The 67,513-nt window shown below is 44.6% G+C and overlaps 2 protein-coding genes and 1 long non-coding RNA gene across 6 annotated transcripts in view; 2 read left to right on the top strand and 1 right to left on the bottom strand.

Annotated features, from left to right (window-relative positions):
- The window catches only part of gps2 (G protein pathway suppressor 2), a 39,185-nt gene extending 33,426 nt beyond the window's left edge, over nt 1-5,759 (top strand). Inside the window, exons 10-11 of the mRNA XM_020512153.2 lie at nt 2,708-2,791; nt 3,334-5,759. Of these exons, the coding sequence (XP_020367742.1) occupies nt 2,708-2,791; nt 3,334-3,417 (168 nt within the window). The 3' untranslated portion in view covers nt 3,418-5,759. The remainder of the gene's footprint in view (nt 1-2,707; nt 2,792-3,333) is intronic.
- A 17,883-nt stretch (nt 5,760-23,642) lies between these two features.
- Nucleotides 23,643-38,467, bottom strand: LOC109912716 (eukaryotic translation initiation factor 5A-1-like). Of its 3 annotated transcripts, none has more exons than XM_048620202.1 (6): nt 38,352-38,467; nt 32,357-32,550; nt 30,031-30,135; nt 29,814-29,945; nt 26,231-26,304; nt 23,643-25,115 (listed from the first exon to the last, which is right to left on the bottom strand). In XM_048620202.1, the coding sequence occupies exons 2-5, from the start codon at nt 32,525-32,527 to the stop codon at nt 26,242-26,244; spliced, it is 471 nt and encodes a 156-aa protein (XP_048476159.1). In that variant the 5' UTR covers nt 32,528-32,550; nt 38,352-38,467; the 3' UTR covers nt 23,643-25,115; nt 26,231-26,241. The 3 variants fall into 3 exon arrangements, with proteins under 3 accessions (XP_048476159.1, XP_020367739.1, XP_048476158.1); XM_020512150.2 differs by lacking the exon at nt 38,352-38,467 and adding an exon at nt 38,108-38,214; XM_048620201.1 differs by lacking the exon at nt 38,352-38,467 and adding an exon at nt 37,266-37,844.
- A 43-nt stretch (nt 38,468-38,510) lies between these two features.
- LOC125487825 lies at nt 38,511-48,112 on the top strand. 2 transcript variants are annotated; one of them, XR_007266116.1, is made up of 3 exons: nt 38,511-38,699; nt 39,370-39,503; nt 46,930-48,112. It is a non-coding gene; the product is annotated as an uncharacterized LOC125487825 (long non-coding RNA). The 2 variants fall into 2 exon arrangements; XR_007266117.1 differs by having other exon boundaries at nt 38,511-38,834.
- Nucleotides 48,113-67,513: the final 19,401 nt, after the last annotated feature.

Raw genomic sequence — 67,513 nt, 5'->3', positions numbered from 1 at the left:
AGAATCTGATGAAGGGTCTAGGCCCGAAACGTCAGCCTTCCTGCTCCTATGATGCTGCTTGGCCTGCTGTGTTCATCCAGCTCTACACCTTGTTATCTCAGATTTTCCAGCATCTGCAGTTCCTACTATCTCTAAGTACAAGGTGCTGCCATTTGGGAGATCAAATGTTAAGGAAACGTATATAACTATGAACTGCATTGATGTACAGAGGGATCTTGGGGTTCAAGTCCTTGGCTCCCTGAAAGTGGCAGCGCAAGTAGATAGGGTGGTAAAGAAGGTGTATGGCATGCTTGTCTTTATTGGTTAGGGAATTGAGTACAAGAGTCAGGATGTCATGTTGCAGCTCTATAACACTTTATTTCGGCCACACTTAAGAGTATTGCGTTTAATTCTGGTCGCCACATTACAGGAAGGATGTGGAGGCTTTGCAAAAGTTTGCAGAAGAAGTTTACCAGGATGCTGCCTGGATTAGACGGTATGAGCTATAAGGAAAGGCTAATTTTCTCTCAAGCAACGGGAGGCTGAGGGGAGACTTGACAGAAGTATGTAAAATTGAGATACAAAGATAGGGTTGACAGTCAGAATATTTTTGCCAGGGTCGAAACATCTAATCAAAAACAGAAATCGCTGGAAAAGCTCAGTAGGTTTCACAGTAGCTGTGGAGAGAAATTAGAGTTAACATTTCGGGTCAAGTGACCCTTCCTCAGACCCAAAATGCTAACTCTGATTTCTCTCCACAGATTCTGCCAGACCTGCTGAGCTTTTCCAGCAATTTCTGTTTTTGTTTCTGATTTACAGCATCCATAGTTCTTTTGGTTTTGAAATGTCTAATACGAGGGGGCATGCATTTAACGTGAGGTGGGGAAAGTTCAAAGGAGATGTGAGGGGCAAGAGTGGTAGGAGTCTGGAACACACTGTCATGGGTGGTGGTGGAGGCATTCAAAGGACTTTTAGATAAACAAATGAATATGCAGGAAATGGAGGGATATGGACCAAGGGCAGGCAGAAGGGATTAGTTTAATTTGGCACAACATCGTGGGCCGAAGGGGCTGTTCCTGTGCTGTACTGTTCTATGTGTATGTGTTCATGTTTGCGTGCGGGCTTTATGCACATGGAGTGAGTGTCAGATTAGGCCCAGGCATGGAATGCTGATACTTCTGGTGATTGCTGTGGGGTTCATTCTTATTTCAGAAAGTGCAAACATCATCTGACGGATAGAGGATTGAACAAGGTTAAATTCCCAAGGAGTGGATGCTCATTTATTGACAGGAGAGGAATGATGCTCAGAATTTTGAGGTTTTAAGCTTCTTCATGTTGTAGTCAGAAAGGTTTGAAACCCCTTTTTTTGTATCAGTGATGAACGTTTTGACTTTCTGTTCTTGTCAAGTCTACGTCCAATGTGTTCACAAGTCCTTGTCCCAACAAGGCCCTTCTCCTGACCCAGCTCAACTTCGTCGATATCCAGCAAGGCAAAGAACCAGTTCCCCGCCAGCCCTCCTCAGGGCCAACATCACTTCAAAGGGCACTCAATAGCAAACTGTACCACGGCTGGCCAAGGGTTCCGGACCATTTTAGAACTGATTGATTGAATTTCAATCGGAGAGCATAGTTGAGGGACAATGGCCAAAACACTGAAACTCAAGCCTTTTTTTCAAATATAATAGTGACAGCACAGACAGAAGCCATTTGGCCCATCTGCTGAGGTGCTGGTGTTTCTGCTCTACATGAACCTCCTCTCAACACCCCCCCTTCATCTCCCCCTTTCAGTCCCTTCTCCCTCATGTTTACCCCCTTCAATACATCAATACTATTCCTATCACCGCTCCCAGTGGGAGCAAGCTCCACATTCTCCCCACTGTCTGGGAGAAGACATTTCTCCTGAATTCCCGATTGGATTTATTCGGGTCTATCTGAGATTGGTGGCCTCCAGGGACAGCAGGTTCTGGTCTCGTGTGCAAGTGGAAACATGTTTTCAGCGTCTGTCCTAGTAAACTACCTCCATCGTTTTAAAGACCTCGATCGGGCCACCCCTTTCATCTTCCCTTTCTAATCTCCACCTTTTCGGATGTTATCGGAAGCCGCCACTTTCCAAAATATTCTGCTTTCCTCTCCCAATTCTTGGCCTGGTCCAGTCGGGAGGGATGGAGGGCAGGTGAGGTGAGTGGGCATTGAGAGAACGCTCCGAATGCATCCTTTCTGTGTCCTGGACAGTTGCAGTCAGCCCCACAACAGGAACCCAGGGAGGGCGAGGAAAATGTGTCCGCTGTGGTGACTGCTTTAGCTGGAGGGAGGAGTGCAGCAGGGAGCAGGGATAACATCCCAATTCTTCAGCGATTGTTAAACCGTCGTCGTCATGCTCTCTCTTTTCAGTTTCTCAGCTCAGATTCAAAGTCCCTTGAGGGGATATAAGGCTGATGTTTCTGCTAATCTGACACTCTTCGTTACTAATCCAAGGTGGGAGAGCACTACCATACCCCCTCTGACCCAGCAGCACAGGAAGAAAATCACACAGAGCACGCTGAGGCTGGCCAAAGCCTGTTAAGATTCCGAGAGGTGGGGGTGGAGCTCTTGTTTCTCCTTTGACCCACCGTGGGCTATCCTCTATATTAATGTTAACAGCTTCCCACAAAGAGGGAGAAAGTAATGAACAGTGTGAATCAGGGTTCACTGCTGCCATTTAAATGAGTCTGCTTCTCCTGTCTTTCAGGCTGGGTTAACCTATGTCCACCCACAGAGACCAGCATCGCCCGGGGGCTTTCCACATGGGACCCCACCTCAGCAGACCCTGCCAGTGAGTATCTGACGATTGATGAGTGAATCACTGTGCTTTTCTGAGAATGGGGGCTATGGTTAGTGATCAGTTCTCTCTTGTTTGTCAGGCTGGTTTCATTCAATAATTGCATGACCAGAGAACTGGTGCAATGAGTCCTGAGCTCAGCTGAGGCTGTGTGAAGAGGGAGAACTACTCTATCTAACCCCATGCTGCCCCTATCCTGGGAGTGTTTAATGGAAACACTGTCAAGAGACGTTTACTTTCTGTTTAAAAGACTAGAGGGGGCTTTATTCTATATCTAACCTGGTTCTGTGTCTGCCTCGGTGTTTTTGATGGGGACAGTGTCCAGGGAGCTTTTCTTTCAGTTTAATTTCAATTTAAAAGAGTAGAGGGAACTTAACTCTATACATTTAATTCGAGAGCAATTAATTTGTAGGTTAGCAGGGTTGCATTGGACAGATACCCGATGGATTGATGGGTCTCAATCTGTTGTTGTGGTTTTTTTCCTGTGATCTTACTCAACCGTTTCTGACTGAGCTGTTTTCTTGTGTCTTTACTAGGCTGGATTCCAAACAACAGGTCAGCCTGCTCCCCGACACGCCTACCTTCAGCACAGTCAGGGGCAGCGCTATTACCATCAGTAAGAGTGGTTCGAGAAGTTTCAGTCAGCCTGGCCCCACTCCTCACCGTAGCTTACCCTCACCGTTTCTCAGCTTGTGGGAAAGAGGAAAATGTTCTTCAAGTCACCACTTTCAGGACTTGTGAATAGTGAAACATTAGCCATTGCTTCTACGTACAAATGGTGACAGATTTCCGTCAAGTAAATTATCTCCGTGTGACCGCAGGTTCTAATTGAAGAGAGAGGGAAGGGTCGATTTTAGCTTGTAGTAATCAGTGAAGCCCCAGCCAAACAGAGCAGTGTGGTACCTGTGTGGCCTTGTGTCTGGTTGAATGCTGATGCTTTTTCCACAACAGATCCTATGCCCAAGGTTGCTGAAGTGGTTGTTCTTGATGTACCAGGTCTAAGATGCAAGAAACTGACAATTTGAGTTCTGTCTTTGCCACCTCCACCCCCCTGGCGTTGGAATCCTCTGCAGTTCTGTACTTCCTCAGGATGTGGGTGTTGCTGTCAAGCCTGGTGTTTACTCTGCATCCCTTATTATCCTTGAAGTGAAGGGCTTGCTGAGCTATTTCAGAGGGCTGTTAAGATTCAAGCTCATCACTGTGGCTCTCGAGTTGCATGTAGGCCAAACTGGTTAAGGAGACCAGATTTCTCTTCCTGAAGGATACTCGTGAGCCCTCTGCTTATCCTGTGGTGTATCCCTTTAATCCGCAACTTCCTGTGGCTTATGACTTTTAAAGTTCCCTTTCTGCTTTTGCTTTTCTCTCTTTTGAGATGAAATATTTTGCATGGGGACCTGTCAGCATTCATGTGCTCTCGGGAGATTGCTGGTCTTCATCAGCAACCCCCGCCCTGCTGGAAACCCCCTCCCCAGCTGACTGATATCAGATTGGTCTCATGCCAGTTGAGTGTTGTGTGAGGGGCTTTGTAACCAGTGGAGTGAGTTGTAAAGTGCAGTCAAGTTGGACAGCAAAATCCCACCATAGACAAGTGACTGGGTAATGAGATGCTTTGCTAAATGTTAGTTGAGGGGTAACTATTGATCAGGGCCCAGTGAGGGTTCTGTCCCTACTCTTCATTCAGTACTAAGCTTTTACATCAAACTGAGACAGTAGATGGTGAGAGGTGCATATCTTTGTCGAGATTCTCATCAGAAATACAATACCTTCCAACCATGAAGCACGCTCGCTCACCCATTGACTCGTGGGTGTGGCCCTCTCAGTCATGACTGCCACGTGGTGGGAGATGAATGTGGTCTGTGCGTAAGCAGGTTGGACAAGTGTGTGCAGGCAACTTTAACCCTGTGGAATTCTGCTCCACTCGAAGCATCTCCCCCTCGATCAGTCATTTTAGTCTTGTTAGTTACAAGACTGTACCTTTCACTATCTATTTCTGCCAAATATGCTTTACCATCTAAATCAACATATGCTGAGATTATCTGAATTTCTGCCTTTGGTTTAAGTCAGCCATGGTGCCAGATGGTCTCTAAATTTGGGACCAGATTAACAATTGCTCAGAGAAGGCATTGGAGTAAATCATAATGAGATTGATCCAGGGCAGGTCAGCACCTCCGAGTTTGGGACACCTTGTAGAGTCAGGGAAAAAAGAGCTTTACTCTGTATCTAACCCTGTGCTGTCCCTGTCCTGGGAGAGTTTGATGGGGACAATGTAGAGTGAGCTTTATGCTGTAACTAAACTTGTATCACTGCTTGATTAGCAGTGCTGCCCTCAAGGTAACTAAATAATTGAGTCTCTAATCTCAATAGACATGCTTACAGATCCATGTGGACAATGACTGATTACTGTAACTTATTGCTGTTTACCAACGCTGGAGTTATTCATGGTGTGGAATTGATGGAAGTTTTAATAGGCGATTGCTAGACATCTTATTTTCAGGGTGACCCTGTCCTTTCTGGCTGTTCTGCGGGTGATTACCAGTTTCCTTGCTGTTAGTGTGCTGTCTGCCCTTCCCTGGCCTTCAGTATCAAAGCAGCGAGTGTGTTGCTGAAACGGTGAGCTGAGGGATTCACAGAATGAGAATCTGTGACTGAGTAGACCCTGTCACCACCTTTTCAGAGAACTCTGCAATATGAAAGTGACCGTTCGGTCCATCGTAGGTCCACCTGCACTTTCAGCGACCTGACCCCAATTTGCCCCCCACCACCCACCTGGCCTTTCTCTTACCCGTGTCCTTTTCCAATATTTTTCGAATGGACCTGCTTCTACCATTCTTGTGAAAGCAGGCTGGAATGTGTGACTTTTAACAAAACATGTGTTTTCTACTGAGAAAATTTTGAAATCTGGCACCTTTGTTCCGCTGCTTAGAGTGAATTGTAGAAATTAAATACGTATCTTAAGACTGAACATAGTGTCCCTGTGCTTACAGTCAGTGTGAATGGCAGAGCTGTGTACAGAAGGCCAGTGACTGGGCAAATGTCACTTGTTACTCTGATCTAGAATCTCCTGGCAAAGAGACCAACTTGTCCAATGCGGAATGGGCCTGGGAGATGTCCTCAGTCTTGATGAACTGGTCTCAATTGGGAATCGATATCAGATCCCCTAACCTCTGTTCAGCTGGTTCGTGTTAGATCACAGCACTGGGCACTATTTTAATTTCCATGCTGGAAGAAGCAATGTAGAACATGCAAAAAATATGAAGTTCTACCTGACAGGAAAGATTGAACGGACTGGCACTGTTTTTCTGGAGAAGGCTGAGGGGTGACCTGATCAAGGTCTTTAAAATAATAAAGTGGTTTGATAGGGTGGGCTTAGAGAAATGTTTCCATTTGTGGTGGAAACCAGAACTCAGGGGCCATCAATGTCGGTCAGCCGCTAATAAATCCCAAAGAGAACTCAGAAGAAATGCTTTCACCCAGGGAGTGGGAAGAATGTGGGACTCACTCGCACAGAAAGTGGGCAAGGGGAATAGTGTTCATACATTGAAACTGGATAAAGACATGAAGGAGAAAGAAAAGTATTATGCTGCTGGTGGGAAATGAGGAGACTGTTATGGAGCAGAAACATGAGCACAAAGCAGATGGGCTGAATGGCCTATTTCTGTGCTGTTAATTGTGTAAATTCAATTGTCAATTAAAGTACAGGCCCTTTTCCCCCCAAAAATATACTGTTCTTAAAATTGTAAAAGTACACTACAGAACATTTTGAATTGGAAAATACGGGAAGTGCAATAAAATTCAACATGTCTTCCCATACTGAGAAACTCTCTTCCCAAACACAATGTACCTGCAACCAATTATCAGCTGAAGTTGCTTGATATTAGGCAAATGTTGGAGTAACACAATTAAGTCATTGTTGATGGGACCCTTGGAGGAGGAGATTGACAGAGATTGGCTTTGTCCAACAATAGTAAGCTATCTTGACTCCCAGCCCAATAACATTCAATTATAAAATTCTTATCCTTGTGTTCTGATTCCTAGAGCCATGGAGTCATACAGCATGGAAACAGACCATGGAAACAGGTCCACCTCATCCGTGCTGACCAACCATCCCAATCTGACCTAGTCCCACTTGCCAGCATTTGGCCCATCTTCCTCTAAACTCTTCCTATTCATGTACACATCTAGATGCCTTTTAGATGTTGTAACTGTATCTATGACTTTGATCCTGTACAGGAGCATAAGGACTTAGGAGCAGGGAATGAATCATTGATATGATTACTGCTCTGCCACTCATTAAGATTTGGCTGATGTGGTGGCTATGGCCTTGACTCCATTTTCGTTTCTGCAGAAGGCCCCCCCCCCCCCCTCAAAAAGACTTGATTCCCATGTCAATCAAAAATCTCTCAAACTTAGCATTCACAGCAATCTTCAGCCAGAAGTGCCAAGTGGACGATCCATCTCAGCCTCCTCCAGTGGTCCCCAGCATTACAGATACCAGTCTTCAGCCAATTCGATTCACTCCACGTGATGTCAAGAAACGGTTGGAGACACTGGATTCTGCAAAGGCTACTGGCCCTGACAACATTGCAGCAATAGTACTGAAGACTTGTGCTCCAGAACTTGCCACTTCCTTAGCCAAGCTGTTCCAGTATGGTTACAACACTGGTGTCTATCCGACAATGTGGAAAATTGCCCAAGTATGTCCTGTACATAAAAAGCAGGACAAATCCAACCCGGCCAAATACCGCCCCATCAGTCTCCTCCCGATCGTCAGTAAAGTGATGGAAGGTGTCAGTAACAGTGCTATCAAGCAGCACCTGCTCAGCAATAACCTGCTCAGTGACGCCCAGTTTGGGTTCCGCCAGGGCTACACAGCTCCTGACCTCATTACAGCCTTGGTTCAACACATGGACAAAAGAGCTGAATTCCAGAGGTGAGGTGTGAGTGACAGCCCTTGATATGAAGGCTGTATTCAACCGAATGTTGCATCAAGGAGCCCTAGCAAAACTGGAATCAATGGGTATCAGGGGGCAAACGCTCCGGTGGTTGGAGTCATACCTGACACGTAGGAAGATGGTCGTGGTTGTGGGAGGTCAATCATCTCAGCTCCAGGACATTTCTGCAGGAGTTCCTCAGGGTAGTGTCTTAGGCCCAACCATCTTCAGCTGCTTCATCAATGACCTTCCCTCCATCATAAGGTCAGAAGTGGGGATGTTCACTGATGATTGCACAATGTTCAGCACCATTCGTGACTCCTCAGATACTGAAGCAGTCCATGTTCACATGCAACAAGATCTGGACAATATCCAGGCTTGGGCTGACAAGTGACAAGTGACATTTGCGCCACACAAATACCAGGCCATGACCATCACGAATAAGAGACAATCTAATCACCGTCCCTTAACATTCAATGGTGTTACCATCATTGAATCCCCCACTATCAACATCCTGGGGGTTACCATTGACCAGAAACTCAACTGAACTCACCACATAAACACAGTGGCTACAAGAGCAGGCCAGAAGCTGGGAATACTGCAGTGAGTAACTCATCTTCTGACTCCTCAAAGCCTGCCCACCATCTACAAGTCACAAGTCAGGAGTGTGATGGAATATTCTCCACTTGCCTGGATGAGTGCAGCCCCAACAACACTCAAGAAGCTCGACACCATCCAGGACAAAGCAGCCTGTTTGATTGGCACTATATCCACAAGCATTCACTTCCTCCACCACCAACGCTCAGTCGCAGCAATGTGTAGTATCTACAAGATGCACTACAGAAATTCACCAAAGATCCTCAGACAGCACCTTCCAAACCCACGACCACTTCCACCTAAAAGGACAAGGGCAGCAGACATGGGAACACCACCACCTCCAAGTTCCCCTCCGAGTCACTCACCATGCTGACTTGGAAATATATCGCCATTCCTTCACTATCGCTGGGTCAAAATCCTGGAATTCCCTCCCTAATGGCATTGTGGGTCAACCCAGAGCAGGAGGACTGCAGCGGTTCAAGAAGGCAGCTCACCACCACCTTCTCAAGAGGCAACTAGGGATGGGCAAGAAATGCTGGGCCCAGCCAGCGACGCCCACATCCCACAAAATTAACAGAAAAATAATACGTTCAATGACCCAACATCCCCCGGTCTCTGTGGAATAAACTTCCATAGACTAACAATTTTCTTCCTGTCCTTGTCCCTCTTCATGACATGTTTCTGTTGTGGCAATAGCATCACACTGCCATGTGTGCCTCAGCTTATCTATTTTATTGATTGTACTCCTAGTGCTGATATATTTACAACTACTACTCCTGCCAAATTCCTCTGCCGTACATCTTTCATCTGAAAGGCCTCCCCTATCGGTCTCCTCTCTAGCCGCTTTCACAACATCATTCGATTCCTACATAGGTTCACTGATATCATCATGGACCACAATCTCTGAGATAGCCTCTAGCAGGAGAAGGTGCTGAAGCCATTTTAAAAGCCTTTACCTTGGCACTGAAAGGTATCATGTCACCCTGGTGTCATGTTGAGAGCTGCAGAAATGCCTGTATGACTCCCCGACTATGGAATCCCCTTTTGCTATTAGTCTATCCTTCCTATCCTGTTACCACCCCAATATGGTTGAACCATCCGTGGTACTATCGTTTTGGCTGTGGCTGCACTCTCTTGAGGAATTATTGCCCTTATCAGCATCCAAAATAAAATATCTTTTAGCAATCAACATAAATTCAAGGGACTCCTAAGGTCTACCTGGTTTTCTTAGAATGCCTCCTTCTTCCATTCCCTCTCTGGCTGGACAGTTCTAAACTGCGATGTGACCACCTCCTTAAATATATTATCCAGATAGTCCTCTGCCTTGCATATACATAGCAGTAACTCCAACCACCACTTCTCAAGTTCTGAAACCCAGAGCTCAAACATGTGCAGCTGGAGCTATCTCCTGCAGATCTGTCTGGCACACGAGTGTCAACGACTTCACACATACCATGAAATATACACACCACTTAACAAAGCTGGAGTGTGATTTTGAGATAGTAAGAACTGCCGATGCTGGAGTCAGAGATAACACAGTGTGGAGCTGGAGGAACACAGCAGGCCAGGCAGCATCAGAGGAGCAGGAAAGCTGACGTTTTGGGTTGGGACCCTTCTTCAGAAATGGGGGAGGGGGAAGGGAGGAAACTGGAGGAGCAGCACCTCATATTCTGCCTTGGGAGCCTACAACCTAATGGTCTCAATGTGGACTTTACTAGCTTCAAAATCTCCCCACCCCCGGCCTCAACCCATGAGCAACCCTCCCTCTCATCCCTGCCTCCTTGACCTGTCCGTCTTCTCTCCCACCTATCTGCCCTTTCCACCTCACTAACCAATCCCCACCACTGCCTACCTGCACTCGCCTGTCGCCATCCCACCTACCTTCCCCAGCCCCTCTCATCCCCACCTCCTTGACCTGTCCGTCTTCTCTCCCACCTATCCACTCCTCCCACCTCACTGACCAATCCCCGCCACTCCCTACCTGCACTCACCTATTTCCATCCCACCTACCTTCCCCAGCCCCACCCCTCCTCTCTATTTCAGAGCCTCCTTCCCCCTCCCCCATTTCTGAAGAAGGGGTCCGACCCAAAATGTCAGCTTTCCTGCTCCTCTGATGCTGCCTGGCCTGCTGCGTTCCTCCTGCTCCGCACTGTGTTGGCCTGTGATTTTGCCATTTATTATAATTAGAACAAGAATAACTGACCAGCAGTCACCAATCAGCTTCTTCCCGGTAAAGGCCAATACTAGGAGGCTAAAAATACAATCAAATAAGAAAACCCAACCCCAACATTTACACCATAGTGGCATTTGGGGCAGACATGGCGGCAGGAAGGTCTCTGTGCTTCCTGAAATTTATTGGAGCACGTGGGTTGTGAACCTGGGCCCCTTGGAGCAGAGGTAAGGACACTACCACTGTGCTACAAGGAATTGTACATTCCTGAATTAAGGCTGCAATGAAGCTTCTCTTAAGATAGTCATGTCTATTTAATTGCTAATTTAAAGAAAAAATCCAGAGTTTGGAATAACAATTAATGCTTAGAACTATCACTCACCAGCTACCAGTGCAGGCATTTTTCTTTTATTCTTTCATGAGATGTTTCAACATTATTATCTGTTCCAAATTGTCCTTGGGAAGGTGGTGGTGTGCTGCCTTTTTGAACCACTGCAGTTCATGGAATGTAGATCTAGAATGGTGTTGGGAGGGAATTCCAGGATTTTGACCAAGTGACAGTGAAGGAAGAGCAATATATTTCCAAGTCAGGATGGTGAGAGGCTTGGAGAGGAATTTGAATTTAGTGGTATCCACATTAACCTGATGCTCTTGTCCTCCTAGCTGTAGAGGTCATGGGTTTGGAAGATGCTGTTAAAGGAAGCTTGGTGCACCTTGTAGATAATAGACACTGATTAGCAGACACTGCTGCTACTGATTGTCAGTGGTGGAAGGAGCGAACGTAGAAGGTTGCAGATGGGTTGTTGATTAAAGGGTGTCATGCTGTTTGTGAGTTGGTCTTATTAAACTGTAGCCCATATTTCCAATCTTCATCCGTAATGGAAATTATCAATTCAGCATTCACACTGTCAAGTGTGTCAGGTTCTTACCTGTTTCAATAAGATCCCCTCTCATTCTTTTAAATTCCCTGTCTCTTTTATCTCCTCCAGTCATAAAACCATCTGACAATTCTCCGCTTCTTGCATTCTGGCATCTTGCCATTTCCAAATCTTATTTCATTCATCGTTGGTTACTGTGCTTATAGCAGCCTGGATCCCAACATCTGAAATTCCCTTCTTTGCATTGTTCTACCTATACCCCTATTAAAACATGTTTGACTAATCTTTTGGGCACCCGCCTTCATACTTTTTTCTTACACTTTGTTTATATCTTACATGGCTCACTATCAAATTTTGTTCTTCTGATGCTTCTGTGAAGCATCTTGGAATGTTCTGATGTGCGAGAGTGCTATACTATAACTGCCAGTCGTTGTCAGGCAAGATGGTCTATATTGTTGCTGAATCCATCATTATTGACTATCCCAGCTCAAACAGCCATGCTGTAGTTCTGTGGATTGAAATCAGAGTTAATGTTTTGAGACGAGTAACCTTCCTCAGAACTTCATTAGCTTTGATTTCTTTCCACAGATGCTGCTGGACCTGCTGAGCTTTTCCAGCAATTTATGTTTTTGTTTCTGATTTACAGCATCTGCAGTTCTTTGTTTTTATTTATGCTGTAATTCAGACTTGCCTGGATGAATGTAGATTCAAGAAGCTCAACTCCACACTTAAAGCAGCCCATTTGACTGGCACCTGCTCCATCCTGACACACTTTTGAAGCAGTATGTACCATCTACAAGATGCACTGTAGGAACTTACCAAAGCTCCTCTGATAGCACCTTCCAAAACATCTAGGCAGACAGGGGCAGCAGATACATTGGAACATGCAAGTTTCCCTCCAAGTCACATGCCATCCTGACTTGGAAACATATCACCGTTCCATCAGTGTCACTGGATCAGAATGTTAGAAAACCACTTTATTAACAGCACTGTGGGTATACTTATTGAATTAACTCTGCAGAGGCTGGTCTCCTGTCACCAAGCCACCCTTTATTTACATATGAACAGTCCTTGACTATAGTGTAATTCACACAAAGGATCCCTGACACAACCTTTTCTTGTCAGCTACGTCTTCCTGTTTGGACCACATTAACAGGCCCTATCAGGGAACTCATTCTATGAGGTCCAGCTGGCTGACCTCATTACAACAACTACATTCCTCTGATTCCATGGACCTTTGGTTCTTTTTCTTTGAGAGCCTCCTGGGGCATTTTAGCACCGGGTCAGGTTCCGCCAACTCAGTGTCCGACACTTGCACCAGGAGCAGCTCAGCAGACTTTCCTTCTTCTTCCAGCGGCTAAGTTGAGGCAGCTTCTTCTGTGATGTCCATCTCTGATTTAGAGGACTTGACAACATTTGGCAGACAGGGTGAGTCCATGGATTCCAGCAGTGTTTTGCTTCTGCACCATTTGTGAATTTGTGGCTTTCATATGGTCCATCTGCTTATTCAGCATTCTTGCACCTACCCGAACTTTATATGTCACTAGTCCTGACCTCGCGTCAACCATGCCTTTTACCCACACGCGGCCATTTCCATGATTTTTTCACCAAACTTTGTCTCCTTATCAAACTGTCTCTCGCTTGGTGGAGTCTTGGGTCTGGCATTAGAATTCCTGATGCCATTTCCCCCTCTTCCCCCAAGTCTGGAAAGATCAGACTTAACCTGGTGTGGAGACTTGTACCCATTAGTAACTCAGCCAGTGCTATCCCTGTGGTTGCATGTGGAGTTATCCTATCATCAAATAAGAACTGTGACAGCTCGGTATCTCGTGAGGCTGTAGACTTTTTCTTCAATCCAGCCTTCAAAGTTTGGACCACTGTTTCTGCCAGGCCATTGGATAATGGGTGATATGGAATTGTCCTCATATTTTGATTCCCATTGGACTTAAAGAAGTAACAAAATGCCCTGCTGGTAAACAATGGCCTGTTATCTGTGATCAACACTTCCGGGGCACATGTCCAGCTTCCCCACAAGGAGATGTGTTCCAAAAGATGTGCACAGTTTTTCTATCATGCATGTCCAACCACAACGTTGTGCCGAACTTTTACCCTAAACCTAAGGTCTATCTAACCTCCACCCCTACCTTATACTATCATCCATATGCCTAATAGCCACTTAAATGCCCCTAATGAGGCCGACTCCACTACCATCTCTGGCAATGCATTCCATGCCCCCACCACTCTCTGAGTAAAGAACCTACCTCTGACGTCTCCCCTATATCTACTGTGCAACCCTATCAATGTGCAACCTTGACCAAGGGTTACCCATCCACTCCTGAGGGAGTTGCTGGCAGTAATTCTTATCCTTGTTGACACTCTGGCAGCTGCTTCATCAATGTGGCAATGTGTGCATCAAGGCCTGGCCACCAGACATAACCTCTCACCAACGTCTTCACTTTGGAGACCCCTAGATAGCCCTGATGAAGTCCAGCCAGTACCATTGCTCAGGACAATCACTCACTCCCTGTAACAATATGCCGTCTCTACCATGAGGTGGTCTCTCCAGCTTCTAGAAGGTTTTAATTCTAGCTGCAATGGCCTTTTGGTTTCCCCTACTAATGCCAATGATTTCAGTTTGGAAAAGACTATCTTTCTCTGACCAAAGTCTGATATTGTTAGCTGTGAATGGGAGCATGTCCAGAAAGTTTAATGTCTTACAGACGCTGCCACGGGGGGTACCACTGGTAATGTATCTGCAATGGGAGGCAGCTCAATGCATCTACATTTGCTACTTGGCCTCCCTAAGAGAGTATTAACATAAATATAAACTCTTAGTATTAGGGCCCACAGCTGTACGCAGCCTGAACATATGGGTGGCACTGCCTTGTCCTCTTTAAGTAGTCCATTGGAGGGTTTGAGCTATAGGGAGAGGCTGAATAGGCTGGGGCTATTTACCCTGGAGTGTCGGAGGCTGAGTGGTGACCTTACAGAAGTTTATAAAATCACAAGGGACATGGATAGGGTGAATAGCCAAAATCTTTTCCCTAGGGTAGGGGAATCTGAAACTAGAGGGCATAGGTTTAAGGTGAGAAGGGAAAGATATAAAAGACACCTAAGGGACAACTTTTTCATGCAGAGGGTGGTGCGTATATGGAATGAGCTGCCAAAGGACATGGTGGAGGCTGGTACAATTACAACATTTAAAAAGCATCTGGATGTGTACATGAACAGGAAGAGTTGAGAGAGATATGGGCCAAATGCTGGCAAATGGGTCTACATTAATTTAAGACATCTGATCGGCATGGATGAGATGCACTGAAGGGTCTGTTTCCATGTTGTACAGCTCTACAACTCTAAGAAGGCGTTTGTGTTCTGTGATTATCACAAATTTTTGACCATAAAGATATCAGTGGAACTTCCTGACTCCAAATATGACGACTAACCCTTCTTTTTCTATCTGGGCGTATTTAGGCTCTGCATTAATCAAAGTTTTGGATGCATACAGTATTGGGCATTTCGTTCCAATGGGCCACCTATGAGCTAATACCACCATGATGCCATATGGGGAGCATTGCATGTCAATACCAGATCCTCCTTGGGATCGTACTGTGCTGACATGTTTGAGGATAATACTGTTTCTTCCCTTCATTTGAGAGGGAGGGCTTGTTTGTGAGACCATTTCCAATGCTGATGATACCCCAAAAGGCAGTGTCCTATATTGGTACAGGCCTTTATGGGTATTAATTGTAGCATTCTTCTGGAAATCCTGGTCTAAGTAAGCATGGCACATGTCCAGCTTCACGAAGGACAGACCTCCTGCCAGATTTGCGTATAAATCCCCTCTTCGAGGGATTGGGTATTTATCCAGTTGCACAAAATATAAAGGTGAACAGACCCATCAGGCTTCAAATTGGTATGATTGGTGCTGCTCATCCTGCAAATTTTACTGATTTGATGATTCCTTCACTTTCCAGCCTTCTGATTTCTGCTTCAACTTTAGCCCATAAGGCAGATCTTACAGAATCGTGGAATTGCTTCCTGGTCAACACGCAAAGTAGCTTTGTCTCCTCTGACAGTCCCTAGACCTTTCTGGAAGACTTCCAGGTATTTAATTAGGACATCGCATAGACAGCCATTTTCGAATTGAAAAATGTGGAGCCAATCTAGGTGAATCTCTTGCAACCAATTTTCCCCATTAAGCTTGAGCCCAAGGCTTTTACTGAGTCAGTGGTAACTGAACCAGCTGCTTTCCATAAGACACCAGAGACGAAGTTGTATCCTTAATCTGTAAAGGTTCCCTGGTATAGGTTCTCAGCCTAGTTGAAGTCTTGCACAAATTTAAGGACTGGATTCCAGAACGAATTATTTTATTAAAACCTGGTTCTGCAGTCGCTGGAACAAACTCCATTAGAACTAGATCACCATTTAGCCAGGTATTTATCTTTATTGGTTTTGATTTGGATGTAGCTAAGCTATTTAGCTGTTCCAAATCAGGTATACATGGACTTTCCAGGATACTGGCCTATGAGTTATCCTACTCAATTTCAGTCTAGTAGGACTCTCATGCTGTCTTGAGTCCCCATCAGCAATAACCACAATGGCTTGCCAGTCAGGATCCCGAAGAAAATTTTAATCGTTTGGCCAAGGCTTGGCTTTGTTTTGGGGTTTTGCTGTGGGCTGACCTACATGATCCTGAGTCACTCTGATCAGGACATGTCCTGAGTGAAGCTATATAATTGCCTGCGCTCAAAGGGTATTCCCCAAGCTTGGTCAGACTGGCAGTGGTATCCACTTCCACCAGAAAACCTTGCGACTCATATGCTCCACTTGGTGCATTTCCAAAGTTAAAGCCAGTGCCTGTTTGAAGTCCAGTTGACCTTCAGCCAGCAGGTATTTTTGCACAGACACAGCATGAATTCCCCCACACCAAGCATCTCATTAAGGGTTAAAGCAAATTCACGGGTTCTGCCAGTAAGTCAAGCAACCCAACACAGATTCCCTGGTTCTCGAATTGCCGAGTAAAAGTGATAGCAGCTCAGAATTAGAGGAGGCTTAGAATCACAATATTCCTTAACTATGTCAGTTTAGCTCTTGAAAGAGTTTAGTATCTGATACCTCAAGGAAAGTTAGGTTGCTAATGGTAGAAAAGTTTGAAGCTCGACAGGTGGTCAGGATAATTACTGATGGTTTTCTCGTCTGCCACAAAGTTGTTTGCCTGGAAAATATAATGTATTCTTTATACATACTGGGCCCAGTTCTCCACAGGGTTGAATGAGTCAAGAATCCCAAACAAAGGCATGTTGTAAGAAATTGTTTACCCCAACAAAAAGGTGACTATTATGAGGGAGTTTCTTCAGGATCTATCTTTATTCTAGTTGCCACTGAAATAACTCCACGGAGGCCAGTAGATATAGTATTGCCTCATACAGTCAGGCCCCAGTGTGTCCATTTCCCTGGCACTCACCCTTTTTATGTTAGCCAGCGCTGCCTGGTTGGACCAGATTAACAGCCCCAATCAGGGAACTCATATTCTACAATGTCTAGCAGGCTGGCCTTGTTACAATCACTAAGCTTATACCCACAAGGACTGCTGCAATTTAAGAAGACGACAACATTACTGTCTTAGAGATAGTAGGAACTGCCAATACTGGAGTCTGATATAACAAGGTGTGGAGCTGGAGGAACACAGCAGGCCAGGCAGCATCAAAGGAGCAGGAAAGCTGACGTTTCAGGTCTGGACCCTTCTTCTGAAATGGGGGAGGGGCAGGGGGCTCACATAAATAGAGAGGGAAGGTGATGATAGAAAGTGAATGGAGGAGTGGATAGGTGGAGAGAAGACAGACAGGTCAAGAAGGCGGGGATGAGGCTAGTAAAGGTGAGTGTAGGTATGAAGTGGGGATGGGGGGTTGGTCAGTGAGGTGGGAGGAGTGGATAGGTGGGAGAAAAGATGGACATGTCAAGGAGGCAGGGATGAAAGGGAGGGCTGGTCTTGGGATGAGGTCGGGGGTGGGGAGATTTTGAAGCTAGTAAAGTCCACATTGAGACCATTGGGCTGTAGGCTTCCAAGGCGGAATATCAGGTGCTGTGCTTCCAAGGTGGAATATGAGGTGCTGTAATATTCTGCCTTGGAAGCCTACAATCCAATGGTCTCAATGTGGACTTTACTAGCTTCAAAATCTCCCCACCCCGACCTCATCCCCGCCTCCTTGACATCTCCGTCTTCTCTCTCACCTATCTGCCCCTCCCTCCTCACTGACCAATCCCCCCATCCCCACTTCCTACCTACTAGCCTCGTCCCCGCCTCCTTGACCTGTCCGTCTTCTCTCCCACCTATCCGCTCCACTACCCACCTTCTATCACCACCCCGCCCCTCTCTATTTATTTCAGAGCCCCCTGCCCCTCCCCCATTTCTGAAGAAGGGTCCAGACACAAAATGTCAGCTTTCCTGTTCCTCTGATACCGCTTGGCCTGCTGTGTTCCTCCAGATCCACACCTTGTAACATCACTGTCTTGATGGGTAATAAATGCTGATCTTTTCAATAATGCTCAGAATACGTAAATTAATGTTTTAGAAAATAATTTTTTTTTAACAAATCCAACGACTATCTTCTCCGCACGTGTGGTCTCTGGGCCAGTCAGCTTGTAATGACACTCTTGCACCACTGGTTGACCTATAACAGCTTGCCGGCTGGAGAGCATTCAAGACTGGCATTTTTGTCGCACCTTTCACAGGGCCAGGATGTCCCAAAGTGTGTCACAGCCACTTTTGAAGCATTGTCATTTTGGTAAGGTAGGCAACCCAGCAACCAGTTTGCACACAGGCAGCTCCCACACAGCAAGGTGGGGATGACAAGAATCTGATGCTTAAGGATTGGGTTGCAACTCGTGGTGAACCCTTGTTGCCCTTGTCATTCTGATCATGGTCACGGGATCTTTTCCATTGACCCAAGATGACTGCGGAGGCTTTAGTTTTAATGCTTCATCTGAAGGCTGGTACTTCCAAAAATATCATGCTGAAGAGTCAGCCACAATTACATGCTTCAGTGATTGCAGTGGAGCTTCCATTCAGCGTGTGCTACTGCTAACAACTGTAGAGGGCAATTCCATCGTGACTGTCAGAATGTACACTGGAGGACAGAAGAGGACGTATATTTACTATTTACGCGCCACTTACCTGATTAAAACCCAAATGTGGCTTTCAAGTGGTTAGACTGCAGATTAATGGTATTCTCATGTTGAAGTTCTATTCCTTGTTTCTCTATTCACTTATATTACTGCAAGGAATGCACATACAGATAGGATTGCAGATAATTAGTGTGGGGTAGATCTGGCAGCATTTGTGGAGAGAAGGTAGCGTTAATATTTTCAGTCCAGTAACTCTTCAGAAGTGGCCCTTCAGTTCTGAAAAAGGCCACTGAACTCAAAACGGTAAAAGGCCCAACTCAGGTCCATGCCTACCAGATATCCTAAATTAATCTAGCCATATTTGCCAGCAATTTGGCCCACATCTCTTCAAACCCTTCCTATTCATGTTCCCATCCAGATGCCTTTTAAATGTTGTAATTGTACCAGCCAATCCTGTCACTATCTTGTCTACCAGCAACTCCAATTTCAAGGAAATATGAACCTGCACCCCAAGGACTCTGTTCAGCAGCCACTTTGGATCCTTACTATTTTGTATCCTACCCTAACTTGCCTTACCAAAATGCAACACTTCACAACTATCTGAATTAATCTCCATCTGCCACTTCTCAGCCATCGGCCCATCTGATTGAGGTCCCGTTGTATTCTAAGATAACCTTCTTTGCTGCTACTACACCACCCATTTTGGGGTCATCTGCAAACCATGCCTCTTATATTCAGATATAAATCATTTATATAGGTGACAAAATGCAGTGGACCCAGCACCGATTCTTGCAGCACACCGCTGGTCGTAGGCCTCCAGTCCAAAACGCCTTTTTTAAATAGCGGTACTGCATTAGCCAATGTTCAGTCTTTTGGCACCTCACCTCTGGTTATCGATGATACAAATATCTCAGCAAGGGGTCCAGCAATCACTTCCCTAGCTTCCCACAAAGTTCTGATCCTAGGGACTTATCCACCTTTATGTGTTTTAAGACGTCCGGCACCACCTCCTCCATAATATGGACATTTTTCAAGATATCATTATTTATTTCAAGTTCTCTAGCTTCCATATCCTGATAAACAGTAAAAACTGATGTGAAATACTCTTTTGGTATCTCATGCATCTCCTGTGCTTCCACATATTGACAGCCTTGTGGATTACTCTTTTGTCCTTAACGTATTTGTAGATACCCTTTGGAATCTCTTTAATGTATTTGTCAAAACCAGGTCGTGTCCCCTATTTGCCCTTCTGATTTCCCTCTTGGGTATACTCCTATTGCCCTTATACTCCTCTAGGGATTCACTCAATCCTAGCTGTCTATACCCGACATATGCCTCCTCCTTTTTCTTGACCAGAGCCTCAATTTCTCCAGTCATCCAACATTCCCTACACCTACCAGCCTTGCCCTTCACACCAACAGGAACATACTAATTAAGAAGCCAAATGGAATTTTGGCCTTTGCTAGGAGTTTGGAAATTGGAAATTGGAAATAGGGATGTGTTAGAGTCAGTCCCCACTGACCAAAAACAATAACCTCTGACCTGCATCCACTTATCTCCGTCTCACCTACCCTCCCCACAGCCCCATGGTCTCCCTTTATTTATTTATTTCTGGGCTTCCCTCCCCAGTCCTGAAGGGTTTCCGCCCGAAACATTGTCTTCTCTGCTCTTCAGATGCTATCTAACCTACTGTGCTTTTCCGGCTATACGTTTTTTGACTCGAGCTTCTAGCATCTGCAGTCCCTTCTGTCTCCTACTCTCAGTGCACTGTCCAACAAAGGCAAGCATACCAAATACCTTCTTCACTATCTTATCTACCAATGAGTCCACTTTCAAGCACCAAGTACCTGCACTCCAAGGTCTCTTTGTTCAGCAACACTCCCCAGGACTTTACCACCAAGCATGTAAGTCCTGCCCTTCTGTCTTTCCAAAATGCAGCACCTCACATTTATCTAAATTAAACTCCATCTGCCACTCCTTGGCCAATTGGTCCATCTGATCAAGATCCCATTGTACTTGGAGGTAGCCTTGTTCGCTGCCCCCTACACCTCTAATTTTGGTGTCATATGCAAACTTACTAAACTTATCTCCTACATTTACATCCAAATCATTTATATAGATGACAAAAAGCAATGGACCTAGCACCAATCCTTATGGTACACCGCTGGTCACAGGCCTCCAGTTTGAAAAGCAACACTCTACCACCAACCTCTGTCTTCTACCTTCGAGCCAGTTCTGTATCCAGATAGCTAATTCTCCCCGTACTCCGTGCAGGATCTAACCTTGCTAACCAGCCTACCACAAGGAACCTGGAACCCTTTCCTGAAGTCCATATAGCTTACATTTACTGCTCTGCCCTCATCAATCCTTTTGGACCCTGCATTTTAAAAAAGCTTATAAAAGGTTTTGGAAGCAAATCAAGAGATTCAGAAGGCTAATTCTTGGGTTGAAGGAATTGATTTATTGGGAACAGCTAGGCCTTTATTCATCCATGTTTAAAAGGAAGGGAGAGAGGCGATCTTATCAAAACATGCAAAATCCTTTTGTTGGGGGGGGGGGGGGGGGGGGGATGGGGATGGCATGGCATGACAGGGTAAATTTTAAGACGACTGTTTCCATTAGTGGGGGAAATCTCAATGAGGCAACATAGTTACTTACTTCTTTGGCATCGTATGTGGGGATCACTGCCTAGACCAGCACTTATTGCCCAGGCAGCAATTAAGAGGCAACCACTTTGAAATCATGGGCAGGCCAGACCAAGTAAGGATGACAGATTTCCTTCATGAACCAAACAGGCGAACCCTTTATAAATTATTTGGATGAGCACTTGAAGCATCATAACATTCAAGGCTATAGGCCTAGTGTGGGAAAGTGGGACTAGTGTAGGTGGTATATTTTTGACAGCACAGTCTTGATGGGACAAAGGACCGTATGATTCCATGATCACCAACCATCCTACCATCATAATGGTCAGAGCTGGGAATGTTCTCTGATGATTGCAAGTGATCCGTATCATTCACAACACCTCAGATAATGCATTAGTCCAGACCTGGGGAAATTCTTTTTACAGGAATTTGGACTCGCAGGCAAGACTGTGCACATTAGGCCAAGCCCAAACTCTCAAGAGGTTTTACTTTGACATACTTGATTAAAAGGAAATCTGTTCAATCAGGCAAAACATTGGCTTTTCGTGTGATCACAAATCAATGGCTCAACATTTATTTACATGACAGACTTCCATTACTTTTAAGGACGCAGCAAGTGCAATTCCAAAAGATACAAATGTGTGGGTTTAAATAATTTCACATTTATTGGACATGGGTAGGGCAGAGATCATGAATGGGCATGGAGGGTCTTTTCAAAAGGTTTCCAAATCCCGACTATGCTTCACAACTCCTGCAAGGGACCATGATCCCCTAACCATAGAGCAGGTAGCCTGATTATTGGGACTCACCGAACACCACGAACTAAAGCAGAAACCATAGAATCAGGTTCCACTGGCGATTTTGTATGGCTTATAGAGATGTTCCATCTCAGCAAATATCTGTCCCAATGCCAACAGTTGCAAAGTTTACAGAGATAGAGGTATATAGACAAATCATCATGAGGTTTTAAGAGATAGATAATACTTAATGGCCTATAGTTGCTAAATAGTTTCATAAGACTTAGAACTGAAGGTTACCTAGCAACAGCCTCTGGAATTTTGGTTTCTGTTTTGCCAATCTCAGTCAGTTGGTAAATGCTAACCCTTAAGAAAATAGTGGGAGACCTTAGTGAAATATTTCCAGAGAATCAGAGACAAATGCATCCCACACTGTGAACCCAAATGACAATCCTAAATACAGGACCATCCACTTGTTCAGATTAGTGAAAACAAGCCTTGTCAAACCTGAGTTTTGAAGGATGAAGGGAATGTGAACAAACCAGCTGCAGGAATTTTGTTTTCCCTGGTTGTCGAGTCAAGAAACGGGGGGATATGGGTAAGCTATTTAGGCCAGGTGGAATTCTCTACCACAGAATGCTGTGGAAGCCAAGTCACTGAATATATTCAAGGGAGATAACCTTTTAAAGGCATCAAGAATATGGGTAAAAAAAGCCAGAATATGGCAGATCAAGGATCAGCCATAATCATAACGAATGTAGGAACAGACTCAAAGGGCCAACTGGCCTACTTCCATAGTTTCCAAGCTGTTTAACTCTACAGACCTGATTTATAAAATTAAAAAAAAATCAGATTTGAGTGTCACTAGTCTAGCCAGCCAGCATTTATTGCCCATCCCCAGTTGCCCTCAGAGACTTTATAGCGAGCAATACACATGAATGGCTTGTGGGGCCATTTCAGATGGCAACTGAAAGTCAACCACATTGTGTATCTGGAGTCATATGTAGGTGAGACCAGATGAGAATAGCAGATTTCTTTCCCTGAAGGTCAATAGTGAACCAGATGGGTTTTTCCAACAATCGACAATAATTTCATGGTCACCAGTAAATTCCTAATTCCAGATTAAAAAATTAGATACAAATTCCACCATGTGGCGTGGCAGTACCAAGAATAACCTAGCAATAATGCCACAGGGCCATCACCCCCCCGTCCCAGGTGATCTAACTCACAAGGAAGGCTAATTACTGGCCCAGAGATTTTCTACTGAACCAGTCCATGCGAGAAAGGAGAATGCAAACATTAGGGAAAGCGTCTCTTCCCTGCCTACACACATGAAAATGAAGTGCTTGTATGCAGAAATGAAGCACTGCCGATTATAACTCTTTGTAAGGTTAACTTTATTTTAAACTGGTTTGCATTTAGTTATTCAGAGTAATGTTAGACCCTCTCCACCCCACACCAACCCCCTCCCCAAACATCAACAAAAGCTGGAATTGGGTGTTGCGAGTGACAAAATTGGTAGCTTACAACCGGCAAGGGATAGCCACTGCTGCCTATAATGTTTGAGGCACTGGGTAGCCACTTAGTGTGGTCGGAGCCAGCCACAACCTACAGGGAAATGAGGCAGCCTTGCAGGCACCAAAATGCTTTGCAGCTGTCTTCGCGCACATACACACAAATTAAGCTATTCATTCACACCATGAGAATCCATACAGTAAACTACTCATTCACACAAAGCAATTCACAGGCAAACATCACCAAATTTCAAGGCATAACAAAATGTGTATTTATTTTCTTTTAAAATGCGGTGGAATTAAGCCAAATAGGTGTACACAGTTTCTTAATTGTTTGCAAGGTTATTTTGAATTTAAAACAGGGATTCCCATTGAGAACAGAGCTGAGCCTGTTCAGCAACACAGTTAAGACAAGGTTCATAGCACCATGTCTGATGGCTCAGCCCCCCTCACTAAAAAGTTCTTATAATAGCGACCCCCTCTACCCCGACTGATTCACACAATTCTGTTATGGCGCACAGGGTGAAGGATGTGTTTGGGGGGGGGGGGGGGCGCGCACAGAGGGGTGATGGCGGTAGGAGCAACAAGAGGCCAAGCTTCCCCCTTCTACTAAAGGCTGGGAGAGAAGTGGGGCTGGGGTATCCCACTAAGAGGACCAAGCACCATGTACAGTCATACTAAGCAGTTCGACCCGGAGTTAGAGTCAAGCTGTCAGTGACTTGCTGCTCTATAGCAGGTCCTCTGCTCATAGGCTTCCCACATTCAATCTTATAGCAGAGGCAGGCAGGATGGAAAGTTAACCTTCAAAACTGGTGCAAACAAAACAAAGGAAGCAGGGGCAGGGGGTGGGATGTGAGAGAGAGAGAGAAAGAAAGAAAAATGTTTGACCTGCGTTTAAACAAAGTGGCACTGCCCTTTCAAAACTCAAATTCTTATTAAAATTCAGACTTTTCCCACTTCAATGAAGGAAATCCAGCCCCAAGCCTCAAAACTCCCCCTTATGGTGTAAACAGGTGAAGGCAAGACAAAATTCCACAACACAGGGGTAACACAGACTTTATTTCAGCTGAACTACTACCCACTGGCTATTCAAACCCCTCCCCAAAAAGAAAGACAGGGCTTGCTACAGCATCAGAATTCTCTAAGTCCCACATTCCTCTCTGCAAAAGACAGGACAGTAAACCAAGTGTGAGATCTGAGATCTATGTATAACCAGTGAATGAAGTAACCTTGACTAAAGTGGCCACACATACAGACCAGTACAGAATGAAGATGACAGCTAAGAACTGGAAGCCAAATGAAAATAATCAAAAGTAAAGCCACCGTTCCCATTGATAATTAGGGAGTGGTTTGTAAACTTGGAAGGAGAGGTGATTGGAGTAGGACAAAGGCCAGAGGGGGGAGGGGGGGTCACCACTCAATTCAATGCCCTTCTCAGACAGAACACAATCATCTCACCAAGTTTCCCCAGCAACAGTGGGGTAAAAAGATCAGGGCTCCAAAATGAAACCCATTTGCTTATGGTCTACAGTGGGGTTTGTTTTATTGCCAGGGTTTCTGAAATAAAGTTAGTGTTCGCTTGCAAATTTTTTTTGTTTTTTTTTGGTTTTTGATTAAATTATACTTTGTCGTTTTCTCATTGAAATAAAAAGTCTCTCAATCCCAAAGCGCACTTTTAGCCTCTCAGGTCTGGGTTTTTTTTTAAAACCAGAAGCTGTATCCTGAAAAAAAAAACAAAAAGACAACTCAGTACGAAACACAAGACAACCAATTAGACAAGGTGAAATCACAAATTTGTTCCTGGTTAGTTTTGTGGGGAGAGGGAGAAAGAGAAGATGCTACTGCACAAGTGATGGATCTGTATTCCTCTAGTACCTTTCACAGCCCTAGGATATCCCAAGGTGCTTTATAGCCAATGAGCTGCTTTAGAAGGGTGGACCACTGAATTTTTAGAAAGCACACTCACAGGATGTTAGTGCCACTGACTCCACCAGTGGTTTTTGCCCACTTCTAAATGCCCTTGAATTGAATGGGGGTTGCTTAAGGCATTTCAGAGGGCAGTCAAAAGTCAAAGTTGCTGTGGATCCAGAATCTCACTCTTGCCCCTAAAAGAGGATAGTGATCAGAGGGAGTTCTACAACTAGACAGTGGCTACATGGTTGCCTTCATCTTTTCAATGGACATTTTATTGAATTCTAATTCCACCACCTGTCAGGGTGGGATTCAAGCTCTCAGTCCCAGAATATTAGCAGTACACTAACACTGATGTAGAAAACATAGCAGCCAGTTGCTACACGCAAGCCCCAAAAAAGACTCGATCATTTAGTTAACAAAAAAATGGGAGCGATAAATAATCAATGCTGGAAATACTCAGCATGTCTGGCAACATCTGTGGATTGGGTTAAAGTTTCCAGTCTGATGCGACTGGAGTTTCTCCAGTGCTTTTTATTTCAGATTTAGAGCAGAAATATGAATTTACAGGATAATCGTTGGCCTCAGATCAAAGAGACATCTGCCACCCCAGGTTCTACAAAACTGCAGCCATCTGATCCTTTGTATTTGAGGGCAGTGATAAAAGTACAACAGGGACTTGGAGTGACAATCCACAGCTCATCTGCTGCTTCACCTTCCAGTCCTATTTAAAATTCACTAAATTAGATCCTGTTCAAATGTGATGCCCCGTGTGGACAGCAATCCTGACGTTGTGCCAATGGAGGGGAGGAGAAAGTAGAACAGAGCAGGAGTGCGAACAGCAAGGCCCTGGATGGAGTTTGCATGTTTCTTTAGACCACAAAGTTAACCACCAACTAGCGTGACACTGCCTCATAACACTAACCTATGTCGCAGTTACTTGCTCATGACCTTGGCAGCAATAGCAGATTCTTCATTCATGGCGCTGAGGACAGTGATCTGAAGGGTGAACAAAAGAAATAAGTATAAGAACAACATACATAGCCTATTCAATAATGTAATATGCCGCAAGCTTTCTCAATCACTTGTGTCCCGAACCAGATAAAAGCAGGAAGCCCATTCATGGACTGTTATCTGGGTTAATGTTCTGGGGACCCGGGTTCCAATCCCGCCACAGCAGATGGTGGAATTTGAATTCAACAAATATCTGGAATTAAACAGTCTAATGACGACTATGAATCCACTGTCGATCGTCAGGAAAAACACATCTGGTTCACTAATGTCCTTCAGGGAAGGAAACTGTCATCCTTACCTAGTCTGGCCTACATGTGACTCCCGAGCCATGGCAAGGCGATTGACTCCTAATTGCCCCTGGGCAGTTAGGGGTGGACAATAAATGCTGCCTGGCCAGCAATGCCCTCATCCCATGAATGAGGAAAGGAATCAGGATGTCAGCCAGAGATTGCCATTTGATGCTGGGACAGGGCTTGGAGTCTGACTGCCAACGATTAGGAGTTGGCTGCACTTGGCTATAAGGGCGACATGCCAGACAAGTACACAAATTAGACCATTCAGCCCCAGAGCCTGCTTTGCCATTGGATAAGATCATAGCTTACTTGATCGCGGCCTCAGGTTCACATTTCCATCTCTGAACACCCGTTGACTTGTTGCAAATCAAGAATCTAACTCAGCATTAAAAATATTCACTGACCCACCACCACTGATCTCTGGGCTAAAAAAAAAGTTCCTCAGACAGACACAGCCATCCAACTGAAAGGAGACCTCATGAGAACAATGAGACTGGAGACAATTTAAGAGTAATACACTCTGCCCTACTTTCAAATGTTATTAAAATCAATCTGCTGTGGGGGCAAGGAGTGAGAGAAACAGGAACGGGCAGACAAAGTGACAAGTTCACCCTGACAACTTCCACTGAGAGAGGGTGATTCAGGGACAAAGTGGTCCAGGGGAACATCTATTCTTCCTTTAACTTCCACCCAACGGGGTTGGGAGTTAGCATCTAATCTAAAACACTGAACCTGCTGACAGGAACATGCTCCCTCAGCACAGCCTACGAACACCAGCCTGGATTTCTGTGCTTTAGATTGGAGTGGGCCCCAAACCCGATAAATGGAAAAATGCATGCGGACTACTTGCTCAATAGCTGGAATCTTTGGGGAAAATGGCTAATGCAATGTTAGGATGAAGTTCTTTTTAGACAGTAGAATCATAGAATCCCCACAGATTGGAAGGCGGCCATTTGGCCCCAACAAATCCACAGGCCTTTGGAACAGCATCCCACCCAGACCCACATCACCACCACCCTCCCCCCAATCCCACCCTGTCCCTGGATTCCCCACAGCTAACACACCTAGCCTAGACATCCCTGAACACTATGGACAATTTAGCATGGCCAATTCACCTAACTTGCAAGTTTTAGGACTTTGGGAGGATATCAGAGCACCTGGCAGAAACCCTAAATACACAGACCCAAGATTTATTTAGCAAAATGCACTGATCTTTTCACTGTAGACCTGCAGAGGCCATCATTTTTCCAAAAATTGGCCATTCACACCATTCAGTCTGCTACAAGTTATGCAACAAGTTATGGAAGACACCAGCTGTCAAGATAGACTCCCCACAGGTAGTTCTGCTATAACATGTTTTGTTGATGCAAGTTAGCTGCAACGCGATTGATGAATAGTGGACACTTTGGGTAACGCGAACCTTCTGCTGTACAGGTATAGCAATTTCCTATTTTGCAATTTTCTGTAGCACGAGATCACACAAGAACGCAGCTATCACGTTATACTGTGTTTCCCCACGATGCAGCAGAGCGGCTACTCACTGACACACGAAGTCAGAAATAACCCGAATTGCAGTTCAAATTCCTTCAGTCACACCAACACAAGTAGGTTACGGCCATTCAGCACAACCATGGCTGATCTTGTGCTTCAATGCCACGTTCCTGCCTGCACTCTCAATTCCCAAATACACCTACAACACTGGGGTACAGAATTCCAAAGACTGACAACAGACAAGAAATTTCTCATCTCAGTCCCAAACAGCAGACCCCCTATCCTAAGCCCCTTTTTCTAGTCAACAACAACCTGTATCAATCTTGTCAAACCTCTTCCAAACATTGTTTTAATGAAGTCACCTCCCATCAATAAAGACATCTCATTTGTCTTTCTAAACCTGCATGCTGACTTTCTGCATCCCTTAAACAAGTTCACCCAACTCAGAGCATAAAGATTTGTTGGATATTTTCTCAATTTCCTTTTTACGAAAGAAAGTGTCAGAGTTACACAGTACAGAAACAGACCCTTCAGTCCAACTCGTCCATGCCAACCAGATATCCTAAATTAATCTAGTCCCATTTGCCAGCATTTTGACCATATCCCTCTAAACCCTTCCTATTCATATACCCATCCAGATGCCATTAAAATGTTGCCATTGTACCAGCCTCCACCACTTCCTCTGACAGCTCATTCCATACACGCACCACCCTCTGAATGAAAAGTTGCCTCGTCGGTCCCCTTTAAATCTTTCCCCTCACCTTCACGGTATCACCCTGGCACCCCCTCACAGGGGAGCTAACATTTTCCTTACTCCCCACGAGAAACGTTTCTGATGGAATGAACCTATGCTTCTTAATCTGTGCTCACTTCCAACATGCAATCTGCTATATTTGAACCTGTAATTGTTAAGGCCAGTCAGCCAGCTTTCTTTCTCCCCTTTGAGGCAATAAGGCCCCAGGCTTTGTTGAATCTTAGTCCCGGAGTTTCTCCAACAATCTCTTATGTCATCACATTTTAAGCCCGGAAGGCAAATCACCAACTGGTATGGGTTTTAGCCTGTCTTCTGTGAAGACTATTTCCTCACTCCCCATATAATTTTTTTACATTTCCTCAAGGGATCTAGCATGGTTTAGCTACTCTCTTCCTTTCTATAGAGACAAAGATTTTATATTTCGGGCCAATTTACTTTCATCCCACTTTTCCCCCACAGCTTAAACTTTTTGATCTCTCAAAACACTCAGAACCCTCAATGCGCTACTGCCTTTTGCATTATAAGAGTCTTCCTTAATCTAATATGATGCTGAATTTACAAATTGCTTTTGAATGAAATGTTCTCTATTAAAAATCCAAATATTGCCCATTTACCACAACACTTGGTGTAGTACAATACTTGTGGCAGATCACCCACCCCTGTATCAATACAAAACCTCTGAACAGTATGAAGCAGTGCAGAGGCCTTTAGGTCCATCGATTTAACCTATTTTCCAAACTGATTTAGTCAACCCTTCCCTCAAACTTAAAGCAGATGACATAGATATATGATTTTTGTTTGCAACTCCACGAGAAAAATCAAAACCCAGTACTGAGACTGACCCTCTTACCAAAGTGCCTTGCCTTTCCAACTCCACCCTAAAATAATAATTAAACAGCACTGGAAAGAAACAAGATACCAGAAAGGGAAGGAAAACAAAGCTAAAAAATACACACCAGTGTCTCCTCGCCAGCATTGTAACGTTGTTCAATGTCCTTGCCCAGCTCTGAATCAGGAAGCTTCAGGTCATCACGCACCTCACCGCTATCACCCAAGAGAGACAGGTAGCCATCCAGAATGCCAATCAGCTGCAGAGAAAACAGTAAATATGACCGGTTAGTCCATTCCCCATACACAGAAAAACCCCATCACCCGCTCCCCCAACAACTATACCTGATAATCAGATCTTCTGATGTTGGGCACATCCATGTTATGGGTGGAAGGGCAGATGTCCTCATACTTTTTGCCAGTGAACAGATCAATGCCAACCAAGTGAACCTAGAGGTAAGACAGCAGATCCGGTGAGGAATCATGCATGAGAGGCTGAGAGTCACTTACACTTGCTATGCAAATACAGAGAGTGATTTATAATGGAAAAGCTGCCGTGAAATGACGCAACATTTTTAATGGGTGAAGCTCACCGAGTCGGTAAATAGTCTCATCAGCAAAGATGTGGAGACTGCAGATCTCAGTGGAGTTAGGTAGGTGGACAGGGCAGTTGGGTCTGGGCGAGAACAGGAGCAAGAAGGAAAAAAGGAGGAGACGAAAGTGAAGGAAGGGAAGCAGAGAAAGAGACACTTGGGAGGAAAAGTGTGAAGACAGTCAGAATGCAAACATTTTGATAGAACAGAAGGACCTAGGGGTTCAGGTACAATTTAGGTACAAAGACAGGGTGGTTAAAAATGGCATTTAGCATGCTGGCATGAATCGGTCAGTCCTTTGAGTATAGGAACTGGGAAGTCACGTTGAGGTCGTACAGGATATTGGTGAGGCCTCTTCTGGAATACTGCGTCCAGTTCTGGTTGCCCAGTTATAGAAAAAATATTAAGCTCAAGGGGATTCAGAAGAGATTTACCAGGATGTTGCCAGGTATGCAAGGTTTGTGTTATGAAGAAAGGCTGGGAGTTTTATTACTGGAGCATAGGAGGTTGACAGGTGACCTTTTAAAATGTTTATAAAATGAGAGTTTAGTAGAGTCAATGGTAGTGGTCTTTTCCCTAGGATGGGGGATTTCAAAACTAGGGGGCACATTTTTAAGGTGAGGAGAGAGATTTAAAAAAGACATGAGGGGAATTTTTTTTTAAAAACACGCAGAGGGTGGTTCGTGTGTGGAATGAACTTCCAGAGGAAGTGGTGATTGTGGGTGCAGTTACCACGTTTAAAAGATATTTGGATAAGTACACGAATAGGGAAGGTTTGGAGGGATATCGGCCAGGAGCAGGCAGGTGGGACTAATTTAGTCTGGGATTATGGTTGGCATGGACCTGAAGATAACCAGGGTCCATACTGGCTGACACATTCCTGAGGCATGAGTACCAAAACGTAGGCACTATTATAAGGCAGAGGCAATTTACTTCAGCAATGACAACAGTGGCAATTTTCTCTGCAGACCATTTCAAGAAACCTCACACCTGAGAACAAGTTAAAATTGAGCAGTTTCAAATTCTGAAAGGTATTGACGATAGAGAAACTGTTTCTAGTGACAGAAGAGTGGCTGACCAGAGCTGGAATAGACAGAAAAGAATAAAATTACAAAATAAAAGGGGGATGCGGAGAATACTTTTCCCCAGTGAGTTGTGATTTGGAACACGCTGCCTCAAATGGAACAAGATTCAATAGGAACTTTCAAAAAAGGGAGAAACTGGAGCAATATTTGGAGGTTTGCAGACCCATCAGGAGAGAAAGGGTGCAGGATTAATAGAATTCAGCCAGCACAGGTACAATATGTTGAATGGCCTCCCTTTACACTAAGCCTCAGGCTGATCAGGTTTTGTGTTGATCCAGTGACTGATTGTCTGCCACAGCACACTGTCTGCCTCTGTGACAGGAAGAACCTCACTCAGAGCAGGAGGAAGCACAGGTTACAGCACACCATTAGGGGAGCAAAATACAAATGTACAGCTATCCAAGAAGTCTCAGCATTGTTCACCATTTGAACAGTCAGATTCACAGGTACTGCAAAGGGAGGGGTAACACAAAGCTGTATTTTTTACAATGGCACTAGCAACCAAAATCACTTCAGGGAAGAGTCACCAAAATTTGAATGAGCCATAGAAATTTAGACAGGTGACAGGCAAATTGGTCAAACAGGGAAGTTTTAAGGGTCTTAGAAGGAGATTGAAAAGACACAGAATTTTAGAGCAGGGATTCTAAAACTCAAGGTCTAGACAGCCGAAGGGATGGCTGCCATCTGTGAACTGAAGACTGGGGAATACTCAAGTAGTCAATTATTTAAGTGTTCACTCCCGAGTACCTTCAGAGGCTACTGAAATCAAGTGGGCTCTCACCTAGAGGGACCTGAAGAATATGATATTTAAAGTATTACTGCACCAGAAACCAAGGCAGGGAATGGTGAGCTCAGTGCTTTGGGTGGTGATGGGGCATGGGCTTTGGTTTGGTGTACACAACATAGTGCCAGTTAGAACACTTTCAGGATGAGCTCCGATTTATAGAGGGAGGCCAGCAAAGCCTTGAGAAGTTGCCATCACACCACTCTTACCTTGGCATGGCCATGTTTGCCAGTTTTGGAAGTTGACATGTCCACAATCTTGCATGGGCGCCCTTTCAGCACCACAAAACCATTTTTGCGCAGAGCAGAGCATTGCATTGGATAGGTGGTGGAAGCCCCAGAGTGGCCAGTCTCAAAATCCACATCGGAAGGATCAGCCATCTTTGAACGTTGATTGAGTGGTGCTGCCAGAGAGGAAGCACAGGCAGTAAGCTCTGTGGTCAGTTAGCCAAGTGTCCCATTTGCATTGTTCTGACATTTAGTAGCATAACCCATTCATATCAGACACAGCCCATCAGAAAAAGCCCATTTCAACATGTCGTCTTAGCAGGAATGCTCAACCACACCCTTCTCAAACTACTTCCCATCCACTCATACTTGTTCCAGCAATACTCTGGAATCTTATTCAAAAAGTCAGTGACTGGAAGTAAATTTCTAGACCCAGACAAGAAATTTACAGCCTCTGCTATTTAAGATGCTTCAGTCACGAATGACTGTTCATGAAAAATCAATTCTCTCCAGAACTGTGATTAAGCCTAATCAGATTAGGCAACAATTTGCAATTACATCACAACTAGTGAAACAGAGGCACTTCACAGCCAATGTTATCAAGCCATAACTGGCACTGGGACACAGCACGCAATCTAGGCAGCTCAAAGTCCTTTTATTTCCAAACAAGCCAGATTTTAACTGTTAAATACCCAATAACTAAGTGACCTTCATTGTTCTCTCTCCTTCTCTGCCCTTGTTTTAAGCGCAGGGAATGTTAATGTTTCAGCAGACACATTCTCCTGAACATGTTAACCCATCTCCATGGACTGAATACCACACTGTGGTTCAGTGGGTTGCAGTATCTCCTCTGAGTAAGGTGTTTGTGGGTACAACTCACTTCAAAAGGCCTGAGCACATAATCCAGGCCAACATTCAAGCAGTGCTGCATACTCAAAGGCCCTGTCCTGCGTGGTGTGTAACTCTGGTTCCATCTCCAATGGGCCAATAGATCCCACAGGAACCAACAGCAGGAAGATTGATTCCTGCCCCAGGGCAGTTACTGAACATAGCCGAGACCACTTAAGCAAACAGCTAGAAGCCACCTCGGCTGGTTCTAGAACAAAAAGCAGTCAGGCCTTTGAGGTGATGTCAGGAAGCACTTGGTCACATGAAAGGGAGTGGAAATCTGGAACAGATTTGAGAAATAGTAGGCTATTCAGCCTGTCAAGCCTGCTCAAATGATCATTACTGACTTTTGGCTTCAACTTCTTTCTGTCCTGCTTCCCATATCCCTCAAGACACCAGAGTCTGCTGACTGCTGCCTCTGAAATATTCAATGACAGATCCATCTTAATATTGAGTGAAGAAAATTCTCTTCACCTTTGCCCAAAATGGCTGACCCTTCACCCCAATACCCAGTGCCTTGTGTTTCAGATTCCCCAGCCAGGGTAAAAGAACCTTAGAGCCAACCCTGTCAAACACCTCCAGAATCTCACCTATTTCCATGAGACTATCCTCATTCTTATAAATAAGGGACAACAGGCAATTTATTCAGCCTGAGGACTAAACGCTTATTAGCACGGACAAATTCAGTCAACCTTTACTATCTTGCCCCCAATGCAAGCACATCCTTGCTTAAACAGAGCAAAACTGCACACATGTTCCCATTGTGATCTCAAAGTCTGGTACAAATGTAGCAAGATTACCTTACGTGCTAATCCCCTTGTAAGAAGGCCAACATGTCAATTGACTTCTTAGTCACTTGCTGTACTTGCAAACTAACATTTTGTTTTTGATGCACAAACACTTCGAAGTCTTTTTGAAAAGGACGATTTATAAAGTTTCACACTTTACAAAAATAATTCTGCTTTTTATTCTTATAAAGAAGATGACTAATTCCACATTTCAAATCTTCAGCTTGAAGTGAATGATCCATCATGGTCTTCTCACAAGGTTCCCATAGCACTGATGCCTGTCAAACAACTCAAGTAACGAACACACTAGACCCTGTAAAAATCTATGCTCCAGAACTAGCCAAGCTCATTGGCAAACTGTTCCAGTACAGCCACACTGGTATCTGTCCGATGTGGAAAATCACCAGTCATACTCTGGACAACTAAGATGACAATTTCAGCTGTGACAATCATCACATCAACTATCCTTAATCGAAGTGATGGAAGGGGTCAATAGCAGCACTAACAAACAGCAAACAAAACTGGATCATTAACATTTTGTTTGGACCTCTCAGCTCTTGACCTCATTACAGCCTTGATCCAAACATGGGCAAGATAGCTGAACTCCAGGGCTGAAGTGAGTGACTGACTTCAATATCAAGGCAACATTTGAGGTTGTAGACTTGCTCGCTGAGCCAGTGCGTTTGGTTGCAGATGTTTCATCAGCCTGCTAGGTAAATAGTCAGTGCGCCTCTGGTAAAGCGCTAGTGTTCTGTTCCGCTTGTTATTTATATGCCTCGGTTTGCTGGGGATGGTTTGGCCAAACAGACATGCCAGGGAATTCTTGGAGGCCTGGTATTCCAACCGGAACTCCATCAACAAACACGATGATTTAGACCCTGCGTACAAACCACTGAGAAACAGAACCCGATGTAACGCCACCCACCCCAGCAAACCGAGGCATATAAATAACAGGCAGGACAGAACAACAATGCTTCACTGGAGGCGCACGGGATGATGTTGCCTAGCAGGGTGACGAAGTGTTCGCAACCAAACACACCGGCTTGGCCAGCAAATCCAAACCTTATCCACAACCCAAGCTACAAATCTTCTCAAAAACTTTGAGGGCAATATTTGACTTAACGTGGCTTGGAGGAGCCTGAGAAAACTGAAACCAATGGGAATTTCCAGGCTCAGGCTTACAAGCGGCGAGTAATATTTGCACCACACAAGTGCTGGGCAATGACATTTTCCAAAAAGAGAATCTAATCACCAGTCTTCGACATTCAAACCATCAACATCCTAGGTGGCGGCGGGTAGATGTCACCATTCACTAGAAATTGAACTGGACTAGCCATAAATATAGCAGCCACTAAAACAAGTTTACAGCTCACGTACTGACTGGTGAAAGCCTGTCCCACCATTTACAACACAATCAAGGTGTGTGTTGAAATACTCCCCACTTGTCTGGATGGGTGCAGCTTCAAAACACAAGCTCAACATTAATCAGGATAAAGCTGCCACTTGACTGGCACCTTGAACCAGTGATGCTCAGAAGCAGCAGTACCCTTTGCAAAATGCACTGCAGAAATCCACCAAGGCTCCTTCTGTCTTTCTTTATTCTAATATGCCACATTGGTGTCATGGGCAACATCGGCATTTGTTCCACATCATTAGTTAGATTTGAACTGATCGAAATGATCATTTCGCAGGAAAGAACCGCATACCTGTGGGTCTGGAGTCACATGTAAGGCTTGAAAGGGCAAAGATTAGTTACCAAACCTGCAGCCACCTCCACCTAGAAGGAGGAGGGCAGCATATACATGGGAACATCACTACCTGCAAATTTCCTCTCCAAGCCACTCACCAACTTGATTTGGAAATACCTCTGCTCCCTCATTGTCACCAAGTGAAAATTCTGGAATTTGCTCCTCCTTAACAGAAGTGGTTGCACCCAACAGAATTCAGTGGATCAGGGCAGTTAGGGATGGGCACATCCCATGAAAGAAATAAATTATTTTGTATCTCACGTGCCATTTTCAATTACCTTTGCTACCTGTGACCTGTCCACAGCTCACTTCTCCATCTAGCTTTGTATCATTAACAAAAATGTACCACTGCTTGGACTTCATCTAAAATTATTAATATAGATTGTGAATAGCGGAAGCCCAGCAATGATTCTTGCTGCACTCCACTCGTCTCAACTCAAATGCTCACTTTCTGCTTCCTGTCTGTTAAGGAGTCTATTAATTCAAACAGGTCAGCCATGAGCTTTTCCATTAAAAGCATGGAACATTATCCGGTCAATATTACACCATTGTCTGTGGGAACGTGCTGTGCACAGATCAGTTATCCTGTTTCGTACATCACAGCAGAAACTGTAAGGATACTGGAAGTTGTGAAAACAGCTGACAGAGAAGCAGCATCGCTACAGCAGGGGTCAACCAAGTCTGATTGATAAAGAAAATGTGAACTGCCCAATTGCTGCGGCCAACCTTTTAGACCAAGTGCTCAGATGTAGAATGAGTGTGGGCTCCACTCCATTTCAGGTCATGGCATTGTTGAACTGCTTTACAACTGACACGGTGAACAAGCTGCTCAAGAAGTGACAAAGGATCCCAGAAAAGTGTGAAATCAGAATGTGGTATTTTGAGAAACTGGGGACCAAGCTAATCAGCAGGTAACTAACTACATTGGTATTGTGGAATCTAAGTGGAACAAGCTGCAGAAACCCTTCTAGTTAGGAAGAATTTACTATGAAAACTACCTCAAAGCATTTGGAGGCTAATGTAGTTTGCTACATAAAATTACACAACTTATAGAACAACTTCATAAACAGTGCTTAAGTTTCAAGTGTGCATCCTCCCACCATCAGCATATCCCTTTCTCCCACATTTTTATATCCAGCTTCCCCCTTCAGTGTACCAATACCATTCCCCTCAACCAGTCCCTGTGGGACTAAGTTTAATATTGTCTTTGGATTTATTATGTTATCCTGATGTACCCAATCCCCACAAGTGCAGTATGGTTACACATATCAGGATGTTCCCAAAAATCAGAAATTCAGCAAGCCTATATCAAACATGAATCACATCTGAGGATGGTTAGTCAATAAAACACCATCTGCACTAAATGACATCTTACAAACTACTCAAAGAAACAGCTCATAGTGCAACACATGACTGGGCAAAAGCACGTTTCTCCATCACCACAGTCAATGGTAATATAGTCCTTACCCCAGTCAGAGCACAGCTATTGCTAACATGGTGCAAACCAAATTGCGAGTGCCAAGAGACACTCCATGCGGTATAGAAGAATCAGCTCACACTCCCCCTTTACCAGGCAGCCCAATATAGAAACTTCCCCAGCAGTAGGCCACAGGGACCACCCATTGCTGCCCTGTCTCATTGCCCATGATTTCACCAAGTGTTGTGCCAGCACTGATACCCTTAATATAACACCTCTGCCCCAGGTGCCAACGCCTAATTTCCCCAATACCTTTCTCCCACATATATAAAAGAACCCATGAGGCCCAGAAGAAAACCACCCTTGTCTCGTACCGGGGGCCGGGACCAAACCACTTCACATCTTCCCTCCACCGCAGGCTTTCCTTCCAATCTCATCCCTACATGACCTCTCTCTCTGGATTTTACCCCACTATCTGTCCCCAGCCCAGGATTTATAGCGAGTCTCAACCCTATTACCTAGGTTTTACCCCAGCCATCTTCACCCCGCCACATCAGTCTCCTATTTCTCCTTCTGAGTGTTCTGACCCCCCGGGTTTTACTCCTAATAGCTTTCTCGCCCCGTAGCTCTTATTTCCACGGCTTTTCCTTCCCACCCCCCCCTCTCTCAGTCTCTCCCCTTCTCCCACAGCCCAACCCCAATGGCGGCCGCGGCCTACACTCCCCTCCCTTCCTCCAGCGCCCAACCCTACGCTGAAGTCGCCGCCACCCCCTGCCCTCCCCTCTTCGGGCCACCCGATCTACTCCAGCCCCGCTCCAGGCGGCCATAGTCGCCTTCCCGCGGGGCCATTACCGCCACCGAACCCCACCGCCGCCACATGGACGCCACTCACCGTCCGAGAGACTGGCAGGAAAGGGCGGTGCTGCGCATGCGCATGCCCGGCTGATACCAGCCGCTGCGCCTGCGCCCTACCGAGTCCCGCCCCCTTCAACATTGCGCAGGCGCCGTCCTCCCCCACGAGGGGCGAGGGCATGGGAGGAACCCCATGCGCCTGCGCGAGACCATCTTAGCCCGATCCGCCCTGTTAGCGCCTGCTGCGCTCTGAGCCTGCGCAAGATGTCCACCCACTGGCTCACCTAACTAGTGTTCCGACGTGCGCCTGCGTGTGGCTCCTCTTCCCTTCCTTACATGCCTTAGTCACGCAAGGTGTCTGCGCATAAGGCCTCCGTCTCCGTACCTGCACGAGGCCGTCATGCACTGCGCCTGCGCAGGTGTTCCCTTCCCCCACCCTCTACTATTGCGCACTGCGTCCTCGCGGCCCCGCGCTGCGCATGCGCAAGATTCTGCTGACTCTGGACCTCTCAGACTCCGGAGTAGGGGGAGGGGGGACCCTTAAAGGGCCACCCCACCTTCCCCCACCCCTACGCCTTGCCACTCAACCAAGGCCTACCAGTATCGAGTTAGCAACAGAAAGTAGATGCAGGGTAAAAGGAAAGTTTCATTCCATGACAAAGCCTGAAGTGGAAGATTATTGTATTGGGGTTCTCCGGCTTGAAGGCATTGACTGGTGTATCCCTGCTTCTGTTTTTGATGCTACATAGTTAAAGCCATCACCACCGGTACTACAGATATGATGTGGCACTTCAGTCACTGGTCTTATCTATGCCAATAGTCATGAGGCCACAGTGTTGCCTGAGGGAGAGCCATGTTAATGGTGGAACTGTAGGACTGGTTGGAATGCTGGGAAATGGGGTTGGAGTATGAATTTTGCCACAATGGGCCAAGTGCCCTTTTTCTTTGCAGTAAATGCCCTATGATTCAGGAGAACTCCTATTGACTCTCCTTCCAATTGTAGTCATGGGATCTTTTACATACATCTAAAAGGTTAGACAGTGGAGGGGGCTCTAGACTCAACATCATCCATAAAACAATGGGCCTTTGACAGTGTACCACCCACTCCTGGGAGTGTCGTTTTGCATCATAGGCTCAATTCTCTGCAGTGGGACTTGGACTCTCAATTTTCTGAATCAGAAATGAGCAAAGTGACCCAATGAACGGTGCCAGAACATACTTTGATTCTGAAAACTATGCTTGACTATTTTGTCATATTTATATCTGCATTTTTAATCAAATTTTACTTTGTCGTTCACATAGAGCACACAGCAATTTAACATGCCCAGATGATCCAGCCTGCAGCTCAGACCCTATCTAACAGTGGAATGTATTTGATCTCCTAGCTTGAAGATTTAAGTAACAACTCAGAGATAGCAGGATCCACTGTGGATGTGGTAAGTACTACACAAATCCCACATATTTTCTTCAGTTTATGGTTTGCAATCAAGATGTAAAACCCATTATGACTTTAATTTGCATTGATACAAACTCTTTCAGCAAGTCATCATATCCTGAAGCATCATCCCAAGTGGTCAGGATCCAGGCAGTTGAAGGCACAGCCACTAATGGTGGAGTGATGGGATTTGGGGCATCAAAATTTCTTTCCTGGCATAGTCCTACTGTAATTCTCTCAATGGAAATCTTTCATAAGAACATAAGATGTACATAGGAACAAGAGAATGCCATTCATCCCCTCAAGCCTGGCCTGCCAAACGATGAGATCACGGCTGATCTGTAGCCTAACTCCATATATATGCATTTGGCCCAAATCCTCAATATCTTTGCTCAACAAAAATCTCAGATTTAAAATTAACAACTGATCTAGCATCCAATGCCATTTGTGGAACAGAGTTCTAAACATCTCCCACCCTTTCTGTGCACAAGTGCTTCTTAAGTAGGACCAGAAGTGGGCCGTTTGGCCCCTCGAACTCTTGCACTATTCGTTAAGATTATGGCTGATCTGATCATAGCCTTGACTCCACTTTCCTGTCTGATCCCCATTAACCCTGACTCCCCTATTGATAAAAAATCTATCTAATTCGGCCTTGAACATATTCAATGATGCAGTCTCCATTGCTGTCCAGGGAAGAGCGTTTCAGACACTAACAGCATTATGAGAGAAAACATTCCTCCTTATTTCAGTCTTAAACAGAAGACCTCTTATTTTAAACTGTCCCCTCGTTCCCCTTAAGGAAAACATCCTTTCAGTACCTACCCTGTCGTGTATGTTTTAATAAGATTGCCTCTCATCTTCTAAACTCCAATAAGTACAAACCCGAACTGTTCAACTGACAAACCTTTGACCCAAGACTTAGCTTAGTTAACCTTCTCTCACTGCTTTGTTGCAAATATGATCTTAAGGAGACCAGACCTGTACACTAAATTCTAAATGTGGTCTCACTAAGACCCCTGTACATAGAGTCACAGAGATCTACAGCACAGAAAAAAGCCCATTAGCCCATCATGCCTACGCATGTCAAAAACAAGTGCCTATGATTCTAATCCAATTTTTCAGTGCTTGGCCCACGGCCTTATATGCCTTGGTATCACAAGTGCTCGTCTAAATACTTCTTCAACATTATGAGGATGTCTGTCTCAACCAGCCAACAGAGCGTGGGTTTCCCGTGACTGTCTGGGTGAAAAAATATTTCCTGTCATGCCCTCTAAACCTCCTGCCCATTACCTTAAATCTATGCCCTCTAGTCATTGATCGCTCCACTGGGGGGAAAGGTTTAATCTTGTCTACCCTATCTATGCCCCTCATAATTTTATACATCTCAATCATGTTGCCCTTCAGTCTTTTCTGCTCCAAGGAAAACAACACCAGTCTATCCAATCTCTCTTCATAAACTATTAAAACTCTCCAGCCCAGGTAACGTCCTGCTGGATCTCCACTGCACCTTCTCCATTGTAATCACATCCCTCCGATGTGGATTCTGGAACTGCACACAATACCCAAGCTGTGGCGTCATAGATCATAGAATCCCTACAGTGTGGAAACAGGCCCTTCGGCCCAACGAGTCCACACCGACCCTCGGAGAATCCCACCCAGACCCATCTCCCTATAACCCACTTAATCTGCACACCCCTGAACACTACGGGGCAGTTTACCATGGCCAATCCACCTACACTGCACATCTTTGGACTGTGGGAGGAAACCCATGCAGACACGGGGAGAAAGTGCAAACTCCACACAATCAGTCACCTGAGGGTGGATTCGAACCCTAGTCCTTGACACTGTGAGGCAGCAGTGCTAACCACTGAGCCATTACGCTGCCCTAACCAATGTTTTATGTAATTCCAGCAAAAAGTCCATCTGATTTGCAGTTAAGATCAACATTCCATTTGCCTTCCTGTTCACTTGCTGTACTTGCATGCTAACATTTTATGAGTCCTAGAATCACCGAATGCTACTATGTGTAAGTAGGCTGTTTAGCTAATCAAGTCCACACTGACCCTCCAAAAGAGCGTCCCACCCAGACCCACCACCACCCTAACCTTGAAATCTTGCATTTCCCTTGGCTAATCCACCTAGCCTGCACATCCTTGGACACTGTGGGCAATTTATGATGGCCAATCCATCTAACCTGCACATGTTTGGACTGTGGAAGGAAACCCATGCAGACCCGGGGAGAATATGCAGACTCCACACAGACAGTTGCCTGAAGATGGAATCAAACCCAGGTCCCTGGTGCTATGAGGCAGCAGTGCTAACTACTGAGCCACCGTGCCACCCCAAAGCAAGGACACCCAAGTCCCTTTGTACTGTAGCATTCTACAGTCTGTCTCTTTCTCCATTTAAATAATATTCTGCTTTTCTATTCTTCCTGCCAAGGTAGATAAGTTAATTGTTTTCCCATGTTATATTCCAACTGCCAAATTTTTGCCTACTCATTCAGTCTATCCATATTCCCTTGCACACTTTCTGTATCCTCCTGTCAATGCTCAAACCTGATGTCAATACAATCGTTACCTTCTTTCAAGTCATTGATATAGATAGAAAAGAGTTGAAGGCACAGCACTGATCTCCATGGCACTTCACTAGTCATAGTTTGCCAACCTGAGAATGACCCATTTATTTGATTTCTTTGTTTCCTGTTAGACAATCCTCAATCAGGCTGAAACATCACCCTCAACACCATGAGTCTTGTGTAGTACTCTTTAAGTATTACCTTATCAAATGCCTTTTAAACATCCAAAAATGCCATAAGGCCGTAAGATGTATGAACACAGCTGGGCCGTTCGGCCCACTAAATCTGCTCCAGAATTCAATGAAATCGTGGATGATCTGATAATCCTCCACTCTACTTTCTTGCTTTATCTCAATAACCTTGATTTCCTTGCTGATTAAAAATCTGTCTATCTCACACTTTAAACATATTTAATGACCAAGCCTCAACAGCCCTCTGCAGTTAAGAATTCCACAGATTCACCACCCTCTGAGAGAGGAAATTTGTCTTTATCTCTGTCTTAAATGGGCAACCCTTTACTCTCTGGTCCTAGTCTGTCCCGCAAGAGGAAACTACCTCCTTGCATTTACCCTGTCAAGCCCCTTAAAAAATTTATATGCTTATAACATCTACTGGTTTCTGTCTATCTGCACGGGTTGTTACATCCTTGATCAACTTTAATAAATGTGTCAAACGTGATCTCCCTTTCACACAACCATGGTGATTCTGTCTAATTTGTAATTCTGATTTTTTTTTTTAACCTTTCAGCATTTTTCCCATTGAAACATCTTAGTCTAACTAGCCTGTAATTTCCTGCTTCCTGTCTCCTTCCTTTCTTTAATAGTGGTGTTACATTTACAGTTTTCCGATCCACTGGCATCGTTCCAAATTTAGGAAACTTTGGAAGATTACAGGCTATTGCATCTGAATTCTCTGCAGCCACTACCTCGAAAACAACAGAATAGAAGAGCTTTTATTGTCACGTGTGTGCGAATAAGTGCAGTGAAAAGTTTGTAATGTCGCCTCTTTGGCACCACCTTGGGTACAGGCTACCTAGGTACAGATACTTTAAGTGGTTGCTGCAGAATTTTTTAAAAAAGTCTAGCATAGCAATCAGATAGTAAGAACTGCCAATGCTGGAGTCAGAGATAACACAGTGTGGAGCTGGAGGAACACAGCGGGCCACACAGCATCAGAGGAGCAGGAAAGCTGACGTTTCGGTTCAGGACCCTTCCTGGAGCACAGAACGGGAGACAATCTGAGCCCAGGACGGCCTTTTCTGAAGAAGGGTCCCGACCCGAAATGTCAACTTTCCTGTTCCTCTGATGCTTGGCCTGCTGTGTTCCTCCAGCTCCATACTGTGCTAGCATAGGAATACAATGTTTTAAAAATTATTCGAATTGCTCAAAGTCCAGAATAAGAATAAAATGTATCTTTAAGGTACTCAAATTATATTCCTTTTCACTGAATCTGTGCCAGCTGCGCCTCAGAACATGAGGCCTTGCTGTCTCCATGCGCTGGCGTCCGACCTGGACCCACATTCGGGACTCGGCTCCCAGGCCGGCTTGGGTTCAGATTATCTCCCAGTCTGTGCTCCAGCCTGCAACTAGCCTCTGGGACACGGTTCCCAGGCCGGCCTGGGCTCCTGCTTTGGCTCCAACTTCGACTTGCTTCTGGGACTTGCCTCCTGCGCTGGAATGATCTCCGATTTGTTTCCGACGCGGGTATGGACTGAGACCCGCCTCCATTCCTCTGGGTAGGGCAGTTTAAGAAATTAAATTTTGGGGGAGAGGGGAAGAAAAACTGCAGGAAAGAGGAATAAAAAAAGAAAAAGGAAAAGGAACTGGTGAACAGAGGAGCTCTGGCTGGAGTGTCCTATTCTTCTGCTATCTTGGATTTTGGATGAACTGCATCAGAGTCCTGGGGACCTGTCAGCCTTTACTCCCATTAATAAGTCCAATACTTTTCTTTAAATAATAGTGTTACTTTTAAGTTCCTCCTTTTAGTTCTAATTTCTCTCTTCTTCGAATTTTTTTACATCTGCTACTAGAAAGCCATGCAAAATACCTGTTCAAAACAAAATCAAAATACTGACGATGCTGGAGATCTGAAATAAAAACAGAATATCAGCAGGTCTGGCAACGTCTATGGAGAGAGAAACAGAATCGGCATTTTGAGTCTAGTGTAATGTTTACACACAAGAGGCCATTCGGCCTATCATGTCCATGTTGGCCAACAAAGATCAGACTACATTAATCCCATTTTCCAGCACATGGCCCATAGTCCTGGAGGCAGTGCAAACCCAACTGAATATCTACATACTGCTTAAATGTAATGCAAGTTTCTGACTCAACCATCCTGCCCAGACTCCCACCCAGGCTCTGGGTGAAATATTTCTCCCCAGCTCTTCTCTTAGTCTTAAATCTATGCCCCCTGGTTATTGGAATGGAATGGTACAAGTGCTTTCCTATCCATCCTTCCTGTGCCCCCCCCCCCCCCCCACCAATCTTATACACCTCTATTTGGTAACAACTCTAGCCTTTCCAATTGTTCTTTATAGCTCAGGCCCTCCAGCCTGGGTAGCATGCTGCTAAATCTCCTCTGCACCATCTTTGGTACAATAACATCCTTCCTATCATGTGTTGACCAGAACTGCGCCCAGTTTTCCAGTTGTGGCCTAACTAGTGTTTAATACAGTTCCAGCATATCCTCCTTGCTCTTGTATTCTGTGCCTCGGTTAAGGCAAATATGCCATATGCCTTCTTAACCACCTTATCTGCTTGCCCCGTTCTCTGCTCCAGGGATCTGTGGATATGAACACCATCTTATTTTCAGTACTTTCTGGGCTCCTACGTTTCATAATGCAATCTCTTGCTTTGTTAGCCCTCCCCAAGTGCATTATCTCACAGTTTTGCGGGTTGAATTCCATTTGCCATGAATCCCGCAAACTCTTACTTTCTTGATCAGTTCGTCTTCTTCAGAACTCACTTGTTCAAAGTCTCTTCCATTTCCTCAATCCTCCCTATTAGTTCCTGTAAGGGACCAATACTCACAGTACTGTTTTCCGTTTATATACTTGAAGGAGTTTTTACTTTATTTTCATTTTATGCTAATTTTTACCTGTACTCCAATTTCTCCCGTTTTTTGTTAGTTGACCTTTGCTGCTTCCTAAACTTCCATCCTACCATTAAAGACCTCAGCATTGTAGACAATCTCTTTCAACTTGATAAAGTCCTTAATTTCTTTAGTTCTCAACAGATGTGATAGTATTTCCTTCTCAGTGGAAGAGTATTCAGAGTTACGACGTATAGCCTTTAATGTTTGTCATTGCTTTCTTACTGTCTACCATTTAACCTATTTTCCCCTTCTACTTTAATCAACTCTGTCCACATTGCTTTGTATCTGCCTTCATTTAGTTGGGAGGCTTGTTTCACACTTCGATTTCTAAACCTTAAATTGAGTGTGATGTCCTATTATGTTGTGATCAGTTTTACCCACTGTGAGACCATTAATTAACCCTGTCTCGTTGCACATTATCAGGTCTAAAATAATCTGTTCTCCAATTAGTTCCAGAATTTATTCTTTTGAAAAGCTATCCCAAATACACTTGAAACCCATTTACCAGGTGATCTTTGCCAATTTGTTTCATTCAATCTAAATGAAAACTAAAATCACCCAGGATACAGAACCAGAGAGAGGTTATGGCACCGAAAGAAGCATTCAGCCCACTGAATCTGTGCTGACCAGTAAAGAGGAAAACAAAACTAGGTGCTCATTTTAATCACACTTTCTAGCGCCTAGTCTGAATCTTTGTAGGTTACAGCACTTTAGGAACAGATCCAGAACCTTTTAAATGAGCTGAGAGTTTCTGCCTCAAACACCAAACTGGTTGGCAATAATCCAGAGATTAGTGCCTTTGAGGTTCTGCCTTTTAAGTTAACCCTGATCTGCTATTAGCAGTATCTCAGCAGAATCTCTTTTTTTGGTCCTAACTCAGACATTGGTACTGAAAATGACTATGGTGTCTGGACCTTTCCCCTTTCACTCCAAATTCCTTTCTGGGCATGGGGAGTTTTTTGTTTTCATTCACTCATAGAATGTGGGCGTTGTTAGTTGGCTAGCATTTATTGCCTGACCCTAGTTGCCCTTGAGAAGATGGTGGTGAGCTGCCTTCTTGAACTGCTGCAATCCATGTGCTGTAGTAGGCTTAGGGAAGGAATTCCAGGATTTTGACCCAGTGACAGGGAAGGAGCAGCAACCTAAGTCAGGTTGGTGAGAGGTTTGGAGGGGAACTCGCAGTTGGTGGTGATCCCATGTATCTGCTGCCCTTGTCCTTCTAGAAGGAAGTGATTGTGCATTTGGAAGGTGCTGTCGAAGGTCTTTGGTGAATTTCTGTCGTGCATCTTTTAGATAATATGCACTGTTGCTACTAAGTGTCAGTGATAGAGGTAGTGGATGCTGTAGCTGCAGTGCCAAACAAATGGGCTGCTTTGTCCTAAATGGTATTGACCTTTTTGAGTGTTGTTGCAGCTGCACCCATTCAGACAAGTGGGCAGTACTCCATCACACTCCAGACTTGTGCCTTGTAGATGGCAGACAGGCTTTGGGAAGACAGTATGTGAATTAGTTGTAGTACTCCTAGCCTCTGACCTGCTCTTGTAGCCACTGTATTTATGTGGAGAGTCCAATTGAGTTTCTGGTCAATGGTAACCCTCAGAATGTTGATGGTGGGGAATTCTGTGGTGATAACACCATTGAATTTCAAGGGGCGGTGGTTAGGTCGTCTGTCTAATTGGTGATGGTAATTGCCTGGCACGTGTGGTGCGAATGTTACTTGTCAATTATCAACCCGTACCTTCATATTGTCCAGATCTTGTTGCATGTGAAAATGGACTTATTCAGTCTCTGAGGAGTCACGAATGGTGCAAACATTGGTGAACATCCCCATTTCTGACCTTATGATGGAGGGAAGGTCATTGATGAAGCAGCTGAAGATGGTTGGGCCTAGGAAACGACCCTGAGGAATTCCTGCAGAGATGTCCTGGAGCTGAGATAAGTGACCTCCAAAAACCACAACTATCTTCCTTTGTGCCAGGTATGACTCCAATCAGCAGAGAGCTTTCCCCCAATGTCCATTGATTCCAGTTTTGCTGGGGCTCCTGATGCCGCATTTAGTCAAATGCAGCCTTGATGTCAAGGGCAGACACTCTCGACTCACCTCTGGAATTCAGCTCTTTCTTTTCCATGTATGACTGAAGACTGTAATGAGGTCAGGAGCTGAGTGGCCCTGGCAGAACCCAAACTGGGCATCACTGAGCAGGTTATTGCTGAGCAGGTGCTGCTTGATAGCACTGTTGATGACACCTTCCATCCTGATGATCGAGAGTAAACTGATGGGGCGGTAATTGGCTGGATTGGATTGGAGATGTCCTTAAACCTGGCGCCAGATAGACAACACAGCCATTGAGTTTCAGGCCCTCAGCTGCAGAAAACATCATTTACACTCCCTAACCATACTGCTCCCTACGCACCTGCATATCTTTTACTGGAATGGCACCATGCACCACGGTGTGGTAGTCAGTTTTCTTGTCCTTCCCAAAGTCCTGGCTCTGGTCCATGCAAGCTGCAAAAACCCTGGACATTTTGAACAGTTGCCAAGACCAAAGCTCCTCCAGTTGCTACGTTCTAGATCCCCATACTTGCCTCATTTATTGTCACACACCCTGGGCCGTGACCGCTGACCAGATCAGAAGTATCTAGCCCAAGAGGTATAACTGCTTCCTTCAGCAAGGTGTCCAGGCATTTTTCCTTGTCCCTGATGCATAACAGTGTGCTGTGCACATTCTTCAGCTCATCAACTTAGAATCTGATTTCCTCATGTTGCAGATACTATATGCGTGATGAATATTTGATGTTTCTCCTTGTATTGGTAGTCTTGCAAATTGTCCTGATGAGTGCAAGACTGAAAAGCTTTGACAAAATATGCCTGTTTCTCAGCAATTTTCTGTATTGCAAAACAATAATTAAAATAATGCTCCCTCTGTTTTCCTTCAGCTATCTGTGATGTTTATTCCCACATTTCACTTGCTGAAGCCTCGACAGTTAGTGACAAAGTAAGATTGTAATAAATGGGAACAGGTGTCGGCTGTTCAAACCCACAAGCCTTCTGTACCATTCATATAGATCATGAGAAAAGACTGTGGACTTAAAGTTATGTCTTTGTTCGCAAGACAGATTAATAAGTCATCAACAACTTGCATTTATATAGTGTCCTTAGCATGGTAAAATATGCCCAGCAAATTCACAGGAGGATTCACAGGCAAAGATTGGAGAAGGAGACTTTAGAATCCATAACTTTTTTTTTGAGCGTATTTATACTTTGGAGAAGCAGTGAAAAGACACAATGTTACCTCAACATTGGCACAATGTCTTTTCCAAAATTTGTCCGTCTTGACGTGAAATCCTTCAATGAGTGTACACAGACCATGCAAAGGTCACAGCACAGAACGTCCTGTCCACATGCACATCATTCTTGTGGGATTTGTAACATAGGTTTTGGATCTTGAATTGGGCTGATTTTCTCTTTGGTGAAAGTGTTTTTGTCAAATGAGCTTCATAGCACCCATGGCTCAGCACAACTTTATCATGCAAACTTCCAACCTTTATAAATTAGGCAGCCAGACTCTCGGGTGTCTTTCTCGGGGAATCGCATGTCCAGAGAGACGGAAGTGTTACCACTGGCGGGACTGTTTGAAGTACACCGTATTTAAACTCCAGGAAAGCTTGCTCCCAGCTTTGTTGACAAGAACCTGGAGATGTACTGATGAATGGGCTTGTGAAGAAGAGTGCAGTACTTTTTCCCTTGAACCACCACAGAAAGCCGCATTGCCAGACCCAGCCAGTCTGAACGCAGATTGCAGCCCGAGTCAGTGCTGCTTCCCGAGTGAAGTTGGATGCCCAGTAGTGCAGGAAGAAGGTCAATGATCTCCTTCACTCTGTAAAGGTAAGTGCCATCACCTTTTCTCTGCTACCTCGCACTTACCAGGCCACCGTTCGCTCCAGCTTTCTCGCTGCACACATCTCTCACCGAGGCTCATGAACCACAATTCTCACTATCATGTGGATTACGACCACTTCTATAGCTTTCGTCCACCTCATCCTTCTAAACTACTTCCTGCTCTCTGCACTTCCTACTCACTCGTTGGGGACACCTCACAACCTCCCCTGCTCACACATCACCTCTAAACGCTCTTCCATCCATTTCCATTGTATTCAATTCTTCCCAAAGTCTCATTGCCGGAAATATTGGCCTACCACCCTGGATTGATGTCTCAATTAAATACCAACTGAGTTACCTGTAAACCCCAGACTGTTTGCACTTGACGTGCAGGACTGACTTTGGCCCGATTCCCAGACTCTGGAAAAATCAACCCCTGACTGATTTTGGCCCCCCCTATTGACTGGAATCAGACTAGCCTACTGGCTGAATGTGGCTGTACTCCCTGACTGATTGTAGGCGCCCTTCACCCCACAAAGGACTGTTCCCCTTTGACTTTCACACATGGCCATTTGCATGAAGCACATAGTGTGCTTGCTACGTAAACCCCTGGCACATGCTGCAGGTCTGACATTGGTGTAGAGTGGTGCTGCAGACGACCTTATCTAACAGAGATTGTTCAGTACTCCCTACCATCATAAGCCGCCTTTTCCTCTGCACTCAAGAACAACGCCTGCCACAGAGGCTAAGCAGTCTGGAACTAATGATCCGGTTTGCTAAGAAAACAATGTAAAGTGTGCAGAGGACGGCAGCTTCTGAATGAGTGTAAAGTGAGTGAGGGGTCTGAAAGCGAGCTAAGACCCATTAGATGGATCTTGAATAACTGCGTGAGATGCATGTATGTCCCTGCCTTCAAAGTGACCTGATAGAAGCATACAAGTAGTCGTGACCGAGATTACTTATTGACATCTCAAACTTGGAATTCCAACATTTTTTTTTAAAAGGATGTACAGAGAAACAGGAGTAGGCCACTCAGCCTCTCTACTCCATTCCACCATTCAATGAGAACGTGGTTGACCTGTGGCCTAACTCCATACACTGGACCTGCCTTTGGCTCATATCCCTTAAATACCTTTTACTTAACAAAAGTATATATATCTAAGATTTAAAATTAACAACTGATCCTGCATCCGATGCAGTTTGTTGAAGAGAATTCGAAAAATGTACCACCCTTTGTATGTTGAAGTGCTTCCTAACATCTTTCCTGAATGGTCTGGCCCTAATTCTCAGACAGTGCCCCCTTGTTCTAGAATCCCCAACCTGTTGAAATAGTTTATCTTTATCTACCTAAAACTAAGATTGGTGGAGTAGCAGATAGTGAAGGGGACTGTTGGAGAATGCAGCAGAATATAGATAGGTTGGAGAGTTGGGCGGAGAAATGGCAGATGGAGTTCAATCCAGGCAAATGCGAGGTGATGCATTTTGGAAGATCCAAATCAAGAGCAAACTATAAACGGTAAATGGAAAAGCCCTGGGGAAAATTAATGCACAGAGAGATCTGGATGTTCAGGTCCATTTTACCCTGCAGGTGGCAACGCAGGTGGATAGAGTGGTCAAGAAGGCATACGGCATGCTTTCATTCGTCGGACGGGGTATTGAGTACAAGAGTTGGCAGGTTATGTTACAGTTGTGCAGGACTTTGGTTCGACCACATTTGGAATACTGCGTACTGTTCTGGTCGCCACGTTACCAAAAGGATGTGGATGCTTTGTAGAGGGTGCAGAGGAGGTTCACCAGGATGTTGCCTGGTATGGAGGGCGCTAGCTATGAAGAGAGGTTGAGTAGATTAGGATTATTTACATTAGAAAGACGGAGGTTGAGAGGGGACCTGATTGAGGTCTACAAAATCATGAGAGGTATAGACAGGGTGGATAGCAAGAAGCTTTTTCCCCAGAGTGGGAGACTCAATTACTAGGGGTCATGATTTCAAGGTGAGAGGGGAAAAGTTTAAGAGAGATATGCGTGGAAAGGTCTTTACGCAGAGGGTGGTGGGTGCCTGGAACGCGTTGTCAGCGGAGGTGGTAGAGGCAGGCACGATAGCATCATTTAAGATGTATCTAGACAGATACATGAAGGGGCAGGGAGCAGAGGATACAGATCCTTGGAAAATAGGTGACAGGTTTAGTTAGAGGATCTGGATTGGCGCAAGCTTGGAAGGCTGAAGGGCCTGTTCCTGTGCTGTATTATTCTTTGTCCTCTGTTCTTTGTTCTACCCTGTGTTACAACCAAAGTAGACTGGAGGTAAAATAATTCAGTGGCTGCCTTGGGGTGGGGGGGAGCTGAGTTTGTGGAGGAGGGGAAGAGAGAGAGATACACACACAGACACACTCTGGAATGTCACACCTGATGAGGTGTCGAAGAATCTTCAAAGTGAAAAAGTGCACTCCAAACTGAATTTGTAATCTGTGAGTATCTTAGACTATGAGCATGATTGCTAAAAAGATTGAAGTCTGGGTGACAGACATAGAGTCTCTATAGTGTGGAAACAGGCCATTCACCCCAACAAGTCCACACCAACCCTCCGAAGAGCATCCCACCCAGACCCACCCCCTAATCTATCTCTGCATTTCCCACCCTAGATACTTTGGGCAATTTAGCACGGCCAATCCGCCTAACCTGCACATCTTTGGACTGTGGGAAGAAACCAGAGCACCCGGAGGAAACCCACACTGACACTGGGAGAACATACAAACTCCACACAGACAGTTGCCTGAGGCTGGAATCAAACCCAGGTCCCTGGTGCTGTGAGGCAGCAGTGCTAACCACTGAGCCACTGCCACTGTGCCACTCCATCTGCATTTTCTCCCTTTCAAGAATGCAGTGTCAGAAACCTCTTTTACTATTTTAACCATTTTTAGTTTGGAACTGAGAGCTGAAGATAGCTTTTGACCTGTAAGCAGCAAGTATATTTTCTTGTAAGCTTGTTACAAGAAAAGACAATAAACAAACTGATATTTGTTTATGAGGCCAGGCCTGGAAGTTAATTGCAATCGATTCTTCTTCGAAGGACTCTAGACCTTTCAGTTCCAGAGATGCATAACGTCAAACAGATAGCAGATGTTTGAGTGTTAACAGTGGCCATCATAGGGAGGCTGGTTCCGAGCAGCCCTACGAAGAGAACATTGAAAAAAAGGCGAAACCAATGTTTGAGAGAGATAGTAGGAACTGCCAATCCTGGAGAATCTGAGATAACAATGTGTAGAGCTGGATGAACACAGCAGGCCAAGCAGCATCAGAGGAGCAGGAAAGCTGACGTTTCAGGTTGAGACCCTTCTTCAGAAACCAATGTTTGAACTGGTTTTGAACTGTATTTTTTGTCGGAAGGATTGTGGCTGTCAAAGCTACAGGAAGGAGATCTGACTGCTCTCTAGTTGTCCTCCCTGATTTTATTGAAAGTTCGGAGAATAGATTCTCAGTTATAAGTATTAAGTGAATATTCCTTTGAGCCTACTGGAAGCTATTTTTATTCCCCGGTGTCCTTACAGACTGTGGAAACTACTTAAGTGAACTGGCCAGTTACATCTCTTTTTTTACTTTTGATTTATCCTTTAACTATGTCAGTTTGTCCATCAGTCTTTGTTGGAGTGGGGAGTGGGAGTGGAAAAACGCCACAGAGGCCAGTATCCTGTCACCAAGTCATCCTTTATTTACTGTGCACAGTATTTGACACTGTTTTAGCTTCCACAGAGCCAGCTGTCAGATTGAACAGGTCCAGATTAACAGCTCCAATCAGTGAACTCAAATTCTATGAGGTCCACTTGGCTGACCTCATTCAAATTGCTACATCCCTCCTCTGCTGGGTCTGGGGATGTAGGCGTGTGCTTTGTCTTGTAGCCTCTCCTGGTGAGTTTTCACACTGGGTCTGGTTCGTCCAACTTGGCCTTGTCCTCTTTCAATAGCCCGAGCAGGGGTTTATGGTCTGTTACTGTAACAAACTTACATCCGTAAAGGTATTGGCGGAGCTTCCTCATACCAAAGATGATGGCCAAACCTTCCTTTAACTGGGCGTATTTGTGCTCTGCATCAGGCAAAGTCGGGGAAGCATCCACTTTTGGATGTTCCTCTCTGTTAGACCATCTGTGAGCCAAAACTACCCCGATACCGGAATGGTGGTGTGGGGGTGGTGTGCATGGCATATCAGCACCGGATCTCACTTGGGATCATAGTATGCCAGCACCTTAGACGATGATAGCTGCTTCTTCTCTTCCCTAAAGGCTGTGACTTGGCTACCAAGGCTGCCCATTTCTCAATAGCAGGTGTAAAGGTGCCAGGATGGAGGCCAGCTTATGTATGAATTTTCTGTAATAATTCACCAATCTAAGGACAAACCTAAGCTCCAATACAGATGAGAGAGCCGGGCACCTTTGATCGCCCTCACTTTATCTTCCAACAGGTGTAATCCAGTCTTGTCAGCTATGGGGCCCAAGTAGGTCACTTGGGGTTCCTGGAACACACATTTTTCCCTTCCAAGGCGTATGTCTGCCTGGGAAAAACGACTAAGAACTTTTACTTCAGTCAGTGGCAACTGAACCAGCTGCTTCTCTAAGAGACTGGAACTGAAGTTGTACCCTTAATCTGTAAAGGTTCCCCAGTATATGTTCTCAGTCTAGCCGAGGTCTTAGGCAAACCTAAGGGTCCAGAGCAAATTTTGTGAAAGACTGGTTTTGCAATCAACAATATAGCCGTGCTGGTATCAACTCCATTAGAACTAGGTGACCATTTAACCAGATGTTTACTTTGATTGGTTCTGATTTGGATGTTGCTAAGCAATTTAACTGTTCCAAGCCTGTAGGCTTTCCAGGATGTGCACTGTCCTGGATACCGGCCTTTGAGCTCTCTTATACAATTCATACACTTAGTGAGACTCTTTTGCTGTCTCGATTTCGCGTACTGGCAGCAACTACAGTGGCTTACTGGCCCAGATCTTGAAGAAAATGTTAATCATTTAGCCAAAGCTTGTCTTTGTTTTGCAATTTTGTTGTGGGCTAGCCCAGAGTCACTCTGCTCAGGATATGTCCTGAGTGAAACTATGCAATTGCCTTCACTCAAGTGGTGTTCCCCAAGCTCAGTTAGCCTGATGAGAGTGTCCACTACGATCGGAATACCCTGCAACTCATTTGCTTCACTTGCCAGATTTCCTAATGATAAAGCCAGTTGTAGTGCCTGTCTAAAGTCCAACGGGACTTCAGCTAATAGGTGCTTTTGCATGGTCACAGCATTAATCTCACATACCAAACAGTCTGTCAGCATCTCATTAGGGATTAAACCAAAGTCACATGCCTCTGGCAGTCATCTTAATCTTGTCAGAAGTCCTGACACAGATTCCCCTGGTTCTCAAACTGCCAAGTAAAACTAATAGTGTCTCAGAATTAGAGGAGGCTTGGAGTTGTAATATTCCTTACTAAATCCGTCAACTCTTGAAAGGTTTTAGTATCTGGTGCCTCAAGGAAAGTAAGACTCCTAATAATCAAAAAAGCTGCAGGTCCATAAGCTGTCAGGAGAATTATTCATTGCTTTTCATCTGCCCCAATGTCATTTACCCGGAAAAAAATAACAAATTCTTTTCTCATACTGGACATAGTCTTTGATGGCAAGATCAAATGAGTCAAACATCCCAAATAGCAGCATGATGCCAGAAATGCTTAGCCCACCTCAAAGATGATTGTTGAGAGCGAATTTCTTCAGGAGCATCTTTCGTTGCCACTGAAAGAACTCCACAGGGGCTGGTATTCCATCACCAAGTCACCAGTTATTTACCATGCATAGTACTTAACACTGGTCCAGCATCCTCAGAGCCAACTGAATGAATAGAACCTCTGATTCTCCTGTTTATATCTGTCAACCAGGGCTGTCTATTTAGACCAGGTTAACAGCCCCAATCAGGGAACCCATATTCTATGAGGTCCACCTGGCTGACCTTATTACAATCGCTACAGGGGGACAGGGCTAGAAAGAGAGGAGTTTGGAGTTAAATCATAAACATTACTCAGATTGCCTTTTTATTTAACTTTGCTCTGCTAAAGCTCCTGTGTTATGAATGAAGTATTCATTCTCTGAGCTATAGTTTTGAAGATCATTGAGCATTTTAATTCTCATGTGTTGCAAATACAGGGATAGAATCCCTACAGTGTAGAAGCAGGCCATTTGGACCGTCGGATCCACACTGATCCTTTGAAAAGCATCTCAACACCTGTAACCTTGCATTCCTCATGGCTAATCCACTTAGCCTACACTTCACTGGACACTATGGGCAATTTAGCATGACCAATCCACCTGCACATCCTTAGACTGTGGGAGGAAACCAGAGCACCTGGAGGAAACCCACGCAGACACGGGGAGAATGTGCAAACTCCACACAGACGTCGCCCATAGGTGGAATCAAACCTGGGTCCCTGGCTCTGTGGGCAGCAGTGCTAACCACCGAGCTACCGTGCTGCTCCTTGGGGATTGTAAGACTGATTTGATTCGGCTTCTGTCTCTGTAACAACAGGGTCAGAGATTCAAAGTGAGCCTCAATCCTGGTCAGGGTGTGTTAGTTTGCTGAATTCCGAGTGTTCGTATTAGTGTGCCGTGAGTGTCACACGTCTGAGAAAAGTCATTTAAACACCCCTGCTTTTCATGTTTCTTTTAAAAAAATAAAGTTTAAAAAAAAGCCTTCTCTCATGAGATAACAAGGTGTAGAGCTGGATGAACACAGCAGGCCAACCAGCATCAGAGGAGCAGGAAGGCTGACGTTTCGGGCCTAGACCCTACTTCAGAAATCTAGGCCTGAAACGTCAGCCTTGTTATCTCAGATTCTCCAGCATCTGCAGTTCCTGCTATCCCTTCTCTCATGAGTGCTGCCAGTCAGCAACTGCTCTAAGGGTTTCAGTCGACCTACAAAACCAAGGTTCCTGGAATTGACAATTTAACTACCAATGCCAACGCTATTGGAGGTATTCACTACAATGGCTGCAACAATCAACTATCCTCTCTTCACAAACAATTCAGACACTGACCCTCTTTTTAAAACTTTATTTGTATTCACCTTCCTTCTAATCTGTGCACAGCATTATTATTTCTTCTCAAGTTCAGTAATAAATGCACTAAATCTGTAATTCAAGAAAGCTGCTTAAATTGGCTTCTTCTATAACTGGGTCTGGAAGAAAGGTATCAACAAGGTGAGGGATCCTTTTTAAAATTAAGCTTGTTGTGACCAAATGAGGGCATAGATGAGCAAAGGAAGTCAGTCATTCCTCCTTACCCAGGAGCTTAATAGTTTGGGGCAGCCTGCCTGGAACGACAACAAATTTGGTGGGGCCAGACTTGGAGATTGGTCATAGCAAAGTCATAGGTATCCCTGAACTCCAAAGTGAAGTCCTAAAGGGGTAAAGGATTTGGACTGGGAGCAGGCATGATTGGTGAGAGGCATGGTTTGCGGATGCTGACTGGCGTGGGTAGTGCTCTGTAACCAGTGAAATTACTTTTTGATGTGAAATCACTGGCATAACAGAAAAAACAGCAGCCAGTTTGTGTACTGCAAGCTCCTGGAGCATTGCAATAATGACCCAAATAATCTGTTATTTTTTGGGACGCAGATTGACCGATAATTATTGGCTAGGATTACCAGGAAGAACTGCCCCCTGGTCTTCTTTAAACATGGATCCCTCATATTCACCTAAACAGACTAATAGATCCTGAGTTTAATGTCACATCCTAAAAGACTTCGTACTAATTAGAGCATCTGGTTGGAATTATGTGCTCCAGCCCTGGCTAGTAAAGAACTACCATTAGGGACTGTCCCCAAATAACCATAAATTAGAAAAATGTATCATTAAGTATTAACTGAAACACTTGTTAGGCGCAAAAAGGTAACTAGGGAAAGGGTAGGCCCATTCGAGGACAAAGAAGGGAATTTATGTGTGGAGCCAGAGGAAGTCATGAGATCCTTATTTCATCAGTTTTCACCAAGGAGAAAGAAATGGATTAAATTTAAGACAGAGGTTTGTTGATACTCTGATGTATGTTTATATTAAGAAGTAGAAGGCGTTCAGTGTCTTGAGAAACATTAAGGTAAATAGGTCCCCAAGACCCAATGGGATCTATCCCAGAATAATGAAGGAAGCAAGGCTAGAGATTGCTGGGCCTTGGCAGAGATGTTTGTATCCTCTTTAGCCACAGGAGAGTCTCAGAAGACTGAAGAATAGCCAATGTTGTTCCTTTGTTCAAGAAGGGCAACAGGGATAATACAGGAAATTAAACTCTGATGGAAGGGAAATTAGAGTCATAGAGATATACAGCACAGAAACAGACCCTTTCATCCAACTCGTTCATGCTGACCAGATACCCTAAGTTAGTCCAGTCACGTGCCAGAATTTGGCCCATATTCCTGTAAACCCTTCCTAATCATATGCCCTTCCAGATGCCATTTAAATGTTGTAATTGTACCAACTTCCTCTGGCAGCTCGTTCCATACACGCATTACCCTCGGCATGAAAATGTTGCCCCTTAGGTCCCTTTTAAATCTTTCCCCAATCACCTTAAAGCTATGGCCTCTAGTTTTGGACTCCCCCACCCTGGGGAAAAGACCTTGACTATTCACCCTATCCACGCCCCTCATGATTTTACAAACATCTATAAGGTCACCCCTCAGCCTTTGACGCTCCAGAGAAAATAGCCCCCGCCTATTTGGTCCCTACAGATCAAAACTCCAATCCTGACAACATTCTTATAAATCTTTTCTGAACCCTTTCAAGCTTCACCTCATCCTCCTATAGCAGGGAGAATTGAACACAGTATTCCAAAAGTGGCCTAACCAATTTCCTGTACAGCTGTAACATGACCTCCCAACTCCAATAATCAATGCAGTGACCAATAAAGGCAAGTGTATGAAATGTCTTCTTTAGTATCCTGTCTACCTGTGGCTCCATTTTCAAGGAAGTATGAACCTGAACTCTAGGGTCTCTTTGTTTGGCAACACTCCCCAGTACAAAGAACAGTACAGCACAGGAATGGGCCCTTCAGCCCTCCAAGCCCTTCCATATTAAAACTGTCTTCACTTGCAGGATACATATCCCTCTACTCCCTTCGTATTTATGTATTTGTCCAGGTGTTTCTTGAATGCTGCTATTGTGTCAGCGTCCACCTCCTCCTCTGGCAGCGTGTTCCTGGCACTCACCACCCTTTGTGTGAAAGTTGCCTCGCACATCTCTTTTGAACATTGACCCCTGCATCTTGAACCTGTGTCCCCTTGTAATTGACCCCTCCACCTGGGGAAAAAGCCTCATACTTTCCACTCTATCCATGCCATTCACAGTCTTATAAATGTCTATCAGATCGCCCCTCAACCTCCTGTGTTCCAGTGAAAACAAAACCAGTCTATCCAACTTTACTTCACAGCTAAAGTCCTCCACACCTGGCAACATCCTTTTCTGTACCCTCTCCAAACCATCCACATCCTTCTGGTAGTGTGGTGACCAGACGTGTATGCAATATTCCAAGTGTGACCTAATTAAAATTCTATAAAGCTGCAGCATAACATATGTATCCTTATACTCAATGCCCCTTCCAATGAAGACAACATGCCATCGGTCTTTTTACTACCTTGTCTACCTGTGCTGCCACCTTCAGTGCTCTGTGGACCTGCACTCCCAGATCCCTCTGCATATCAATACTCCTAAGGGTTCTGCCATTCCCTGTATAATTTCCACCTGTACTTGACCTTTCAAAATGCATCACCTCACATTTGTCTGGATTAAACTCCATCTGCCATTTTTCTGCCCATGCCTCCAATTGATCTATATCCTGCTGTATCTTCTGACAATCCTCCTCACTATCCGTAACACCACCAATCTTTTTATCATCCACAAACTTATTAATTAGACCAGCTTTGTTTTTCTCAAAATCACTTATGTAGACCATGAACAGCAGAGGTCCCAGCACTGATCCCTGTGGAACACCACTAGTCACAACCTTCCATTCCAAAAAGCATCCTTCCACCGCTACCCTCTGTCTCCTAGGACTAAGTCAGTTATGTATCCATCTTGCCAGCTCATCCCGATACCATGTGACTTCATCTTTTGTATCAATCTGCCATGTGGGACCTTGTCATAGGCTTTACTGAAGGCCACGTAGACAACATCAACTGCTTTTTACTCATCAATCATCTTTGTCACCTCCTCAAAAAACTTGATCAGGTTACTGAGGCATGACCTCCCCTGCACAAAACCATGCTGTCTATCCCTAATAAATCCATTTGCTTCTAAAAGCGTATAGATCTTGTTCCTGAGAATCTTTTCCAATCATTTCCCTACCACTGACGTGAGGATCACAGGCCTGTAATTTCCAGGGTTATCCCTGTTAACCTTCTTAAATAATGGGACAACATTGGCTATTCTTCAGTCTTCTGGAACCTCACCTGTGGCCAAAGAGGATACAAAAATGTCTGTCAATGCTCCAGCAATTTGTTCTCTTGTCTCCCTCAGGAGATCCCATCAGGACCTGGAGACTTTATCTACTTAATACCTTTTAAGATGCACAACATCGCTTCCTTTTTGATAGCAACTTGGCTTAGAAACTCGACACTCACTTCCCTGAGATCGACCTCCACCAATTCCTTCTCTTTGGTGAATACCAGCACAAAGTATTTGTTTAGGTCCTTACCATTAAGTGTATAAGCCTTGTCCTGATTTGCCCTACCAAAATGTAGTATCTCACATTTATCTAGATTAAACTCCATCTGCCACTCCTCAGCCCATCGGTCCATCTGATCAAGGACCCAAGGTCCTTTTAGTGTCATCTGCAAATTACTAACCAATACCGCCTATATTCACATCCAAATCATTTATATAGGTGACAAAAAGCAATGGACCCAGCACCAAACCCTGCAGCACACCTTTGGTCAAAGGCCTGCAGTTGAAAAAGCAACCCTCTAGCATCACCCTCTGTCTCCTACCTTCTAGCCAATTTTGTATCTAAATGGCTAATTCTCCCTGTATTCTATGTGATCTAACCTTGCCAATCAGTCTACCATGCAGAACCTTGTCAAAAGCCTTACTGAAGTCCGTATAGACAATGCTCACTGTTCTGCCTTTATCAATCCTCTTCATCACTTCTTCAAAAAATCTCAATCAAGTTAGTGAGACATGATTTCCCACACACAAAATCATGTTGACTATGCGTAATCAGGGCTTGGCTTTCCAAATACAAGTAAATTCTGGCCCTCAGAATCCCCTCCAACAACTTACCCACTGTCAGGCTCACTGGTCTGTAGTTCCCTGGCTTTCCCTTATCACCTTGCTTACATAGTGGCACCACGTTAGCCGACCTCCAGTCTTCCAGTGCCTCACCCACGGCTATTGATGATATAAGTATCTCAGCAAGGGGCCCAGCAATCACTTCCCTAGTTTCCCACAAAGTTCTTTGGAAGGTAACTCAATAATTTATCCCAATTATTGAGAACTTCCTCATTGTCCAATTTAATTAGAGGAATGCCCAATTCAGAATCATCTGAACTTGGCTCTTCACTCTGTGTTGTAACCAGTAACACGTTCTCCTTTTGCTTTCCTTCCCTATCAAAATACAGTTTGAACATATTCATATGACCCGTTCTGAGAGTTTTCCTTCTATCTAGTGTTTTATTATATAATTCACCTCACTTAATTTCCTGTCAATTTGATAAGGCCCACTTAATGTTGTGTTTAAAGGTTCATCTACCACTGGTAGTAATGCTAACACATTATCCCCACTAGTGGTATTACAAACTTTTGATTTCTTGTCTGCTTCCTGTTTCATTACATACTATGCTGCTTTTAAATGCTGTCTAGCTAACTCACCCGCTCTATTTAATCTCTCCCTAACATTTGACATCGTCCAGTAATGTAGCCTCTGAAATAAAAAAACGATAATTGCTGGAAAAGCTCAGTATCTGTGGCGAGAAATCAGAGTTAGCATTTTAGGTCGAGTGACCCTTCCTCAGATCTGATAGTAGCTAGGAAATGTTGGTTTATATGCGGAACGGTAGGGGTAGGGGATAAGGGGTAAATGATAGGTGGGGATAGAGTCCAAAGAGAGAGAACAGAGTTGATAACGATCTGGCTAGGAGGGTGAATAGCTATTAATGGGGAATGTTAGTGGCTAACAATGGGAGATTACATGTGGGAGTTGGGGTAAGGACATGGTGGAGCTCAATATTTTTGAGTCCAGAAGGCTGCAAGATTCCTCAAGTCTGAAAATGAGATGTTGTTCTTCCAGCAAGTGCTGAGCTTTGCTGGAACACTGCAGCAAGCCTGAGACAGAGATGTTAGCCAGGGAACAGAGTGGTATGTTGAAGTGGCAGGCAACTGGAAGCTTTTTTGTGGGCAGAATGTAGGTGTTCTGTGAAGCGATCACCCAGTCTACGCTACGTTTCCCTAATGTAGAGGACACCACATTGTGAGCGGCGAATGCAGTAGACTAGATTGTGTGAAGTGCAAGTAAAATGCTGCTTCACCTGGAAGGTGTATTTGGGTCCTTGGATACTGAGGAAGGAGGAAGTAAACGGGCAGGTGTTACACCTTCTGTGGTTGCAGAGGAAGGTGCTAAGGGGGTGATGTTGGGAATGAAGGACGAGTGGACCAGGGAGTCCTGGAGGAAACAGTCCCTGCGGAAGGCTGACGAGGGAGGTGAGGGGAATTTGTTTCTGGTGGAAGTGGTAGAAGTAGCGGCTAATGATACTCTGAATGTGGATGCTAGTGGGATGGTAGGTAAGGACAAGGCGGACCCTAGCCCTGTTGCAGGAGGGAATAGAGGGTGTGAGGGCTGAAGTGCGGGAGATGGGTCAGATGCGGTAGAAGGCTCAGTCAACAATGGTGCTGGGGAATCCTCGGTTGAGGAAGAAGGTGGACATTTTGGAGTCTCCCTTGTTAAAGTTGGCCTCATGGGAACATATGCGAAGGAGATGGAGGAACTGGTAGAATGGAATAGAGTCTTTACAGGGCGCAGGATGTGAGAATGTAATGTCAAGGTAACTGTGGGAGTCAGTGGGTTTATAGTGGATATTGGTGGCCAGGCTATTTCCAGAAATGAAACAGAGATGTCAAGGAAGGGAAGGGAGGAGTCAGAGATGGACTAGGTGAAAGTGAGGGTGGGGTGGAAATTGGAATAGAAATTGATAAACGTTTCCAACAGTGGTCGAAAGAGGGAAGCAGCACCAATGATACCCATTGATACTTCGGAGAAAGAGTTGTGGGTGGGGGTCGGAATACCACCGTTCTAATGCTTCCCGTGCTTCTGGATGGTTTTACTCCTCAGATATCCATAATTTCCTTGAATGACCTCCATGTAAAATTTGATCCTTGATTTAATTCTATTTGGTAGTCTGTATCTGGTAAATATTTTGAGTAACTCTTCTATAATCCTTTCAGCCATGATATTGCATAATGGAATAGCCTCTAGAAAACTATTTGACAACATCTATTATGGTCAACAAATATTGGTTCCTACTTTTTGTTTTCGGCATGGGATCTATGCAATCAATTAAGACTCTTATAAAGGTTTCTTAGATGCTGGAGTAGTTATTAATGGTGCTGGTTTTATCACTGCCTGAGGTGTTCCTATTACCTAACACATGCGACATGTCCAGTAAAATTCAACCATATGTTTATTCAATCCAGGCCAATAAAATGTTTTGTATTTTGGCTTGAGATTTCCTTGCCCCCAAATGACCACCTACTGGCAACTCATGTGTTACACCTCCGTTCTATAACCCATCGGTTATACAATTTGATGAAGCAATGATGGCAATATCAGAGTCCAAGCTTTAGGAAAAAAATCAATTGTAATTCAACATTGTGGGCCATACAAGTGCTCAAAAAAAAGGTGATAGCAAAGGAAGTCCCTCACCATAGTGAGAATAATTGAGTTGAGGGTCAAAGATCTGACTTGTTATCATCAGCTGGGATTGTAAGAGGGGAAAAAAAACAAGTTGTTACACTACAATGTATATTGTAGTGGAAAAGTGATACACAAAATTGTTTGCAGACTAAAAACAGCGGGTTAAGATTGGATACGAAATTGGCTTGACAGTAGGAGACAGAGGGCAGTGGTGGAAGGTTGATTTTTGGACTGGAGGCCTGTGACCAGTGGTGTTCTGCAGGGTTTGGTGCTGGGTACACTGTTGTTTGTCATTTATAAAAGCGATTCAGATAAGAATATAGGGGGCATGGTTAGTAAGTTTGTGGATGACACCAAAGTTGGTCACATAGTAGACAATGAAGGAGGTTATCTAAGATTGTGAAGGGAACTTGATCAATTTAATTTAAAGAAATGCGAAGAGAAATTGGGCGGCACAGTGGCTCAGTGGTTAGCACTGCTGCCTCACAGCACTAGGAACCTGGGTTCAATTCCAGCCTCGGGCGACTGTCTGTGTGGAGTTTGCACATTCTCCTCGTATCTGCATGAGTTTCCTCTGGGTGCTCCGGTTTCCTCCCATAGTCCAAAGATGTGCAGGCTAGGTGGATTGGCCATGCTAAATTGCCAGTAGTGTTCAGGGATGTGTAGCTTAGGTGGGTTATAGGGGGATGGGTCTGGGTGGGATGCTCTGGGGGTCGGTGTGGACTGGTTGGGCCAAAGGGCCTGTTTCCACACTGTAGGGATTCTATGAGAAGTGTTCCATTTTGGGAAGACAAACAAGGGCAGGACTTGTATAATCAATGGTAGGGCGCTGGGTAGTGTTATTGAACAGGAAGACCTAGGGGATTCAGGTAATTCGGGTTCATTAAAAATTGCGTCACAGGTAGGCAGGGTGGTAAAGAAGGCTTTTGGCATGCTTGCCTTCATTGCTCAGACCATTGAGTATGGGAGTTGGGACGTCATGTTGCAGTTATACAGGATGTTGGTGAGGCCTCTTTTGGATTACTGTGTACAGTTCTGGTTGCCCTGCTATAGGAAGGATATTATTAAATTGGAAAGGATGCACAAAAGATTTACAGAGATGTTACCGAAACCAAAGGGTTTGAGTTATAAGGAGGGGCTGGATAGGGTGGGACTTTTTCACTGGAGTGTAGGAGGTTCAGCGGTGACATTAATGAGATTTATAAAATCATGAGGGGCTTAGATAAGATGAACAGCAAAGGTTTTTTCCCCTTGGATGGGGGAGTTCAAACCTAGAGGGCATAATTTTAAGGTAAGAGGAGAAAGATTTAAAAGGGACCTGAGGGGCAACTTTTTCACACAGATGGTGGTTCGTTTGTGGAATGAACTGCCAGATGCAGGTACAGTTACAACATTTAAAAGACATTTGAACAGTTACATGAATAGAAAAGATTTAGAGGTATATGTGCCAAACACAGGAAAATGGGACTAATTTAGTTTGAGAAACTTGGTTAGCATGTACAAGGTGGACTGAAGGGTGCACTTCCATGTTGTATGACTCTATAACTTCTGCCCATTTTTCATCTGCCTTAATATGTAATGGCCTCCATTTCCTCATTAAGACTTCATTTTTAAGATAGTAACATAGGTAGAAGAAGGCTACCTCAGAGTACAACAAATTTTTGATCAGATGGGCCAATGGGCCAAGGAATGGCCTATGGAGTTTAATTTATCTAAGTGTGAGGTGCTGCATTTTGGAAAGGCAAATCATGGCAGAATTTATACAAGGTAAGGTGTTGCTGTGTTGTTGTTGCACCAACACGAGTGTTGCTGAACAAAGAGACCTTGGGAGTGCAGGTTCATAGTTCCTTGAAAGTGGAGTTGCAGGTAGACAGATTACTGAAGAAGGTATTTGGCATGCATGCCTTTATTGGTCAGTGCATTGAGTATAGGAGTTGGGAGGCCATGTTGCAGCTGCACAGGACATTGGTTAGGCCATTTTTAGAATATTGCATGCAATTCTGGTCTCCCTGTTATAGGAAAGATGTTAAACATGAAAGGGTTCAGAAAAGATTTACAAGGATGTTGCTGGGGTTGGAGGGTTTGAGCTATAGGGAGAGGCTGAATAGGCTGGGGCTATTTTCCCTGGAGTGTCAGAGGCTGAGGGGTGACCTTTTAGAAGTTTATACGTTCATGATGGGGCATGGATGGGATGAACAGACAAGGTCTTTTCCCTGGGATGGCGGAGTCCAAAACAAGAGGGCATAGACTTAAGGTGAGAGGGAAAGATTTGAAAGGGACCTAAGCAGCAGCTTTTTCACCAGGGTGGTGCGCTTATGGAATGAGCTATCAGAGGAAGTGGTGAAGGCTGGTACAATAACAACATTTAACAGGCATCTGGTTGGGTATATGAATAGGAAGGGTTTTTTTCTCATTCATTGATCAAACATAGTTTCTGACAACTGAACTTCAACCTCCTTATCTTTACTCTTAAACTCATCCTCCTGCTTCAACCTGTGGCTTTGTGACCTTGTTACCACACAGTCAGGAAAAATCTCAGGGTATACTTCCTGTAACACCTCAATTGTTTGATTTTCCACTGGCTTTTCAACCACAGTAGGCATCGCTCCCTCCTGTGATCAACTACATTATTATTGAGGATAAACCGTATTTCTGTAACAGAGAATTTTTCTTTTACTCCTATCATCACTTCACCATTTTTCACCGGACTCTCCAACCCCATCTCATATAACACTACTCTTCCCACCATGAATTCCACATATTACCACCTTTTCTTGTAATATTCCTTCTGAATCACATATCTCCTCATCTCTCAACATCAAAGACTGACTTACTCCTGTATCTCTTAAAATCTTAGTTTCTTTCCTATTTCTCCTGGAACACATAAGGAGATCTGGCACTTTCTTTTCAACCAGCTCCTGCCCAGGCTGTACATTCTTTTGCAGCTTTTTAGCTTCCACCGTCATCTCCCTCACCTCTTAAACAAAACCCCATTGGCTTATCTGGTTTTACCACGTCTGTCTTCGCAAAGCTTTTTTGAAAAAAACCATGAACACTGTGACTTCACGTGGCCACTTTATTACAGTGAAAACAGTTGAGATATTTTACTGAGATAGTAGGAACTGCAGATGCTGGAGAATCTGAGATAACAAGGTGTCGAGCTGGATGAACACAGCAGGCCAAGCAGCATCAGAGGAGCAGGAAGGCTGACGTTTCGGGCCTAGACCCTTCTTCAGGTTTTTTTTTATGAAAGTTGGAACAATAGAAGCAGCCTGAATGGGTGGGGTGTAGGCAGGCCACAGATCCAAGATTTTTTTTGTGTTTTCAGTACTTGTCACTGAGTCTTGAAGCTGGGTAGAAGCTGCAGTGCACTCTCCCTGCTACTCTGAGTTTTCTCTTGTGTTTTTTTCTTGTCCCTTTTGGTTAATGATGCAATTCATCTGGCCCAGGTGATTTATCCTTCAAGAGGGTCAGTCTCTCCAGTACTTCCCCTTTCATTACACTTATTTTACCTAATAATTCACACTCGTCTTAACTAGAAAGTCTACATCATCCATCTCTATTATGAAGATTGAGACAAAATACTCATGAAGAACCCTGCCTACAAGTTGCCATATACATCTCCTGACAAGCCCAGTCTTCTCCTTGGTCATTCTCTTCATCTTAATACATTAATAAAGCCTCTCCAGATCTTCCCTAATTTCACATGGCCCATAATTGTCATATTCTCCTGTTGCCACCTTAATTTTTTTTTCACTTCACCCCTGTACTTTCTGTCCTTCTCCAAGCTTTGTAAAATAATATTAGTTTTGAAATTGTTTAATGCTGTATGTTTCTGCTTTAACTCGCACTGTAGAAATCTGGATAATTAGGGGATTCCATATTTGGTATTACCACCCTTTTTCTTTGGTGGGACATGTCTGCACTTAGAGCCATTAGAACCTGCTCTTGAATGCCTCCCACTGATTTCCACAGTCCTTCACATGGCTATAACCAGTCCAATCTTGCCAGATCATCTCTTGGCTTTGTAAAGTTTGCCATTGCCGAATTTAAACTTTTTACTCTTGTTCTGTATTTTTCCCTTTCCATAATGATGTGAAATCTTTGATCAATATTTCCTTAAGTCTGTATATCCAAAGGTGCTGAGCTGCCATCCTTAAACCAAGCTTTTATTTTCCCATTTATACCCAAGATATCCTGTCTGTCCCTATCCTCGGATCATATATTCATTATATTCCTAGCATTTACATAGAGTTTGCACAGAGCTAGCCAGTTTAATCTCCCACACCAGTACTATTTAATATGTTTCTTTTTCAGGCCAAAATTTAATCATTGAATCATAGGATCTGTACAGTGTGGAAACAGGCTATTCAGTCCATCGAGTCCATGCTGGCCCTCTGAAGAGCTTCCCATCCAGACTCAACCTGCTACCCTATCCCTGTCATCCTGCATTTCCCATGGCTAATCCATCTAGCCTGCATGTCCCTGGAGGCTACAGTCAATTTAGCATGGCCAATCCACCTAACCTACGCATCTTTGGACTGTG

Source organism: Rhincodon typus, chromosome 45, assembly GCF_021869965.1.
Source record: "Rhincodon typus isolate 14 chromosome 45, sRhiTyp1.1, whole genome shotgun sequence".
NCBI lineage: Eukaryota > Metazoa > Chordata > Chondrichthyes > Orectolobiformes > Rhincodontidae > Rhincodon > Rhincodon typus.
Note: the sequence above shows the minus strand (reverse complement) of the source record. Positions and strands in the feature narration are given on the sequence as shown.

What these genes read in the sequence shown, in the direction of transcription:
- LOC109912716 (XM_048620202.1), bottom strand. Translation starts at nt 32,527, where the DNA reads ATGGCTGATCCTTCCGATGTGGATTTTGAGACTGGCCACTCTGGGGCT. An exon ending in TCAGAAGATCTGATTATCAG is followed by an intron (nt 29,946 to 30,030) that starts GTATAGTTGTTG and finishes TTTTCTCTGCAG; the next exon opens with CTGATTGGCATTCTGGATGG. An exon ending in ATGCTGGCGAGGAGACACTG is followed by an intron (nt 26,305 to 29,813) that starts GTGTGTATTTTT and finishes TTCACCCTTCAG; the next exon opens with ATCACTGTCCTCAGCGCCAT.